This window comes from Nuphar pumila, chromosome 6, assembly GCF_984573655.1.
Source record: "Nuphar pumila chromosome 6, dmNupPumi1.hap1.1, whole genome shotgun sequence".
In the NCBI taxonomy this organism is placed as follows: domain Eukaryota; kingdom Viridiplantae; phylum Streptophyta; class Magnoliopsida; order Nymphaeales; family Nymphaeaceae; genus Nuphar; species Nuphar pumila.
The window spans coordinates 120,872,402-120,944,490 of record NC_143254.1 but is presented as its reverse complement, the minus strand read 5'-3'; the positions used below and the strand labels follow the sequence as shown (position 1 = coordinate 120,944,490).

The 72,089-nt window shown below is 39.4% G+C and overlaps 1 protein-coding gene and 1 long non-coding RNA gene across 2 annotated transcripts; one reads left to right on the top strand and one right to left on the bottom strand.

Moving 5' to 3' along the window:
- The first annotated feature begins 16,003 nt into the window (after nt 1-16,003).
- On the top strand, nt 16,004-56,561 carry LOC149835964 (uncharacterized). Its single transcript, XR_016432670.1, has 4 exons — nt 16,004-16,131; nt 23,556-23,684; nt 30,083-30,405; nt 56,446-56,561. It is a non-coding gene; the product is annotated as an uncharacterized LOC149835964 (long non-coding RNA).
- Nucleotides 56,562-64,059: 7,498 nt separating this feature from the next.
- On the bottom strand, nt 64,060-64,990 carry LOC149835963 (uncharacterized). The gene has a single exon (XM_090009682.1). The coding sequence runs from the start codon at nt 64,988-64,990 to the stop codon at nt 64,106-64,108; it is 885 nt and encodes a 294-aa protein (XP_089865808.1). The 3' UTR covers nt 64,060-64,105.
- Nucleotides 64,991-72,089: the final 7,099 nt, after the last annotated feature.

Here is a 72,089-nt window from a genome sequence, read left to right as displayed (position 1 = left end):
CACTTTGCTTCATGAGTAAAGAACAAATGAACTGACATTTTCTTTATAAATGACGTGTTGAGGGGGCGAACATATAACCTATTTCATCGCAAAGGGGGTATCGATGGCGAGGAAGGAGACGATGACAACTACAAGGTCAATGACAGTGAATTAGTGGTATATTTTATAAACCTCATGATGAGTATCTTTAAAATTTGTCTCTTTTATGTTGTATATTCGATTTGTTTTGTGTACTATAGAAAGAAATTGTAATATAATGCGACAAATCATTTATTGAATATTCTGCTAATGTCTGTGGAATATCTACAAAAAAAGTTGCATGAAAACTCAGCAAAGAGCTCCAAGAAAACATCAACCAGCTACGAGAAGAATTTGCAGAAGGAAACACTATCAGTATTTTTGTACGTATGAAACCACTATCACTTATATATTTATGTATGTCGTGAGTATGTATATTAATGCATGATATTTGTTGCAAAGAGACTATGTATGATTTCAACAATTTCATTTAAAGCAACTCAACAACCAATACTGGACACGTCATCAACCCTTATTTCATGGCATATTTGTTCTCGTATATGTTTATTTTCTTTTTTGATTTACTCTTGATGCTTCTTGTTTTAACCTTACTATTATTACTATTTCGTTCAACATAGTTTCGTCTGCCGACTGCCATACGCTACTAGATTTCAAGATGAACTACAATGTTGGGGTAACGATGCTCCTTGGAAAGACTTTTGGTCAAGTGAAAAGGTAAGTGAAAAAACCTGGTGTCCAAGGTTTGTGAGGCATAACCGTTCTAGTGTGATTTCTACAATAGATTTGTAAGTTAATATATCGATTTAAAATATTGTTTTGATTCTTAATATTGATTTGTATGGTGATTCTTAATATCGATTCTTAAGCTATCAATAGGAATTTTCATATCAATTTTTAGAAGATATTTTATCATCGATTTGCATATATTGATTCCTACATTGTAGCAATTGTGTAAGCATTGGGTCTTATACGAGATAGATTTACGAAAGCAACAACTATGGTGCTACAATTCATTGGACTTTCACATTGGTATAGAACGTGACATTATGCATTTGGTAAGTTTCTATCTATAAATATACTACATCTTGTATGATGACCCAAATTTTACTTGCTTCTACATTAACCATAGGTTTCCTCAAAGATGTCTTGGGTGTCAACATTAGCGAGTGACGGTTTCATTGCTCACTTGATGCTCCTTTGTAAAATAATGACATCGATTGTGATGTATTTTTAATAAAGTATATTGAAGCAATATACAATGGACAAGAACCTGATTTTGACGTTGTATGCTCTACACTTAAACATGTTTTATTATCCTATATTATTGGGGACTCAATTTCTATATTGGTGTCACATTATCTTTTTGTTGCAGTATGATATACCTGGATTCCAGACAGAACTATGAGTAATATGATGTACAGAGATTTGTAACAGATTTTGTAGACAGTGTATATAAATTTTATAAGACTGTAAACAAATTTTGTAAGACTAAGTATACAAATTATGTAAATCTCGCTGGGTTGAAATAAAAAATCAACATTTAGCCCGATTTCAAGAGGTATGTTGATAGATACTGATAAATGTTGATATCATTGTGAAAATTGCTATCGAACACTATATGGTATAACAATTTATATAACATGTTGGAAGGGAAAAAATTATTCTTTATTTACAACGTTTTGTACATGTGAAGGCTAGATAAGACAATGATTTTTACTTTTAATACAGTTTATTTACAAAACTTTTTTTGCAACGATTCAAATACAGTATATGTACAATGATTTGTATATGTGAAGGCTAGATAAGACAATGATTTTTACTTATAATACAGTTTATTTACAAAACAACGAACGATACGAGCCCGCCAGGCATAATATGATGTACAGAGATTTGAATTAAAATTTGTATTGTATACAAATTTTGTAATAGACTGTGTATACATATTGTTGAGTACATTCTTGTTTAATCAAATACAAAATATGTACATCTCTCTCGATTCAAATACAAATTCTATACGATGTACTTTTAATTGTACTTATGTAAGTTGTATTTAAAAGGCTAACTTTTACCATAATTTATACTCATGTACAATGCGATTTTCATCGAGTTGTGGCCAACATAGACGTCATTGTGTAAATCACATTAGGACACTACATGGTATAACGATTTATATAACAAATAAATTGCCATAGGGCACCACATATTAGAATGATTTATATAGCATAGACGTCATTCTTATACCATTAGTAAATCGCTATAGAAAACTATAAAGGCGGTTTACTAATGGTATAAAAATTAAATTAGAGTGATTTAATAACGATCTTGCACATGTAGTAAATGTAACTCATGGGCGTGGTTTACAACCACAAACGTGTCAGCGATAGCGATTTAATACTAGTGATTTACCAAATAAGAAAAGCCGGTAAATGCTATATTAGTTAGCATCCCTTGTTCAAATCATCATCACACGTTTAGCATTCTTAAATAAAAATTGCACTGAAAGGGAAAAAGTTTTCTGTATCTACAACGATTTGTACATGTGAAGGCTACATGAGACAACGATTTTCACTAATGGTATAAGCACTGAACAACGACAATTTACCAATGGTGTCAAAATTGTAGCTATGTACGCTAGATGAGACAACGATTTATACTTGTGAAGGATACATAATACAATGATCGATCTTGAAATGATCACTATTTACAATGATTTTTATTGTGCAATTTTTACAGTGTGATTTTAATTACATAAGTCAATCATCACGAAGATTTATTAAGTTACATCAAATTACATAATTCACAAATCACGCAGGTTTATTGTGTTGCATCATGTTAATACAATGTTATGTTCCATCATGTTAATACAATCAAATACAATTATGTAGCTGAAGAATTCACATGTGATTCTAGTGTTTCATTCCTCACTTTTGAATTGAACTGAGCGTGTCAAGAAACATAACAATATAAGACACTATTCTAAGTTTAACAAGAAATGCAAACATCCTCCCAACATTGATTACATACCAAAAGACTTACAAAACGGATGTCATCGTTCAACTCAAACTGGTCGGGAGGATTGAAGGTTCCAACGTTGTAGTATACATTTATAGGATATTGCTGCATGTTGGAAATTACACAAGTTAGATATTGATAAGCTGCATATAATGCAATTTACATGAAAAGCAATATAATGTATTACATGTCTGTTCATGCGAAGGGATCAGTTATTTTTGCTTAGGGGTTGGTTGTTTCTTAGACCTTTTCTTGCCAACCAATTCTAGTGCACCCTTTGTCCTCCGACGACTGCGATCAGAGGCGTGTTTCCTTTTAATACCCTTCGCTAGGTGAATTTTTATATCATAATCTACAACGTTGATTCCTAACTTGTTGAAGATGATGTTTACGCTTCAACACAACATCTCATGCGGGTCAGAAGAAGCATGATTTTCACCTTCGTTGTTCGCTCACATTTTCTTAGACTGGTCTTCATGAACTTCAATGGATTGATGGTGAATTAACTGCACGTTTTCAAGTAAGTCTCTTGACACTTTTTGAGTGCATACATAAGCTTCTTCACTTTTTGATGTCAAATCTACAATATACATAAGTGACCTACATAGTTGTTGGTAGCGGGAGGCTATGTGGTACTTCTCATCAACACCAGATGGACTGACATTATTTGTATCCAGCAATTCAATCTTTGCTTGTCTCATTCATCTTCACATTAAATATGACTCAGGTATTTCTTGTATCTTCGATTGATTAAGTGCTTTTAATGCATGACGACATAAAATACCTTTGAATTCAAACATTTTACACATATATTCAACTGTTCTATTGTCAATATTGTACATAACATGTGCTTGTTGCCTTTTTAGATGCTCTTTGCCCTCCCATACAATATGGTATTTATGCATATTTTTTGTTTGCATACGTTCTTCTATGTTGCAATTCAAGACCTATATAACCTCCTTCTTAATTCATTCAAATATAGTTAGTGTATACAGATCTGCGGGTCGCATCGATATTTTCATGCCCAAAATTATCGCGCGTGTGTTGAAGCATTTCATATCTTGTTCAAGCTCATTTTGTCTAAGATCGTCTATAAATAATTCATATTGTTCAATGAAGTGAAACATTTTTAAACATGAATACAAGACTTTCTTCAGTGTGGCATGCAAGAATTCAACTCTTTGTGTGCTTATAATACCTACACAAAAGTATTGTCTTTCATATGTCAATGCTCACTTCTCTTTGTCTACATATAAATTTTGTAACCACACACAGTCTTCAAGGTTGTACATCTAAATCATTTTCTCTAAATCAGACATAAAGGTGACATCGTCTATGCTCTCAATTACACACCTTGCAAACTTTTTATCAAACCCTAACTTCTGATTAAATATGTGTTATATTGTTTTTTGTTGCATTTTTTAAAGATATGCCACAAACATAGACGATTATGTGCATCTGGACATACATGTGACACTGCAACCGCAATTGCATGATCACCATCTGTAAGTACAACTTAAGTGTGCTTCTCATTCATTGCCTGTGTAAATACTCTGAAAAATCACTCAAAGGTTTTCTTGGTTTGGTCATACAAAAAAGTGCCGCCTAATATGCAACTCTGTAAGTGATGGTTCACTTTGACAAACTGCGCAAATGGCCATTGTTCAGTATTAATCTTCATTGTCATATAAAAAACAAGCACATCATTGAAGCATTTAGAATCTACTCTTGACTTTGAATCTGCCCAAAACATATTCACAATATATCTAGTTTCATCCAGTTGCATTGCATTAAAGAAACCATGATATTTGTTTGATTTCTTTTGTAAGTATTCAACCAAAGAACATATTTCTCCATTCTTCATGTTATGTGTCATCTTTGTTCTCGAGTGATTTCCTAGATCTATAGGTGTGAATGGTAGATTCTCACGACTACCATCTATGTGCGTGCATAAATTGTATGTCTTTCTTGGTGCAATGTCGGTGCTATAAGCTATTTCAGTAATTGCAGCATGCACTTTAGTTACTTTACGATGTGACCTTAACATAGAAGTCATAAATGAAGCTGCTAATTTATGGTTATGATCACTGATTAAAGTACGAACTATATATTTTTCATTCGGAAGTCTTTTTAACACCATTCTTGTTGGACAACCACATCTCGAATCTGGCTTGCTCCTTGTTGGATTTTCACTTGACTTCTTCCAACCTTCCTTAGAACAAACATGTCTTTCTCACCACGACACCCTCTGCATTTTTTGACCAAGAATACCTTCTAACGCTGAAATGAAGCTTTAAGGCATAATCATTGTAAAATTTGTATACAACTTCATTATTATTAAATTGTGTTCCTTCTGCAGGAACATAGTCAAGTGTACTATCATGTATATTCCCAGTGTCTACACCTTTATCAGGTGTACTATCATGATCATCTACCTCTTTATCGAATTGCATTTCTTCTGCTGGAACATTCAAGTCAAGAGTGAATCTAATGCATGCACCCTTCTTATCATGTGCATCATTAGTACACATGTTCACTTATTCTGGTACGTCATTAGTACAAATGTTCACTTCTCCATAACTTTTCAATGATTGAGATACATCATTTTCACTGCAACCTGATGATAAGCCCACCACTGTCATAAGCAAGATATCAAATTGTGTTAGCCAGCGCATACATTTACTACAATTTATTCAAGATGCATATAACAACGGATACTGATTAGTTAAGCAAGTCAAAGAAACAATGGAATGAATCACAGTATAAAAGCAACAATGATTTGTTATTTGCTTATACTATGCATCGAGTTGTTATTTACTATGCCACTAAAAGAAACGATTTATCATATATGCGTTTCGATGATAGCGATTCACATGAATGAATCAATATAAAGTGCTAAATGAGGAGTAATTTGAATACGCAAATCTCCACCACAAGCGAGCAACAATGTAAAATTTGCACACAATTGTTTTAAAATAATACTGCAAATATCTTACAAATTGACATTAGAAAATACATAATATCTTATTAATCGATATACATATCGCATAATATATTACAAATCGATACAAAAAGCACGCAACAATGTAAATTCCGCACACACATGTTTTACACTCATACTGCAAATATCTTACAAATCGACACTAGAAAACACAGTCTTACAAATCGATATACATATCACATAATATATTACAAATCGATATGACAATTCAACTTAATAGCTTACAAATCGATGTTAACAAACAAAACAATATCTCACAAATCAGTAGAATGTTACTACAACCGCGATTTGCATTAGATTGCATATATTGAGTGAATGGACGATACAAGATGGGGTAGAGGCCCTTCCTCGCAACTGTAACCAAGCATTCTTGTCAAGAGGTCCCAGTGTCTTACAAATATCTTTAATTTTCTAATCGTCAAAAAGCCAACATCCACCTATAATAACAAAATAATGCCTTAATGACACTCACAACGACATATGTTCTCCAACAATAGCATGATGACATGGAAAGGTACTCACGATGCCTTAATGACACTTGTTGAAATGTTTGTGCATCATTACTTTTTTTCATATTGCTTAACGAAAACTAAGAAGAAGTGAATACTGTAAAAAGAGATGGCCGACAAATCCTCCTATGACACTCACCAATGATCGAACCAGTCGATCGATTTATAGTTATCTCCACGAAGTAGGAATGGACCCAAAGATGTTTTGTAACACAAGGCAAGAATGAGAAGGCGACAATGTGTTTTAACATAAGCTAAAACCAAGGCGGGAGCCTGGACTTGCGATAATGTGTAAAGCTATTTACGGGAGGACATTTTCATCAAACGCATATCTATCTTACGGGAGGACATTTCCATGAAACACATATCTATCTTTTTTTATATGTTATTTATCTTTTTTATATGTCATTTTATTATAAAATCTTCATGGGTAACATTGGCATATTAATTATTGTGGGTCCCAAGATATTCCTCCATACACACCTGATCACACAAATTTGTCTCCACGGAAGAACACACAACCCTCACTCTATTTTTTATTACAAACTAGTTATCATGTCTATCATCACCAACCCTCTTAATAGTGTGATATTTAGACTGATTCTTGGGACGCCGTTTAGTCCCATACATACATGATTGGCATATACCATAGACCTTGGTAGAAGTTTCGATCTCAAAGCAGAGTTTCACATAATAAGAGTTTCCCAGCATAACGGGTGAAGAATCCACAGGAAATTCAAGAAGTATACAAACAAAATGGCACCTAACCTTCGAAGAAGTATGTGCGCCAACTGCAACCAGCTTCCCTTCAATCGTCTCCGCAACATGAATATAGGTGTCATTGGGCCACGTTGTAGGAGGGAGACCAAAAACACTAACGCACACCCGATAGTCCTAGTTTGGGGTTTAGTCCGATCAAGGTCCAAAAAACAAAAAATAACTAATCTAATTCAGATCCGACCCAACTTAACTCGAACTACTAACGTAAACCTTGTAAAATGAAGCCTAAAATGGGGCATGTATTCTCTCTCTCTCTCTCTCTATATATATATATATATATATATAGGAAACAACATATCGTCAGATGCCAAGGGTGTCAGACGAGCTCGAACATGGCTACCGCACATCAAATTATTTTCAAAAAATACTTTTTAATAGTGGTTCCTGATCGCTACTAAAAAGTGAAAATTGTTCGCCGATGCAAAAAGTGTCTGATTTGAATCAGACACTTATAGCTATTTGTCGGTAAGCCTGTCTCTTTAGAGAGAGAGAGAAGAAAGAGCATCGCTAATCGTGCACATGATCGGGAACTCTTTTCTTTTTTATGCAAAACAGTGATTTAGCTCGATCCTGATTGTTGCGAAAGACCTGCTCTGAAAACCTTCTTTGCGGTGAAAAGCCCAACAACAGAGGGACATTAAACCAACCTAGACCAAGCCCACCGAGCCACCATCACTTCTCAGTCCACATTGGACCACCATCGCTTTCACGTCGGTGTGTTTACTGCCCCCTATTGCACCACATTGCAGGTAGATCATCCCAAAATGATGGAGGAGGGTGCAGTCTTGGACGTCGACTGCACCTTACCAAAACCAATCAAACATTCCAAAACCTGCGGGTCTTGAGAAGAGATCGTGCCAGGCTCAAAAGATACGTTGCAACCATGCTTGACATGTTACAACGTCAATGACAAATCCATATTCCCCGTAGAGGGAAGGGGAGAGGCGGGTCGCTCGACCGCTGGCCCTATTCCTCAATTGTTCCTATGAAGTACACACATGAAAAATGATGAACCAACAAAGGTCTGCACCACAAGTTTGGGCGCACCAGCAATCGGGTGGGAGGGAGAACACCCTAACAGCATGGGGCAAACGATGCCGACGATGACCTGCCGGCTAAAGGCTGACTATCAGTAAGAAGCACGACAACAACTCTAGGAGAAGGAAACCCTAGGAGAGCTTTGGAACAACATGAGCCAACAAATAATGCCATGTAACACTTAAATCAAAATACACAAATGACCAAACAATTTCAAAATGATACTCCTAAAACATGTAATAGATGGGAAGGCATAAGACGAGATTTATGTGGTTCAACTTTACAATCTTACGTCCACGGGAGGAAGGAGGTTACTCTTTCTTTTTCAATAGTGTTAGGGTACAAGGCAATATTAATAGTCTTTGGTTTCACTTTTAAATTAGGATAAACCGAAAGGCTAGCTAGACTGGTATCAACATTATCAAAGTCAACATAACAACCAGATAAAGATAAATACTAATAACTACCTCTGTATGATCCTCCATATGATAATAGCGAATCAACATTCCCCCTCAAGTTTGGATCTGATTTTAGTTAATCCCAACTTTGAACTTATGTCGATGAACCAGTCCTTGCTTAGAGCCTTGGTGAACATGTCAATTGGTTGTTGATTATTTCTCACATGGTTGGTTCTAATTATCTTTGATTGATTTTTCTCTCTGATGAAGTGACAATCCATTTCTATGTGTTTGGTGTGCTCATGGAAGATCAAATTGACACCGATATAAAGAGCAACTTGATTATCATACTTAAGATCCATAGGTTTGCTTGTTGTGAAGCTCATGTCTTCTAAGATTGACTTTATCCAAATTAATTCACATGTTGCAACTGCCATGAATTTTTATTCAGCCTCAACGCTTGATGTAGCAACTACCCCTTGTTTTTTGCTCTTCCATGTGACCAGGTTATCTCCAATGAAGCAGCAATATCCGAAGGTTGATTTCCTATTATTTGGGTCGTCTACCCAATTTGCATCAGCAAATCCGGTGATGGAGAGATTTTTGCCTTTTTTTAATGGAATGCCTTTTCCTGGAGTTCCCTTAAGATACCTTAATATTCTATATGTTGCCTCTAGGTGTTGCTTCCTTGGTGTGTGCATGAACTGGCTTAATAAATTGACTTTATAAGCAATATAAGGTCATGTGACAGTCAGGTAGATTAAGCGGCCTATCAGCCTTTGAAAGTTGCTTGTGTCCTTGATTATTTCTCCTTCATCTTTCATCAGTTTTAGATTAACTTTCATGGAAGTGTCTACTGGTTTAGCTCCAAGGGTACCTGTTTCCTTCAACAAATCCAAAGTGTATTTTCTTTAACAAATAAAAATTCCTTTCTTCGAGTGTGCCACCTCTATGCCAAGAAAATATTTGAGTTGCCCTAGGTGTTTGATTTCAAACTTTTTTGTTAAAGGCGGCATTAGTTTTGTTAATCAATCCTTGGTCAATAACGGTCACTATTATATCATCTACATAGACCAACACTATGGTAGTTCCAGTGTCCTTGGACAATATGAACAAAGAGTTATCCGCAATACTTCTTTTAAAGCCAATACTGGTAAGGTCCTCGTTGAGTTTGGCATACGAGGGCCTTGGGGATTGTTTAAGGCCATAGAAAGCCTTATTGAGTTTGCACACTTGATTTTTTTGAAGTTTGTCTTCTAAGCCTGGGGGAATGTCCATAAATATTTTCTCTTTGAAATTTTCATGAAGAAAAGTGTTTTTTACATCCAACTGGCATGGTGGCCACTTTTTGATGGCGACGACGGATAGAAGAATATGAATGGTGTTCATTTTTGCCACTAGGGCAAAAGTTTCGTTATAGTCGACCCCCTCTACTTGTGTGTATCCTTTGGCCACCAGTCTGGCCTTGTATTGTTCAATGATGTCACACTTATGTACTTGATACGATAGGTCCATTGACATCCTACTGGCTTATTTTCGGTTGGGAGAGAAACAATATCCCAAGTCTTGTTTTTTCTCAGAGCCTCCAAGTTTTCTTGCATGACTATTGTCCATTCTGGTTTGGAGATTGCTTCATCGAAGGAGTTTGGTTCAAAAGTTTCATAGATTTTTGCGAGATAGGCTTAGTAACTCTCGGATAACCCTTTAACTTTTAAGTATTGATATATTGAATGCGACACTTAAGATGACACATACATGGTGTAAAAATCTTTGAACTTTGAAGGGGAGGTTAACAACCCTAGTAGATCTCCTAAGCACAAGAGTGTTGGGGACTTGATCTCTTTCACTATCGATTTGTTGCATGAGACTTTGATTTTCAACTTCAGCCCTTATGTTGTCGACCTCATCATTCACTTCTAAGTCCGACAATGGGGTGTCTTTTGGCTCCCCCTTACTAGTGGAATTGGAATTTTCCATCATGGGCTTTGAAAAGTATGGTTCTTCCTCAAAAAAATTTACGTCCCTTAATGTATAGAATTTGTGATTTGTTGAGTCGTAACACTTATACCCCTTTTTTACTATAGAATATCCCCCAAAAATGCAGTTTGTGGCTTGTGTGCTCTTGTAGGTGTACAAAGCATGTGCAACCAAAAACTCTAAAATGATTTAAAGATATTTTTTTTGTTTAGCACTATTTCAAGAGGACTTTTGAAGTTCAACTTCATACTTAGAACTCTATTTATCAAATAGCAAGCACATAATATAGCATAAGCCCAAAATTCATTTAGAATGTTTGTCTCAAACACGATGGCTCTTGTGATATTCAGAATATGATGATTCTTTCTTTCACATACTGCATTTTGTTGTGGAGTACTAGCACACGTGTTCTGGGGTAAGATCCCTTTTTCACTTAAGTATTCTTCAAAGATCGAGTTCGTGAAATCCCTCCCAATGTCAGATCTGAATTTTTTAATCTTATAATTGTATTGAGTTAAAACCATCTGATCAAAGATTTTAAAAACATGTAACACTTCATTTTTTCTTTTAAGAAAATAGATCCAACTAACTCTTGACTTATCATCGATAAACAACATGAAATATTTGAAGCCCGTTGGTGATTTGACAAAGGTTGGTCCCCACACGTCAACATGAATGAGTTCAAAAGATGACTCACTTCTAATTTCAGAGGAATTAAAAGATAGTCTAGTCATTTTGGCAAACCCGCATGGTTCGTAGGAATCAGAACACGCTTGCAAAGAAGGGAATAAAGAACCTATGACTTTGTTTGAAGGGTGGTCGAGTCTTTTGTGCCATAGTCTATGGTTTTTTGAATTACCAGCTATAGTACACGCCATTGCGGGGTTCTCTATTATGTATAAGCCATCGACCAAGGAGCCTTTACCAATCATCTTCTTGGTTTTGTTGTCCTGAGTAAGTTATATCACAATCATGATTCTCAGTTAATTTGCTGACCGATAGTAGATTAGCAGAGAATTTAGGCACGTATAAGACATCTACCTGTTTTTCATGACCCAACATAGCCATCTTGCCGATACCTTCAATTGGCACATGGGTGTCGTTGATGATACATATTGGTGGTCTCTCACACTTCCGGATATCTATTGTTTACTAGAATCACTGGTCATGTGATCAGTGGCACCTCTATTCACAATCCACTTAGAGTTTTGACTGCTGGAAATAAGAGCATGAGCTTTACCTGAATCATTTGAATCATGAGAGATAGCAAGGTGTGCTTTGGAGAACTATTGGAAAAGTTAAGCGAACTCTTCCATGGTGGTGTTGTTCCGAGCATTAGGTTGACCTTCGTCTTTCCTTGGCTTGTCGTTAAGATCCCAACATCTTTCACGGGTGTGATTGGCCTTTTTGCAATATGTGCTTCATAGTTTGGGTTTTCCCTTCTATCATTCGAGGTTAGCTTGTTCGGCTACCATTGAGGTTGCCTTCTGCTCCTTTGCAACTTCAGCCTTGAAGGCGAGTTTCTCATGCTACTGTCCTATTTGGGAAGTTTTGGAAGACATGACCTCAAGTTGTGTCTCTTCTTGTTGAATCATGGCACACACACTGTTGAAGGATGGAAGAGGAGAGGACATGATCATTTGTCCTTTTAGGGTGTCAAATTCAGGATCGAGTCTGGCTAGGAGTTTAAGAATTTTGTCTTCTTCAAGGCATTTTTTGATGATATCCGTGTCTCGAGTTATTGAACGATATTGTGACAGCTCCTCCCACATGCCCTTTAAATTGCTCATGTAGACATTGAATGACTTGTCTCCCTTGGTGAGATAGCAATGTCCTTTTTAAGCTGATAAATGCAGGCAAGGTTAATTCTCTTGTCGTAGACTTTGCTTAAAGAATCCCATAGTTCTTTTGTTGTTGTAAGGAATAAGAAGCCTTCTGCTATACTTGGCTCCATTGAATTGAGAAGCCAATACACAAATAGCTGGTTATTTGATTCCCAATCATTGTAGCGAGGATCGGTGTTGGTGGGAGCCTTTATCTTTCCATTAACATAACCGAGACGGGATCTACCACATAAAAAATAGGTTGGCGGCTTTAGACCAGTTCTGGTAGTGCAATCCATTTAGAGGTGTGGTAGTAATCTTCAGCGTTGGATTTTGTTCGACCGATGCAGTCGCGACGTTGAAGTTGTTTATGCTGGAGTTCCCTCCATTAGTGTTCCCTTACTGTTCAGACATGAGGATTGAGAAGATAACACAACTAGGATAATCCTCTATGCTATGATACCATGTCATGATTCAAGAATTGTGCAAGGATGGGAAGGCATAAGATGAGATTTACGTGGTTGGGCTTTACAAGCCTACGTCCACGGGTGGGAGGAGGTTACTCTTTCTTTTTCAATAATGCTAGGGTACAAGGCAATATTAATAGTTTTCGGTTTCACTTTTAGATTAGGATAAACCGAGAGATTAGCTGGACTGTTATCAGAGTCAACATAACAACCCGATAAAGATGAATACTACTAACTACCACTGTATGATCCTCCATATGATAATAGCGAATCAACAATAACAATATCAATTAAGAAAAAGTTACAATGCATCCAATTTTTGCCATAGTTTTTTTTTTTTTTGAGAGAATAAAGATTTATTGATGTATCAATTTAGTAGATGTGATGAGATATCACACCCACCATACGAGAATGGCGTAGAGTCCTATAACAGAACGGACAGTCCATCCACCCATAAATCGCAATATAAAATATATTAATAAAACAAAAACAGAAATTGCACTACTTTCCAACAGCACCCGCTAAGATACTACTCTTCTTCCCGCCAGTCCGTGGTGTGTAATTGATTCCAAAAAATATATTGATCGTATGTAATTGATTATATGTAAATTTTTTTTTTATATTTTATTGATTATATGTAGAATGCAATTTTTTAGCGATTACCTTTCATAAATAAATAAAATTATATGTAATCAATTTTGAAAATTATATGGAGAACCAAACGATCGTTTAACTATATACAGAATAAAATGAAAATTGAACATCATCAAAAGAAAGCTAGCAACCTGAAGATATAGTCATCGTGAAGGAAATCCCTATTAAAAAATAAAAAAATAAACAAAATGAAGTTCTAGATTCATCCACGGGACAAACATCGTCAAAATCTCAAGAGAACAAATAAAACAAGCAAATATCTATTAAAAATCCAAACTGATGGAAAAGAAAAAAATATGTTTCGCTACACCTTCAATCCAGAACTCCAATTCTCCAAATTTCGCCCCACAAAAGGTCAAATTCTTCACGAAAAAATCTAACACAAAAACTTTTGGAAAATCACGTCGGTGTCAACCGGACCGATCGTGTACAACCGGAGTGACTCATGGTTGGAAGGTTTTAGAAGGACGTCCCTCCATTCCCTTACTACTTCCATGTCACCGTAGCACGCCCCACCGCCCTTCCTCATGGAAGCCCGAACCTTGAGTGTCGATCCCTCCACCGCAAAGCCCAACATGTTGGTGTCAACCGTGAGGCAGCTGCTGGCCTTCCCCTGCCACTCAATCCGGCTGCTAGCCGAGAGCATGAACGTGGATGGCCGGACATCCACCGTAGCATCCTCATCGATCAACAGAGCACCGTTTGCCGTTGCTCGGAGGCCGCTTCGGTTTTCTTCCGTAGCACGCTAGGTCCCGTCCAACGAGTCACATGTAGGGGTGGCAATCGGGTTGGGTTGGCGGGTTGGCGTGTCAGCATACCTCAACCCGAACCCGACCCGTTTATTAAACGGGTCGGCTGTGGCAAACACGAACCCGATCCGTTTAATAAACGGGTAACCCGACACGACCCGCCAACCCATTTACTAAATGGGTTGGGTCGGGTTTTGAGGTTGGCGGGTCGGGTTAGCAGGTTGACGGATCGGGTTGGCAGGTAGGCAGGTGGGGTTGACGGGTTGGCAGACGAGTTGGTGGGTCGGCGAGTCGACCCACCCGCCTAACCTGTTTATTAAACGGGTCAGGCGGGTTGGCATACCCCTAACACGAACCCGACCCGTTTAATAAACGGGTTAGGCGGGTCAACCCGTTTATTAAACGGGTTCATTTTTTCCAAACCCGAACCCGCCTAAGAGGCGGGTTGGCGGGTCGTGTCAGGTTTTGCCACCCCTCACATGGAGAGAGCATTGGGCAAGAAAGGTGCGCCCATAGAAAAACTTTCATTCTCCTTGTCCTTGCTACTTTTGTAACAGGAGAGATTGTCCTTGTTACTTTTGTAACAGGAGAGAGGGTGGAACAAAAAGATCACATGTATAAGGATGCATCGGACGCGTGAAACGCCGTCGGTCGCATCCAACGTTTATTAGAAATTGCCGTTTTTAACGAGTTTTCCGTCCGAATGATGCTGGAGGGTCAACCATTATTGAAAAACCAAATCCTAGGAGTGTGTTTTCAACACAACATCCCAAGCACGCCCCTCGTAAAGGCTGAGAAATGCTTCTCTAAGACTTGCATGACTTCAACCATCCGGTGCCATTCCCAACGATAGCCTGAACTCCATGACAAAAATAAGCTAAAACCGTAATCCACCCTTTTCAGTTTCTCGAGCCCTTTTTATCTATTTATGGTTTTTCAACCAATTTGAAAGTCATTCATTGATATCATATTTTTGAATAATGATATCAGCAATTCTAACATTCTTTCTTCACTTCATCCACAATTGTTTTGCAAGAAGCACCTTGTTAAATTTGTTGAGATTGTAAATTCCCAAACCCCCTAAGGAGTTCATATTTTACGTGTATGATATAAATTTGATACGTTTGATCTTTTGTCCTGCAAAGCCATTGTTTCCAACAAAATGAAGCACTACCACATAAAGTAGATCTGGACCAACACCATTAAATTGAATCTGCTTCGGATCTGATTCCATCTCGAACATAGGTTTAAACTTCGGATTTGGATAAATCTATCATATTCTAACTCGTAAACAGACCCGTTTGGACCCCTTCAGAGTACTAATGAGAAACACCAGTCAACAAATCTATCCGGATCCAAATCCCGATAAGGCACCGATCCAATCCGTACCAGAAGAAGCGAAGGCGGCAATGGAGTCTCCACCATGTTGTTCGAATGGCAGTACGTATAAATGAAATAAATGAATAGACAATGTTTCTAGAAGGCTTCTTTTTGTTTACTGCCTTATAAAAATTCGCATGTCACCATACAGCGCACTTGTCCATCAATCAGAGAGAGAAACAAAACCTTTCACCTCGTCGTCTGTCGCCCGCCTCTCGCTTAGCTGCCAAGTAAAGGAGGTACGTCCTCCTCCTGCTGCAATTTCCGGCGTCTATGTGTCAGATTCCGGCGATCGGCGACTAAGGTATGCTCCGTTTGCTTCTTCCCCTCCATCTCTCTCTCTCTTGTTTTTCCGTTGGTTTCGATTATCTTGCTCTAAACGTGTGCTTTGGGATTGGTGCTTTCTGGCGATGTTTTGTTCATCGTTGTACGAATCGTCTTAGAATTCTTCGTGGTTCCCCTTTTCATCTAACTCTTTCTTATATTCTGTTGTTCTGGAAACGATCTTTTTTGCTTTTTTTTTTGGGGTGCCCTGGTTTTCTTGATGCGTTATGGCTTATGATTCATCGGGCATGAATCTGAGTCGTCGTTTTGCTGTTCGTAGCGTTCTCTTTGAAAATGATTAGCTTCTGAGGAAAGGCTCGCTTTCCTTTCCATCTATTTTTAGCTTTGTTAACGTCTCTGTGTTTGTTTGGGACGGGGGCGGCATGTTTTCCTGTTAAAGTGAAGGACATGGGCTGCTTTATGTGAAAAATGGGCTTCTGTGGGTTAAAAATTTGGTATGCAGGATCAAAAGGTTGGTACAGATCCAGTAGGAGTTGAATGAGCGGGTGTCTGTTGTTTGGTCTCAATTGGATGTAGTTGGTTATGTTTGTAGTCTTTGTGGGAACTCCATGTGGGTTGAGAAGAATGGTTTTGAATGGTCCATTGCTTCTCTAATTTTTGGCTTGAGGATTGTTGGTTTTGATTGCTGTCTTTTGATTGTAGTGAAATTTCAAATCGAGATTTCATGTGTATAATTTGATCAAGAAAGTGGGTTATGGGCTTCTAAACAGCATGGCGGATGCATCAGACAGACTGCTGTATTTGGTGTGTCTTTGAAAAAAAACATGTTATTGGCATTGTTACTGTTGCATGAAAAAGGGAAAATGATAAGCTCATCTATGTTATGATATCTGTATGAAAAGAACGCTTCCCAAGTCCTACATTTGTTGATATAGATGCTGCTAATGTTATTTCAACTCCAGAGAAACTGCTGCAGCAATAGTTTCCAGTAGGGTTTCTTTGTTTCATCTAAACTCACCTTGAAAGGAAATTCTTTGCACTTCCTTTAACAATCTTCGTGTGTATCTTCTAGGGCTGGTAAACGAACAGAGCAGCTCGTGACTCGGCTCGGTTTGGCTCGTCACAAACTTGTTTGTGATCGGTTTGTATAGTTGGCAACCCGAGCCACGATCTGCTCGTTTAGCTTAAAAGAGTCGAGCCCGAACACAAGGTGTTCAGCTCAGCTCGGCTTGATAGTGCTCATATAGATAATATATATATATATATATATAAAATTTATGAATAATATATACTTTGTATTATATATAAAAGGAAGAATGCATAAAATATATATAAAAAAAGAAGGATGAATAAAAAATATATACATAAAATATGGACTATTAAGTGTAATTTATAAAAAGTTTATATTTTTTCAAGTATAATAATAAAAAATATATCTACCATGTATAAATAACATGGAATGTTTTTACATGAGCCAGCTCGTGTTCAGATCGTCTCATTCAGGGATGAGCTGAGCTTGATCTCGGCTCGGCTAAACATGAACAGGAGCCGAGCCACAAGCTCAATCCACTGGTAAATGAACCGAGCCTGAACATGCCCTGTTCGGTTCATACGGCTCTTTTACCAGCCCTAGTCTCTTCCGCTCTTCATGATTGGCCTATCTTCTGTTCATCCACTTCTCCCAAGAGCCTGGTTAGTGAAAGAAAGAAGTCCTTGTTCTTCAGCACAGGCCTGTCATAGAGAGAGAGAGAGAGAGAGAGAGAGAGAGAGAGAGAGAGAGAGAGAGAGAGAGAGAGAGAGAGAGAGAGAGAGAGGAAAGGGTTCAGTCAATCGTGACTGCCCTCTCATTCTATTAATATAATAAGTGTGTAAAACTAGGGTACGAAAATACTTTTTAATAGAGTGTTAATTTACATTATACACGAATTGGGTCTGGACCCGATCCATTATATAAATGGATCGGGTCAGACATATACATAATGACGATAATGACGTCTTCTTTTTAACCTCCTTCAAGTTGTGCATGGTGTTGGACCATGAACAACTTGTTCTTCAGAAACCAAAATCTATCCTTTGTCAACCCTTTAATGAGGATGTCAACAACTTGTTCTTCAGTTGGCACATACATAGGCTCAATCTCTTTGTCTTCAACCTTTTTTCTAATAAAATGTCGGTCTATTTCAATGTGCTTTGCTCGACTATGGTGGATGGGATTGAACGACATGTTGATGGCACTTTGATTGTCACACAACAACAGTGACCGAGCAATCGGTTCTCCCATTTCTGTCAGGAGATGTCTTATCCATGTACCCTCGGCCGTAGCAGTGGCCATCGATCTGTATTCAGCCTCAGTGCTTGATCTAGCAACCGCCTTTTGTTTTCTACTGCTCCAGGATACCAAGTTTGGCCCAATGAAGCTGCAATAACCGGATACTGATCGTCGTTCGTCTGGATCACCCGCTCAATCAGCATCAGCATAAGTGACGATCTCATGGCCCCCGCCTGGATCTAATTCCTTTTTCTTGTATACCAGCCCATCACCAACTGTACCATTCAGGTAGCGAAGTATACGTTTGACTGCCTCCATATGTGACATACGAGGTTCATGCATAAACTGGGATACCTGATTAAACGAATATACTATGTCGGGTCTAGTAAAAGTCAGGTATTGCAACATGCCAACTAAACTGCGATACTTAGTGGGATCTTCATATATATCCCCTTCCTGGGAACTCAATTTCTGATGAATGACACTTGGAGTTGTTAACGACTTACAATCTGTCATGCCTGCTCTGCCGAGAATGTCCAACGTATATTTGTGTTGAGTAAGGGTAAGTGTATCATTTCTGTTATCAACTTCTACTCCAAGAAAATATCGCAGCTCTCCCAAATCTTTCATCTTAAATATCTGATTTAATAACTTCTTCACCTGCTCAATGTGACTTTTACAGTTCCATGTGATGATGATGTCATCTATGTATATCAACAGAAGAGTAGTGACTCCTTGTTCATTGTGAATAAATAATGAGTGATTCAGAAGAGATCGAGAGAAGCCATGCCGTTGTATTTCTAGAGAAAAGCTGTCGAACCAGGAACGAGAAGCTTGTTTCAAACCATAGAGTGCTCTCTTTAATTTGCATACATATTTTTTGGCGTCTCGTTCTGCATATCCAGTGGGTTGTTCCATGTAGACCTCTTCTTTTAAATCCCCGTGCAGAAAAGCATTTTTTACATCCAACTGGCTCAATGTCCATCCATGTTTAATGGCTAGACTCAACACAATGCGAATGGTCCCCATTTTAATTACAAGACTAAAGGTTTCATCAAAGTCTTGGACTTCCTCTTGTGTGAATCCCTTGGCTACAAGTTGAGCCTTGTACCTTTCGATGCTCCCATCTGGTTTATACTTTATCTTGTACACCCATTTTGACCCAACAATATTTCTGTTCAGTGGTCTAGGTACAATCTACCATGTCCCACATTCATGTAAGGCCTCCATTTCTTCATTCATTGCTTCTACCCATCTTCTAGAGCTCGCAGCTTGATAGAACATGAGAGGCTCATCCTCTTTACTTATGGATGTCAAGAATAACTGAAAATCCAATGATTTTTTTTTTATAACTTACCCACCTGTCAAGCGGATGTCGAATTCGTAAGGATCTTCTGATATCCATTTGCTGCGAAGCGGATGATCCAGATGGATCTGTATTCGTACAAGGAATGAATGAGGGCTCTTTCTCTCGCCGAGTGTACACAATACCCTTATACCTTGTTGGCTCCAAGTCATATGTAACAGTTTCCTCCGTTTGAGTTTCATTGGTTGAATCCTTATGCGGCTCTTTCTGACTGCAATTTTCTGGACAGTCTACTTTACCATTGGAGAAGAGTTCTGAATTTAACCATGGGTAGTATACCTCAATGCTGGAGCTTGAGTTATCAGTATCCACCATAGTTGAATTAGTATTCTGATCAACAAAGTTCATTTCATCGAAAATTATATTCCTTGATATTTTGACACGCTTGCTCAGGGGATCATAACACCTGTACCCTTTGTAATCTTCTGCATATCCTATAAATCTGCATTTTAAAGCCTTATCTTGGAACTTATGCCTGAGTGAGCTATCAATGTGAACATAGCAAACAGACCCAAACACACGTAATTCATGATAATCAGGTTGTATGCCAAAAAGAGAGAAGTATGGTGACTTATTTTCTAAGATACTCATGGGCAATCGATTTATCACATGAACTGTGGAGTGGAAGGCCTCAGTCCATAATGATACAGGGAGATTGCTCCCGTGTATCATGCTCATTGCAGTCTCAACAATATGTCGATGCTTCCTCTCAACAATCCCATTTTGTTGAGGTGTATGAGGGCAAGACACTCTTCTCTTTATCCCATTATGTTGAAGGAAATTAACAAAGTCACTCGAGGAGAATTCACCTCCTCCGTCACACTGGAAATTAAGAATGTTGGTAGAGAAATGATTTTGAACAAAAGAGTGAAATTTCTGGAACAATCCAAAGACTTCTGATTTGTGCTTCATAAAAAATATCCAAGTATAACGTGAGTAACTATCAATGAAAATAAGATAGTATTTACTGCCAGAAAAAGAAGTAATTGGGGCATGACCCTAGACATCTGAACAAATGACCTCAAATGGCCTTGAAGCTCTTTTATTAATGGAAGCAAAAAGTAAAGCATGACTCTTACATAAATGACAACTAGAACATATTGTATCAATGACTTCTGAACTCAGTCTGGACTTAGGAATAAGATTATTCAAGACAAGTTTTTCAATGAAATGACGACCACAATGGCCAAGACGACTATGCCAAAGTCTTGGCTTATTACTTTCAGAAACAGTAAATATAAAATCAGAATAAAAAACTTGACGTTGGTGAGGCTTCAAGGATGAATGGTTGGAATGAATGGAGGAAGGATCTTCTTGAAAGATGTACATGTTGCCCCATCGTCTTCCTTCAGCGAATGTCTTCCTTGTGCGAAGATCCTTGACATAAACAGAAGAGGGAGTAAATTCAACTGAAGCATTAGCATCATCAACAAGTTTTAAGACATAAACAATGTTTTTTTGAATATTAGGCGCATGGATGACACTTGGAAGTTTAAGAGAGGACTTTGACATGTGTATAATGGCATTTCCAGTATGTGAGATTGCATGATGGGATCCATCTCCTGTGACTATGCTATTCTTTCCAACATAAGGAGTAAGAGTCAAGAGTTTACCTACATCACCCGTAACATGAGTAGCTGCTCCGGAGTCGACATACCAAATTCCTTTGTCATTTTGTTTCATACTCAATCCTGCCAAGGCTGCCAACAGCAACTCTTTTACTTCTCCATCCTTCCTAGCTTCTGCTTGTGGAGCTTTCCCTTTGTTTTGAGGATTGAACCAACAATTTGCTTTAATGTGCCATTTCTTGTTGCATAGGAAGCAGGTGGGATTGGGTCTTTGTCCCTGGATATTGGGTGTTGGAAGTATGCCACGACCTCCATAGTTATTTCTCCCTTGGCCTCCTTTTCCTCAAAAAGAACTTCCTCGTCCTCGACCATAACTCATTCCCATAGCCAACACATCTTGTGTTCCTGAATTCCCATGAGAGTCTTCAGAAGATCGTTTCAGAGTCATCTCATATTGCAATAATTTCGCACGAAGATCTTCAAACTTTGGAAGTTCTGGTAAACATAGTAAGGTTGTCGTCATAACATGATAGTCTGGCCCCAATCCACTCAAGGTTTGTTGTACTTTATCTTTTTCACTGACAAGACACCCAACAACGGTCAGCTGATCTGTGATGCCTTTCATTTTATTCAGGTATTCCATAATAGACATGAAATCTTTCTTCAGCATTTGAAACTCTCGCTTAAGAAACATAATTTTTGCCTCAAAAATTTGTGAATATGTTTGAACTAACGTATCCCACAGTTCCTTTGCCGAACAATCATCAGGAAGAGCAATAAGGACCTCCTGTGAAAGAGTTGAAGTGATGTATGCCACTAGCGATTGATCCCTCTTCATCCAAGCAACATATTTTGGATTCTTGTGAAGAACAACAGATTGTTCTCCTTTATCGTCCGCCTTTTCTTGCGAAAGGAATTCTGGAGGCGGTGAGACCGATCCATTCAGATGACCAGAGAGGTCCTAACTCTTTATAACGGGATGATCTGTCTTTTCCATGTTAAGAAGTTGCAGTTATTCAGTTTTTCAGAGACTAGTTGACCGAGAAAACTTGAGGATATACATGATTGCCCGTGAGTAAAATCCATTTGATGAATATGTTTGAACTGACACTTAGGTATGAAACACAGAAAAAGAGGGCTCGGCTAACAGAACACTGCTCGGCTAATATATGTGGATGATGACAGAGCACTCGACCACTCAGAATACTCGGCTGACAGAACCAACGAAACGAGAACCAAGAGAGCAACAGTGATTAACAGAAAAAGAATCACAGATTAATAAGAAAAAGAATCACAGTGATCTGAAATGAAAAGCAGATTCACGTTTCTAACCAAGTCGAGTTTCTCACAGAATCATAGATCAAGAAAGAAAGGATCAAGTTGTTCACAGAATCACAGAAAGAAAGAGAATCAAGTTTTTCACAAAAGGAAAAGGGGAACCTGTATTTTACGTTTCCAGATTCACGCTGGTGGAGGGAACCTGTATTTTACCTTTCTAGGTTCACGCTGATAGATTCACGCAGATTCACGCTGGGTCCAGATTCACGCTGGTAGACTCACGCTAATAGATCCACGCTGGCAGCCTTTCACTCCCAGATGTCACGTTGCTCTGATACCATGAAAGAAAGAAGTCCTTGTTCTTCAGCACAAGCTTGTCATCGAGAGAGAGAGAGAGAGAGAGAGAGAGAGAGAGAGAGAGAGAGAGAGATTCCAAAGGAAAGGGGTTCAGTCAATCGTGACTGCCCTCTCATTCTATTAATATAATAAGTGTGTAAAACTAGGGTACGAAAATACCCCTTAATAGAGTGTTAATTTACATTATACACGAACTGGGTCTGGACCCGATCCATTATATAAATGGATCGGGTCAGACATATACATAATGACGTCTTCTTTTCAGTTAGTTCTCTCTCTCTCTCTCTCTCTCTCTCTGTGTGTGTGTGTGCCTCCTTGTGCTTGTGTTTAGGAAACTACATCCTGGTTGGTTGCCTTGCATTTACTTGGAGGATAAATGCTGCAGATCATACTTGTTTAGTTCTTTTGCTTTCTAGGCATAGATCCAATGGATTAACCCTTGTAAACCTTCTTTCTTAAAATATGCATTGTTTTTGACTTGTAAAATTTCTGCAAATTCTGGATGATAACTATTTTGCTATAAATATGAGTTTGCCAGCGTCAACCTGTTTTGCCATTGCATGATTGATTTTACTCTTATGAAGGTTGATTGTTCTTGTTGGCAGTATGGCAAACACCAATTCTAATGAAGCAACTAGTTCCAGCCAACCTGCAGCTGAAACTTCTGATTCGTGCATTCAGCTTAATATCAAGACTCTGGATTCCCAAGTCCACACCTTTCGGTTAAACAGAATGTAAATGCATTGTTTAACCTTTTCCATGGAAAATGAAATGTTGGTTTTGGAGTATGAATATGTTTTTATGCATGCAATTCTTGTTGATGGTAGTTGGTGTGTCTTTTTTACCCCTTTGCTTCTGTATGAGCCTTTTTTCTCTGAAGTTGCTTCATGAATTTGTTGTGCAGACAAGTAAGCTAACAGTTTAAATGGAGTAGTAATCATTTGAATGAAATTTGTAAAACTATCAATGTTAAACATGCTTTCGTCTTTGGATGTGGCATCATTGTTAGCCATTTCTAGTAGGTGCTGCCTGCTTGGGTACTCTGTTGTTGGTTTATTATTTTGTTAGCTAAATCCCAATCCACATGTGCTAGGTAGTTAGACCTTGTGCTATATGTACTATCCTCTCAGATTTGGGCTTCATGGTTGGGCCTGGGCTATTAATCAAACACTGGTAACCCCAAGACAATATTTTGAATCAGGTTGATGTCATAGTCAGTCATATCAATAAGGAATTGAATTTCTCATGATTTTATTCTAATAAATTTTAAAGAGATGGAAATTTTGATAGAATCATGATAAAGTTAATTTATCATCTAATTTTAATATATCATTACTTGTAATGAAACAAGCGGAAAATACCAAGGGGATCCTAATAAGGATCAACACAAATACAAATGAAGTGCACACAGACTAATTCATCTAAAGGTGATACAAAGTGAGAACAGTCTCAAGAACATAACACACAAACACAACTAACCACTAAGGGCATAAATAGTAGCCACTAAAGGCATACACAACACAATGTAAATGTAACGCCCTGAAATCTTAACCCAAAATTTTGAGTTTTTTTTTTAAAACAACGGAAATAAGTCATACTATAAGGTTAAGCATTCCGGAACATTACAGGGGGAGCAAGTCAAAACGTGAATTGCATTTCATTATCAATGAATAATAACATCAAAGTTTCTCAAACTATCCTTGAAAGAGTAAATCCAAAATTTCGATTCAATGCTTCATCTCGAAGCCGTTCATAAACTCTACTCTTTACCTGAAAAATGATAAATTTATAGAAATTAGACTATAACTGCCTAAGTAGGAATTACTGTAATTCTTCTTGCATGTATATCATGTGTCAAATATGTGATGCTGGCGTCATGTGTGATTTTCAGTATATATAAGAATAAGTAAAGATTTACACTACGACAGTCAACAATTTATCAGAAGCTAACTGACAAGTATCATCAATAGCAACATTTAAATATCTCATAACCACAGATACAAATTCATGCAATAATTCAGCAGAATGCAATTATGATAATTACATAATTCAGGTAAGCATTCATGCAACATGAAACAATTATTAAGCATGCAGAACATACATCAATAACAAGAATCATAATGTAAGTAAGCAGTATATTTAGCATGCATTAGAACTTAAACAACACACATTCACCAACATGTAACAATTAAAGGAATAGATAAAAGATACATGTCCTAATGCATGACAGGAATATGCATGATTTATGTGCAATGCATGAACACTTTATTATCTTTTCTTAAGGTTTTCTTTTTCCATATGCATGCTTTATTAAATGCATACAATTTAAGTTCCTCTTTTTAATTACCGTTGTCCGCGGATACACCAAACGGGTAAAATCCCTGAGGTCAAGTTAGGTTCTCAGGGTAGCTTAGCACACAATTTGTAATTTATTACTGGGTTCCGAACTTAGCCCTCGATCGAATTACCTTCGGAACATTAGACCTCCACATCTAATGTCGGGGACACAAGGGACCGACCCCACACGCCCACATGTGCCACTTTCTTGGTACAAAAAACAATAGCTGTGTTAAACACACAACTCCCAGGTAAAATGACAAGCTCTCCCTAAAATCGTGGTCAGGAGAAGGAACTTCAATATTGGGTTCAGGGGACAAAATAAAGCACACGGAGTTTTTGTATCCTCACAGTCTCCCCAAGATCAGATCTCTAAGATTCTCATACTCTAGATGAGATATCCCAGAACGTATATTACTATGTTCTTATTCATTATCTTTTTATTAAAAGTCAATTATTGAGTTTTGCAATTCAACAATGCAAAAACAAGGCAAAAGCTCGCATCTACCCCTGCGAGAACCATCACGGGACTCCTGCCCGTGGAACCACATAAAATAGTGCAATATAAAGCAATAAAATTACATTTGCAAATCAACATGCAAAATTAATAACATAGGCTTGCAAATCAACATGCAACCATAAGCTTGCAAATCAGCATGCGCAGCTCTTTATGGTCTACCACCCGTGGCAACAATAGAACAACTCAATTAAAACCATGGTATAAATGTGATTTTTGCGATGCATTTAAATAATTAAAGAAAGAGCAACCAAAGCTCAAGGCTCTCCAGGCCTGTGATGATTCATTTAGACCCTCGATGCTAACAATATGCAATTTATGCAATGATATCAACATGATTCCAAATGCACATTCATTCATACCAATTTAACAATGTGCATGAACTACCACGGTCATATACATGTATTCACCATTCATGTGAATTTGCTTTCGTGAAATCACTTAACACACATCATTCATTCATGATTCATAAGTACACGAGAACATTTATGCAAGATTGTACATGCCAATACACATCAATTCCATATGCACATACACACATGCAATGCCTTATCATTATGCAAATAGACTATTCATAAGCATGTGCTTTCTAAAGGTATATGCATTTTTGTCATTGACCTTATTGCAAAGTTGGTTTTTTTCCTCAAGGGACTCCCTACAGAAGTTAAAGTTTTCTGGGATTAAAATTAAAACAGAAATTTATTTCGGGTATATTCTTAACAGGAAATTCACAGTATCTCTGATTATATGTACCAGAAATTGATTCTCATCCAATAAATTCAGAACATAAAATTGCCATTTAAATAATGAATTTACACCATATGAAATTCTGTATAAACTAACACTGCAGAACAATAATATATAGTCTCAGTCAAGTTCGCAGATTTGCAACACTTTACATGTTTTAATCACATCTTGTACAAACAATTCCTCAGGGAAACACTCAGAACAAGCATATTAGATTGTGATCAGTTTACTTGATGCATCTCAATCTTTGTATTTACCCCAAATTATCGATTAGTAGTTCATCAAGTTTCATCCAATAATCATCTTATCGATACACTTTCACAACAGAATTTAAGCTGCTATGTTAGGCAATTCAATAAATTTCAGAATATATACAGCTTAACAAGCATGTGACATCGGAGATATGCAACTTAACAAGAACATCACAGGTATGGTCAATATTTCTGAACCACTTTCAGATCGAGTTTAAGTAAATAGGAAGATGCAGAGAATACAAGCATGCTGGCATGTACAACCACATATTCAGAACACAACTATATAGATAATAACCAATAGAGTTATCAACATATACCTATTAACATTGCATTAACCTATGTATTGTAGTTATTATTCACGAGCAGGGAACATAGCAACTTTCATGCCATATAACTTATCAACTCGCCTTGGTGAAGAAGCTGGTTATACTCTTGGGTGGGCAGGAGGGAACCTCAAGGGTTTGACCAACGGGAGGCCAGTTAGTGTGCAGTAGGTGATGGAGGGGGTTTTCTCATGAAGTATCCAAGAAAATAAAATAAAAAACTCACCTTGGTGAAGCTTGAGATTTCAACATGTTCTGCCTGTGGTAGACGTTTCTGCTGTCAAAGGCATAGGTTTGGTACTTCGGGTTGGCGTGGAGATGGTCCAGGATATTGGACAAAAAAAGAGAGGGGGCAATTAGGACCCACCAATGTCAGTTCAATCCAGGCCTTGATTGCCTTAGCTAATGGATAGGGATGGCTTAACTTATCATCCTCCCATCCACATCAACTAAAGGATTGATGATTACTTCAGTAGATGGACTTGACCTCGGTTCTTACCTCAGTGTGACTGAATCTAGATCTGATCTAAATGTCATTGAATCTGACTCAATTGCCATTTGGATCAGACTAGCTCCGATCCCAGAAGCTAAAATAGACTTGCGATGTTAAGAGTTCAGATTCAAATCGGATGTGGCCAATACCATATTCGTCTAATCAGGCTAATTAAACAGATTCAAATTCGGACTCATAATTGGATGGTGAATCTCATGCCACATCCTCTTTTTTACATGTAAGCTGATTCCGATATTCGTCGAATTAAAAAAAAAACTCTCGAATACTTTGGTTTACGGGATAAAATCTGATTCATTGACATCCATAAATGGACCCTACTAACTGTATTATTATTGTCCATGGTTAGGGGGAGCTTCTTGCTATATAGGGCTTGTTTCGAAAGTAGAAAATTCCTCGCCTTCTTGAAAGAAGAGAAAACTTTTGGAAACCCGCTTTCAAATTATGGAAAACTCAATTTCCTTAAGTGAAAAGTCTGTTTGTTTTTTGAAATTGATTTTCTTTAGCTTCCTTGACGTTTCACTCTTCCTTCTTGTCACTTTCCACTTGCTTTCCTCTAACTTTCTATGTTTGTCATATTAAAAAGCAATATAGTTTTATAACAAATTTACAAGTTGGTTTTGCATGTTTTTTATATTTCTATTCATGTCATTTTTATTTGCTTTTGCTTGCTTTCTATGTGTTTCCCTTCTATTTTTCATGCACTTGAATAATCGCTTCACAACTGTAACCTGTTTCCCGTTTCATACAAATTTTTTGGCATATCACTTCTTGTATCCATTGCGTTTCCTGGTAACTATGGCATTGTCAGCACAAGATTGGAAAGGGCTACAAACGATAAGGAATTTACTCGATGGGCCCTTGTTCATCTTGGCCTAATTTTGTCCGAATCCGTTGAGGACTCATGGGCTTCCATCAACCAAGAAAATGACATGCTCATGAAAGTCAAAACCCAAACAGTGTAAAGATAAAATGTTGGTCAAAATAAGAAGCTTTCCCATAATTCTTTGAGCCAAAAAATAAAATAGAAAAATAGAGGGGAGGGTTTGGCAATTTGGGGTATCGGGTCTTAATCTCATTCCAGCCAAGCAATTGCAACCACTCTGGAGGGGCCATTTAGATGACAGGGACCAAAACCTGGGTTTTAACCAACTCAGGTTTTGCCTTAATCCAGGTTTTTGGTAAAGCTAGTTTGTCAAAAACCAATTCTGTTGGACTGTTTGAGTGGCCAAAAACCTGGTTTTTAAGCTTTTGGTCACAGAAAACCCAAAAAAACAAAGAAAAAATAGCTTGCCATTTCCTGGCCAACCACCGGTCGGAAAATGGCTGGCTGGTGTCTCCCTTGCTGGGCAAGACTGGCCAGACCATTTTCCTGCAGGTGGCTGGCCGAAAAATGGTCGGCCATCAATTAACTATATGGAAAAACCCCAAAAAAGAGGGAATGGATGGCCAGCCATTTTCTGGCCAATGGCTGGTTGGAAAAATGGTTCGCCATGTCAAAAACATTTAAAAAAGAAAAAAATATGGTTGGCCAAAAATTGGTGACTACCAATTTAGAGAAAATACATGAAAGTGAGTGAGAAGAGTGAGAGAAAACACATAAAAAAACATGAAAAGTTGAGTAGGAGAACATATAAGAAGAATAGATGAAGCATGTGGAAAGCATAGGAGAAGCGTGGGGAATCGAGGTTCTCATCAAGTTTCGGAAGAGTGGAGTATCGTGCTTCCGAAGTGAGTGTCCGGGAAGCGAGCTTCCCACCTATCTAAGAAGCTTCCGGTAACTCTGCACGACACAAGATGTATGCAACAATACTTTTATGTGAAAGACATTCAATTAAGACTTGCTTGGCTAGGTGGCAGTCCGTGAATTTAACTTAGCTGGCAGCTGGCAAGGGACTGAAAAATGCGAGTCACTGTACAAGATCTGCAACAATACTTTTGAGAGTTCAGACCTACTGTTTAAATGATCTTTTGTTTTTGGTTCTCCTGTTGTTGGTGAGAAGGATCTGTTTAAATTATCATTTTTTTGGTTCTCCTGTTCTAGTTTGTTGTATGTCTGATATTGTGTTAGTTAACTTCTATTTGGAAGATTATTTTTTCATGTATTTTTTCAAATGCTTGAAAGTAGTAAATACAGTTAGATGCTACTGGAATGTGGTGGATCAATCTTCTTAAATCCTATTGGCTACCTATAGGTATGCTATTAGTTGTGTTAATTAATTTTATTACTTTTTTTGTTGATTTTTTCTTGTCATAGCTAGTTTGGTTCTTTCCAGTAGAACTTGGTGAATATTTTGTTAACTCAATTTGATGTAGGGGATATATTTTATGACATTATTTAGTTTGTTAATGGCTCTCATTTTGTTAAAAGAATGAAAAATCTTATACTATTCTGAATGTGATTTCTACCTTTTGATACATAAGATACTGCTGATTTCTTCAGATGCCCATACCGTTGTTCAAGGAACAAATTGCAAGTGCAGTTGGTGTCCCTGCAGTGCAGCAACGACTAATTTTTAGGGGGAAAGTATTGAAGGATGATCACCTTCTTTCTGATTATAGTATCCTCTTCCATTGTTTTTTCAGTTGGTGTTCTTTTGTGTTTTACTTTGTTTTTCCCAATGATCTAATTATATGGATCCTGCTCTTTCTTGATTACTTATCTAAGTATTGATTAAAGATTTTTTCACAAGACAGCCATACACATGGTGGGCCACGTAAGGCAGGGTGGTTGTGGGGCTCCACCTTGGGTTTTCTCTAGCTTTGGTGAGGGTTCCTTGTCATAAAAAAAGACCAACATACACATGGAGCGATTGATGCTATATATTTGCTTGTTCACATGTTTTTGTCACAACTCACAATAATTTTTAATGTTTGTTTTATTAGTCTATATTACTCTAATATAGCTTTTGGGAGGTAACTTGATGTTGAAGGAGGATATCAATTATGATAAATTGATTTCTGCTTGCTTGTGCATCTGCTGTCATGATCAATTGTATCTGTTGTCTTTAGTCTTTGGGTTGTAGAGTGACTATTTAAATACTTGAGAATCTGATAGGAACATGGGGGTCTATTAAGTAGGCCATATGGCTTGCTTTAGGGCATTTGGTTTGATAAGATTGCTTATGGGGAAAACATCAGATGTTTGGATTACATTGGCATAGACCTCACTGATTGTAGATGTGGGATGTGAAATTTATGGTGTGAATTTTATGAAATAGATAATATTTTTAATAAAAACAGTGTGAAAGCCGGACACCAAATACTAAAAACTGGCTCGCACGAGTAATGGTGTTTGGGTCGATCTCAGGGTACTGGAGGAAGTACTTTGTATTCCACAAAAGTTAAACTACTCTTTATTGCCTTGAAAAAAAAATAATTAATTGAATAAATGAGAGTGCGACCCTCTGCGGAGGGCTTAAACAAATAAATAAATAATTTTATTATAGACCCAATGAATTAAATAAATCCTAAACTAAAAGAAAAGAAAAAGTATTCAGTATTTTGAGCTTCTTGTCCTTTGATTGTCTTTTTCGGTTTTCTTATTTCTTTACTTGTTTATTGGAGGGCTCTCTGAGGGGCCTGAAACGCCTTTTGAAGGGATTTTTTTGAGACCTCAGGGGTTCTTCGGGAGCTCGTTTTGGGGCTCACCGCACGTCTGCACACTCTCTTGTAAAAATAAAAACACAGAACACAAAAACACGACAAAAAACTACGAGAAAATAAAAGGTTAGTTTGAAAAAAAATCACAAAACACTAAACAAACTATGAAATAACACTGCACTACAGGACAAAATAGCATAACTAATTCTATAACTAACATGAACTAAGTTATTAAACAAATTAACTAAAGGACAAATTAGCATAAACTAACTAATTAACAAGAAACAACTAAACTAATTGGCTAACAAGAGAACATGAACTATAATTAACATGAAATAAACTAATCCAATCGTGAAAGCTATACTAACCGAATGTAAAAAGAATTTGAATTGGCTAATTAATAAAGCAAACAATCAATTAACTATCTAAAAAAATCGATAATTTAAATGTAAGAAAATAAAAATCGGCTAATGTAATTAAATCAACTAATTGAATTCTAATTATTCTACAGACATAAAACTAAACCTAAACTAATTTAATTGCTGAGAAAAACAAATTTAATATTGAATTAAAATCAACTAATGAAAAGAAATTTAGCACCACCTAAATCGGCTTAAATAATTCTATATAAAAAAATGATAATAAACAATTAATTCTAATCTAAATACTACAATTAAACTTTCTAAACTAAGCTTCACTAAAAAACGAATTAAGTAAAATAAAGTGCAGGCTAATACAATTATTCTACAGAATAAAAATGCAGTTACTTATCGAATGCACGAAAATCAACAAGAACATAAATCGACTAATATTACTTACTCTAAACTAAATTCAATTAAACTAATTTATGAACTTAAACTAACTAAATCTAAAAAAAATAGCAGTAACTAACATGAAACAAGATTAAGAACTAAATAAAAAAACGGTTATCTATTGGCACACAAATAGAGAAAAACAACTATTTTATGATTTTCTATTTTTTTTTCTTTTCAAATAATAAACAATAATTATCTAATGTATGATATCTGAAAATGAAATCAAATCATGTAAGATGCCAAGAAGATGATAAAAATCTAACTACAATGCATGCATTGATCCTACGTACTACAAAGAAGGGAGAGAAGAAGTATACTTTATGGCTTACCTCCGACGAAAGGGTTGAGAAGACGAAGGTGGATTTTTCATTGCAATCATCTGAACTTCGCTCTCTTTCCGACGATGGGGGCAAAAAAACCCGGCGACGATGAGGTTTAGAAGTAAGAACGAGAAAGAAGAATAAAAAAGAAAGAAAGAAGAGAACCGGCTTGAGAAGAGAAAAGGAAAAAAGAAGAGGAAGAAGAAGTAGAGAGGAGAGAGAAGGGGGGATGCAGGATCCAAAGGAGGAAAAACATTTTCTCCTACCCTCAAAAAATCTATTTATATTAGTTAATTAGGTTTTGATTGATTATTTCAAAAGGAGTCTAATGAATTTTCAATATTTCCAAAAGACATATCTTTCAAAAAGTAATTTCTAAAAACTTAATTATTCTCTCCAAATTCGCAAACAAGCATTTTTAATCAATTATCGCACATCATCATGCATGAAAATGTATGAAATTATGCATGATCAATTTACATGAAGAATTTGTCAAAAAGAAAAAAAAAGCAGATAGTTCTGCTATTGGAGCATAAACCACCCTTCAATATGGGTGAGGAATTGAGGATTAATTCTTGAATGCTAATACTTATGTCAAATTATATTAGAAATCAGGGTAAGAAAAGGAGATATGTAAACAAAGTATCCACTTTGTTCCACATATGTGGAGTGTGTTTCTAGGATGTCCTCTAGAAGATCTTTAATGGATTCGTTCAACAAGTGGACGTTTGCGACTAAGCTTGTGCTTGTGTGTGTTTATGTTTAAAGTGATCATATATATTAAACAGTTCTATCAATGCTTTCTACTTTCCGTGTCTTTTTAAGTTTATCAGCATTAGTGGAAGCACTTATAGAGAGTGCAAGGCATGCTTTCCAGTGTGAATTAGAAAGTAGAAGTGGGAATTGTATTGCTTCCTAAATGTGTAGGAGTTGCTGGGTTACTAGGACGAAAACATGTCCAGTATGGGTCTGGTCAAGCTTGGTGGACATTGCATCCAGATGTTGAATAGCGGATCTGATTTTAGATTCATGTCTGACTAAGATCTTGGGTGCCCAGGTCTGCTTATATTTTAGTTCCTGAGGTACCAAACTCGATGGGAATTGGCAAAACCTTAACAGTTAAAAAATGGGTTTGCAACTTTGCATAGTCCTTTTCAAACCCAGATCTAGTGACATCTTTTTATTTGATTCTGAACAGAACCCAATCACCCCTGGAAGTATTTTCACCCCTGGCCGTATTTTTTTTGCACCTGGTATAGAATTGGATATATTACTTGGATTCATTAAAGATACCCAATGCATTTGCATCCATAGGGGTCACTATTTTCATTGTCAGGAATTAGTATTACACTCTCCTTGGAAAAAAGGAACCTATAATTCTCATTTCCAGGGGAATCATTGTTTCTCCCTTGTGGAGATTTTAAAACAAGATATTGATAATTGTAATAAATAAATAAATACACAGGCAAAAAGAAAGTTGATCTCAAATCCATATATGCCTTGTCTTCAATGTCACATACATAATTACCATTTTTGAATATTGTGTTCCATTAAAGAGCATTTCCATGGGCTAGGACCTCCTTAGGGAATATAAGTTTTTCATGAGCTGCCATCCAACTATGAATATCTTCATTTAAAAGAATGTTTTTGGTGTAGAAAGTCTCAAATTCAGGATCTTCTGCAGCATAGGCACGTAGGTTCAAAGCCAGACCAACTACTCACATAATTCTCTAAGAAAAGCTATTTTAGGAATTAGTTAATATAACTCAACCTTACGTAGGGGGTGGGTGGGCTTGGCCACTTTCTTTAATAAGGCAGCCTTCTTGGGGTTTATTTCAGGTGTGCCCTATGTCACATGGGTGCGGGTGCGGGTGCGACACGGGTGCGGCGCAATTCCAAAAAATTTGGACACGGGGACTCGGCTATATATATATATTAAAAAATATATATTATAAATATATATATTTTAAATATTATAATTATATATATATAACAATAAATTAACACATAAAGATTGTAAATTTTAAAGAAAAAAAAAGCAATTCTTAACAACACAAACTTACCAAAATATAACACATAAAGAAGCTTGTGAGTGTGATAAACAACAAAACTTATCATAAATCTGCCTCATCGTCTGAATTAGAAGGAAGAACATGATCGATGTAGTCCATGTTGAGAGTATGTAAATTATGTTCTCCCTCCAAGTCAAAATCTTCTGGATTTACATCCCAATTCTTGGATGGTCCACAACTGCATCAAAAAATCACTATATTAGTATCTAACTTAAAACTTTGAATACAAATATGAAATATTTAAATACAAACTTTGAATACAAAGAAAAAAAAGTACCTATACTCTTCTTTGGTGCGGCGAGAAATTAATCGTAGATTTGAGTGAACATATACCAAATCCTCTGCTCTTTTACTAGTGAGTTTGTTTCTTTTAATGTTGTGAATTTGAGCATATGTACTCCAATTTCTTTCACAACAAGATGATGTAGCAGGTTGGGATAACAACTTCATTGCAAGACGTTGCAGATTTGGTGTCTCTGATCCATATGTTGCCCACCAATTAAGGGGATCTTCCTCGTCCCTTGCCATAAGTGCTGCTAAAGAATCAAATCTTCCAGTAGAAAACTTGCCAAACTCACTATTTACAACCTTAAACATGTGAGGATCATTAAAAACTCTTCCCAAATATATCATTCTATTTCTTGATATCTCAGGATCTTCATTTGGAGAAACACGACCAACACCTGCTGTCAACCATTTTTTTGCATAGTATTTTGGATTGAGAGAGTGTGCCATGCAATGCAAAGGTGTATTGCTTTTATCCCATCTTCTCACTAAAACTGAATGTACATGATTGTAAAATTCTGAATCATCAAGTGCAATATCTTTCTTCTCATGTTTAAAAATGATACTTTGAACTTTTTCAATCATATTTTCCCACATTTCATAAATTCTATGAAGCATGGGTACATCTCTGTCAACTTCTCTCAGCATTTCCCAAATAGGCTCTGTAAATTCAACAAAATATGTAATTTTATCCCACCAAAAATCATCACAGATGCATTTTTTGATAGCTTGAGCCTTGACATCATCTTCAGTACGATAAAAATCTCAATCTTGATCAGCCACCATCATCATCAATGCATTCTTGAGTTGCTTAATTCTTTTTATTATAACAATTAGAGAAGCAAAACGAGTTTCAACAACTTTCAGTAACTTGAGATCAGAATGCCTATTAAATATAGAAAGGGCATGATGATGGTTTACAACAAAATTTCTAATATTTCGAACATCATGCTCTATTTCCTCAATACATAAGCACATTTCATGTGCATGTGCATCATCTTTTGATGGATTGCATATACTCTTAAGTGCCAAATTTAAACTGTGTGCTGCACAAGGAGTCCAAAAAATATGTGAATATGTATCTTCACTTGCCAAATTCATTCCTGCACGACTGCAAACTGGAGCATTGTCAGTAATGATTTGCACCACACTTTCTTCACCCACTTCTTTTATCACTTCAACAAATAATCTCTTTAAATATTCATCTTTATACTCTCCAGATGCATCAACAGTCTTCAAAAAGATTGGCCCATTTAGTGAGTAAGCAATGAAGTTTATCAGTGGTCGCCTTTGTATATCAGTCCACCCATCAGAAACAATTGACACTCCATGTCGTTTCCATGCAAATTTTTGGGTCTCTAGCAAGTCTTCAATTCTATTTTTTTTCTCTGCAAGAATGACTGTTCTTAGTTTTTCTGAACTAGGAGGCACATAACCACTCAAATTGCAATTAGCCAAAGATGTAATCATATCTTTCCAGTATGGACTTCTAGCTACATTAAAAGGAATTGAGCTTGAGTAAAAGAATCGACCAATCTTTTTATCAATTTCTGCTCTTGCCATGTTTTTGAATGACGCTTGTATTGTTTTATTGCTTTCCATCTTTCTTTTCTTTAAAAGCTCTTCTTGTGTATCACTAGCAGTAGGAAAAGACAAATTAATCGAATCGCTTTTCATCTCTGCAATTTTCTTCTTTTCAGCTTCCTCTTGTTCTTTTTTTAATTGCTTTAACATGTCTTTGTCAACCCCAGAACATGCCCTAATTCCTTGACCACGAATATGCAAAAGATGTGCTTTCACACGCGTATAAGAACCTGTGAAAACAGTCTTACATAGATTACAATGAAACTGCACATTCCCACCACCACCACTACTAGTTTTTATCCCTTTTGTCACAAGCCTCCAAAGTGGTTGAGAAACATCTAATTCAGGGTTAGAACTTGAACCAAATGTATTGACACTACCGCTAGAACTCGCCATTATATCTGAAAAGTGAAAACTGAAAAGAAAATAATTAAATAAGTAAATAAAATAAAGTTAATAAAACAGGGAATATTGGAGGGGCCGAGCCCCTCTTCTGCGAGCAGAGGGTGCAGGGAGGGGGGCCAAGCCCCTCCTCTGTGAGCAGAGGGTGCAGGGAGGGGCCGAGCCCCTCCCCTGCGAGCAGAGGGTGCAGGGAGGGGGGCCGAGCCCCTCTTCTGCGTGCAAAGGGTGCAGGGAGGGGGGCCGAGCCCCTCCTCTGCGAGCAGAGGGTGCAGGGAGGGGGGCCGAGCCCCTCCCCTGCGAGCAGAGGGTGCAGGGAGGGGGGCCAAGCCCCTCTGCGAGCAGAGGGTGCAGGGAGGGGGGCCGAGCCCCTCCCCTGCGAACCGAGGGTGCAGGGAGGGGGGCCGAGCCCCTCCTCTGCGAGCAGAGGGTGCAGGGAGGGGCCGAGCCTCTCCCCTGCGAGCAGAGGGTGCAGGGAGGGGGGCCGAGCCCCTCTTCTGCGTGCAAAGGGTGCAGGGAGGGGGGCCGAGCCCCTCCTCTGCGAGCAGAGGGTGCAGGGAGGGGGGCCGAGCCCCTCCCCTGCGAGCAGAGGGTGCAGGGAGGGGCCGAGCCCCTACCCTGCGAGCAGAGGGTGCAGGGAGGGAGGCTACGAGCAGGGTCGACATACCTGACGGAGGGGGAGACGGTGGCTGCCTGTCGTCGGAGTTCGGATCGCCGGCGTGGTTGCAGGAGAAAGCTGCAGGGGCTGAGGGGGAGAGGCAAAATCGAGAGGGTAAGCCCCTCTCCCTGTCGATAAACCCCTTTTAGGGTTCGGCTGCCAAAAAAAATTTGGATCTGGGTCGGGTTTGGACCCGACACGACCCGGATCCAAAACAAAATTTAAAACTCGAACTGGACAATTTTGGACTCGGTCAAAGTTGACCGAGTCCAAAATGTGGTCGGACTCGGCCCGGACTCGTTGACCGAGTCCGACTCGGAGTTGACCGAGTCCGGGCCGAGTCCAAAGCCGCACCCGAGTCCGCACCCGAGTCCGTGCGTGTCGACGCGGGTGCGGCAACCCTTTAGCCGAGTCCGTGTGACATAGGGTGTGCCTTTATCTAGTATACCCCTATTACTATTCTTCGATTTGCATATGATATTCTCATATTTTCCGAAGCTTTAATTGCCCAAATGTACCACACCTGGTTAATTCTGAATTCTTTGACACTGATCTTTGGACTTGCTGTTATTGAAGGGATATGTGGTCTTGCAGTATTTAATGCTGATTTGGGACTGATCAGAGCTGCCGAATGCATTTGCGCCTTTAAGGTGATGCATTCATAATTATTTGGGGTCATCCTTACGAGGGGTTGCTCCTGAACCGACCCCAACTCATCCTTGTGAAAAGTGATTTTTTTATTTATTATTTTATTATTTATTATTTTTTTAAACAATTGCGAAAACCAAAACCCAAGGATCCAGGGCCTCACAGACTAAATAACTTCCAAAGCACATGTGATCTTTACATTGAACTAACTAATCAAATAGCTAACTTTATTAATCAATAAATCAATGTCTGAGAATATAATTAAATTAAAGTGTGAAATCACAGAGCCACCCTGTCTAGAAATACCATAAGTCACGCCATCTCGTAGGTTCCCTATAACAGTCATCCCCATCACCGAGCTCGGGGTCCTGAGAAAAATATTGGAAATACTGAGTAATAATCAAAGATTCTTTGTACGAAATCCTCTAAAAATTCAAACAGATAAGAAACGAGCATAAATAAAATTAATGCAAAATATTAAGAGGAATATAAGAATAACAATCTCATAACTTCTTTACCATTCAAGCATCTAAAAGCAATTATCATGCAATTTCTCAAATGAAACATATTAAGAATGGATGAACTTATTAAGAATGAATGAACTAATACAGAACAGTAAAGATGCATGATTTAATGCACACGCATGAACAAATTATTAAGTTATTATCATAGTTCTCTTTTGCACGCATGTTCCTATTAAACACACACAAGTTTTAGTTTCACTTTTTCATTAAACTCACATATGCTCAAAACGGGCACAACAATTCTTGAAGTGCAAGATAGTTCTCAGTTGTAGCTTAACACACAATTTGTATTTTATTACTGGATTTCACACTTGACCCTCGATTGATATCAGGAATCAACACCATCCATCAGAACATTAGAAATCAACATCTAATGTCGGGACACAAGGAAAATCAACATCCACGGCTGTCACTTTCTTGGTATACCAATAACAAGAGCTATCTCACAATATCATCCCCAGACAAAGGGGCTGAAATCTGCCTAAAACCGTGGTAGGGAGGCAAACCACTATATTGGGTTTAGGGGCACAAACACACATGGAGTTTTAGTATCCTCACGGGTTTTTTAAAACTGCCATCCAGGATTCCTATACTGTGGAAGGGACGTCAAGGAAGAAAATTAATTATATTGTTTATCCTTTTTATGTAATTAACAAAATCAAGTTCTTTACATAAGAACTGTTTTGCAAATCAACATGTAAAACCCAACTTGGGACCTGACATATCAATGTTTTCAGAATTTTGAGATGCATCTAATGATATATTACCTGATTTTCGTCTCTAAATTTCTCTTAAATTTAACCCAAATTTCATTCGAATTTTGCTCAATTTGCATGTCCCGTGCTGAGTTTTTCTTGTTGATTTGCAAAACAGTTATTGTGTAAAAAATTTGATTTTGTTAATTAGATAAAAGAGATAAACAATGTAACTAATTTTCTTCCTTGATGTCCCTTTTTCAGTGTTGGAATCTTGGATGACAATTTTGGAGAAATTGTGTGGATACTAAAATTTTGTGTGCGTTTGTGCATCTGAATCCAATATGGTGGTTTTGTAAAACCCACGTTTTTCAAAAAAAAAAAAAAAAAAATTATCGGACCCGGGCCGGGTCGGGTCCGGACCCGACCCGGGCCCGCCTGCGATAGGGTTTTAAGATAACCCGACGTAGGAAGAGGATTTTAAATCCTCTTCCCGAGCGCCGCCCCCCCCCATCGCGCCTTCTGCCCGATAGGGAAACCCATCGGGGTTTCCCCTTTTGTCGCCCTCCCCGAGCTCTTTAAGAGCATTGCGGGAGGGGAGGAACGATGCCCCGCCCCCCTTCTCGTTCCCTGCAGGCGGCAACCACGACCGACGCCTCCTCCTTCCCTGCGCACGCCGGCGATCGCCAGCCACCTCGCCTCCCAGGTACGCCACTTCTCCTCCCTCTTCTCTTCCTCACCCCCCCTCTCTCCGTCACCTCGTCGGGAGGCCGACAGGCGGCTCACAGCCCCTGCCGCGGCCTCCCACCTTCCCTGTGCCCATCGGGGGCCCGATAGGTGGCCTATGGGCCCCTGTCGTCCCCTCTTCCCTCTGGGGGTGCGCCGGAGTGCCGGCAGGGGACCAATGGCCCCTGCGACACCCCCTCACCCCTATGGGTGATAGGGAAACCGACGGAAGGTCGGTTGCCTTCCCTGTCACCCCCGCCCCGGTCCCTCTTCTTCTGGCAGGGGTCAGTTCCTCTGCCACCCCTAGATCACCTGTAGGCAGGGGCAATGCCCCTGCCGCTTCATGTTTCTCGGCAGGCAGGGGCTCGCCCTGCAGCCTCTGGGGTTTTGGCGCACAGGGGTAGTGCCCCTGTCGCCTTCCTATCTTGGCTGGCAGGGGCAATGCCCCTGTCGCCCTTTGTTTTGTGGGGCTGGCAGGGACTCACCCCCCTGCCGCCTCTTGGGAGGGCAGGGGATAACCCCCCCTGCTGCCCCTTGATTCTCTGCACGCAGGGGGCTTGTCCCCCTGTCCCCCCCCGTCCCGAGCTCTCTCCCTCTCTCTGTCGGCAGGGGCTGGGCCCTGCCTCCTTGTTGCTGTCGGCAGGGGCTAGCCCTGCCGTCTCGTGGCTGTCGACAGGGGCTGCCTCCCCTGCCGCATCGATGCTGTCGGCAGGGGCTGGTCCCCTGTCGTCTCGTGTTGTCGGCAGGGGCTGGCCCCCCTGCCGTTTCATGGCTGTCGGTAGGGGCTCAGCCCCTGTTGTTTTGTTGCGGTCGGCAGGGGCTCAGCCCCTGCCGCTTCGCTGCTGTCGGCAGGGGTAGGCCCCTGCCGCCTCGTTGCTGTCGGCAGGGGCTGACCCCCTGCCGCCTTGCTGTTTTTGACAGTGGCTCATTCCCTGTCGCCCCGTTGTCGTCGGTGCCGCCATCGCCTAATTCTACCAATGCCTCAGTCGCGCCATTAATTATATTAGCAAAATGGAATATTTAACACTCTTGCATATTTACGCAATAGGTCCCGATCGTGCTCCGCGGCCCGACTCTCGTATTATCCTCACGCGTAGGCGTACGCAGCTGCACGACATTCTAAGGTAGGGTAAAGTCGCACAAAGGGCAATAAATGAACCTATTTAAGTTGAAATAATTAAGATGCCCATGCTAGATATGCTTAGATTTATATTCCTTCTGCATTGCATATTTTCTTGTCTGCATATTTATGAGTCGATGTATGATTTTACTCTTTGAGTATTAATTTGCGTATTTGCTTATGTGGTTGAAGGTGGGTTCGTACTTTTTGCATACTTATGCCCTTAATTGCTTGCATATATACTTGCCTGTACGTTCCTATGGGTCGATGTACAATTTCATTCTTCGATCATTATTTTGCCTAGTTGCTTATGAGTTGAGGTGTGGTTTCGTATTTTTTTTGAAATACATATGCCCTTGTTTGCTTGCATCCATTTTTGCCTGCACATTTCCTTTGAGTGAGGTACGACTTCGTATCTCGTGTATTACTTATGACCTTATATGCTTTGCCTGTCTAAGTGGTCAATGTATGGTTTTGGTACCTCGTGTAATCACTTATGTGCTTTTCCCTCGATGTGCGGCATCGTAAGTCGAGAGTTCTTTGTTGACATGTTATAACCTGCATATGCCCACACTCATGGTAAATATGTACTTACATAAATGTAGTCTTGTGCCTATCCTGTTATCACTTGTTTCCAAAACACTAGAAGTTGCACTTGTGCGCTATAGTTCTTTTAAAGAGGATTTTCTTCTGCAAACTCAGGGCTCTTCAAAGTGCACAACTTTTGTAAAGTTATATTTTAAGTCCTGTCGGATTTCGAAGTCACATATAGGCTCTCCCAGGTCCACACACTTGGGAGAAATATTTTATAACCCCGATTCGAGTTGCGACCCAATTCGAATAACCCCGATCAAGGGCATGAGCATATGAATGAGTGGGGTTCTGTTGAAGGACCCATTCTTTATTTATCAATCTAGTGTCACATGTCGATACTAAGATAAATTTTTTATGTAAGATTGATAGTGTTGTGCCTTGCGTGAATGACTTAATGTGGCATTATGGCTTTTAAGGATGAATCGTGCCAAATGAGCACTCCTATATTCTTTGAATTATTATGAAGTTGTGTGTTGGGTATTCCTTTTGAGAAGCCCACAGACCTCCCCGGTTCAGTATAGCGTACTTTTAGACATGCACAACATGTTAAGTACTTTGTTGATCAGACGAGAGATCCGAGATGACCTTGCATCATATGATAAATGTCATTGAAGTGAATTCAAGACTTATCTTGCCAGTCTGTGTTGTATTCATTCTTTTGCAGATAATATCTGTTGGGGCTTCTTTTGTGGAACCATATCCCTTTCATCGTAGTCGTACTTATGACATGTACGACCGTACTTTTTGACAAGTACGTCTTCTTACGTTGCGATGATTGGATGAGTAGGTTGTGGCAACCTCGATGAGCGCAAATAACAAAATGTTGTGATCACCTAAATAAGTGATGTTTTCGCCTTCACCGGCAAGATACTCGAGTGGGTCGAAAGACCAGAGTATGTAGAATGAGTCTTCAGTTAACTACCCCTGATGTACTCATTCGAATCGCTGACTCCTGTCAGGAGAGAGGACAGGAAGGTACAAAACTTCGATGGACAGGCCATTAATGGCAGTTACGAGCAAAAGACTCGGCTTCCCCAGTCATCGGAGTTAGGGGAATGAGACTACCATAATTATCCTAGGTGGTAGCTCTCCATGTTTGGGATGCATCCATTGTTTATGCTGCTTTGGGGATTTCTCTCTTGGTCACCGACCGTCCCCTTAGGCGCGGACTCAGTCAGCTATCCGGGTTATCATAAAATACATAGCATAATAAACCCCCGGATCAGTCTAGGCTGTTTCTAGAGTCGTGCCTTGTGCGTACCCGCTTGGCCAGTTAATATCGAAACATAATTTAAATCCGATCACACAATGTGTTCAGTTATGCACGTATGAAAGTTATAGGGTACAACATGTTCAATACTTATGGAATTGGGTGTGTGGTTGATGAAGCATTGTGTTTTGCTAGTTAACTTTCTTGTGCAGTGCTTTGCTTGTAATAGTTAGCCTACTTGTGCTAGTAAAATGCTTGTAATAATTTTAGCATTGTGCTCATGATAGTTGCTCTGTGAATCTGTTGAAATTAAATTGCTATATAATTGCCTGTCTATTTGACATATTAAATTATTCTGCTTAATTATGTTCAATATTGTCCTGTCTGTGCACCTACCAGTTTTTAGTGAAACTGACCCATTTTATGGGCAGGTAATGGATTTGTAATACAGTCTGCGATGGCACGATGGCGTGATGAGGTCAAGATAGAGCTCTTTCCCTGACGTTTCGCTCCTGAGGACATGTTGGTAAATTTGGTATAAAGTGTGTTTCAAAATTTTTTCTTTTATTAAACCGTGAGTTAATAAAACTGTTTTAGTAAGTTTCTTCTTGGTTTCAACAAATGAATTCTCAATTATTGAAACTCTGTTTCTAAACCATTTGATTTCAATGGTTGTGCGGGAGTTGACAAAAGGAAAGTTTACGCTGTAACGCGCTCAAGGTCCATTGACTTGTGGTTTTAAAAATATCATTTTCCGCTGAAGTATTATTTAAACTCTGATAATTGTATGATTTCAAAGCTTTCTAAACTATTTTAAAAAGTTACAAGTCCTTGATTTTTGGGGCGTTACAACTTGGTATCAGAGCGACAGGGAAAATAGTGATTCTTGACCATCCGACATCTGCATCGCACAGTAAGTACTATTGATTTTGTTGTTTTGTACTTAATTTGATTAAAATTTTTGCTGCAATTTAGATGTCGTATAATGAGATGAGCGAGGCAATAAATGTTTTGACTGGAGCCGTTATGCATCTCCAATCTATGGTTCAGAACCTGAGTCATAGTGTGGCTTGCGAGAACACCTTCAAGGGTCAGTGCGATAAACAGATGGATAACCATCAAGTTACCCCTAATCTATTGTACTCCCGAAATTCTATTGTTTGCTCTTTCTATGGTAAGGTGGACCATTCAGGGAAAGAATGCTGCCATAAGCGAAAGTACGACGGGTGGCAGCTGGCCACACAAGGCTTGGAGCAACGAAAGCAAGTTAAAGATATTCAGAACAATAAGTCAGTTGGTGGTAAGGAAGTTAGCAAATGCCGACTTGCCGAGGATAGAATGCAAGGATCCCCATCTAAGAAACAAAAGCAAAGCAAAGGAATCAAGCTACATCGATCGTCTAGTCGTAAATGCTCGAAGTGTAATTATGGTCATCCGGGACAACAATGCCCTCGAGACACGGGAGGTTGTTTCTATTGCGGAAAGATGGGACATTTCGCCAGAGTTTGTCGCAAGAAGGAAGCAGATCTGAAGAAGCGAACCGCGAAGGAAAGTCAGCAACAACAACCCAAGCTGCCTCACTAGTAGCAATTAGAGTAGTGAACCATGTTTATTTTCATCATGACAGGTTAGGTAGAGAATTGACGAATAGACACTTTAATAAGTTCGAGTAAGACTTTTTATTTTCCAGTACGGATCTTGTCAAGTAAAAGTTTATTAATGAAATTACGTATGAATTTTGTCCAACCCAGACCCTTATGATTATGATGCTTATGCAGGTAAATGACATGTTACACCTACCACTGATTAGTTTTTGAGTAGTTGACTTGTTACGCCTACAAATGATTAACTTTTAGGTGGTTGACTTATACGCCTACAAATCATTAGTTTAGATTATTTAGAGGAATGACACCTCACGACTACAAACACTTAGTTTTTATGATACATCACGCCTACGTAGCGGTGTTGCAGGGAGTTGCATTATGATTGTTTGTGAGAATATATCATACCTGTATAGCATGATTGATGGATATCATATTGGACTAAAATGTCTTGTAGATCTGTGCGTGTGCTTCACACTGATATAGTCGAATGTGATTTGATGTAAAAATTGTGAATGCTTATGAAGATGATGCAATGATCTGAATGTCTTAGATGCATATATGATTTGAATCCGGTGTGCATAACTCGAACTGCGTAGAAATTACGTATCTTGAGGTTTAGTTGATTCTTGTTATATACATGATCACATTGTATAGAACTCATGCTTTGAGGTTAGATTTGGATAATGAAATGCTCCTGGTGGCAATGATATAATGCATAGGATAATATGCTTTTGTATGATATGATTGAAATGCATGTGATCTGAAATTTTGAAAGTATGCGATATATGCTTAAGTTCAATAGTGAACTATGATTCTTGGAACCATATTGGTGAAATGGGTGATTTTATGAATTGAATACCATATGAGATGAAGTGATGATGCATATTGATGATATATATATATACATTTGCCCATTATTGGTGGCTATCGACTCTGAGAGTCGTCGTTTGTTTTAATGCATGTATCATTGATTTCGGTACCTGTTGAGGACCTTGTTCGCAAAGGATTATCTGTGAGGGTATGTATGATCAAGATCAGGTAATCCGACTAGTGGTGAATCTCTGTGAGGAAGTACACTGTCCAAGATCGGGTAGCCGCAAAGACGGCGAATTCCTGTGAGGAAGTATATTTGTCCAAGACCAGGTAAACCATCTAGGGCGGTAATTCCTTGTGAGGTCGTACATTTCCTAAACCAGGTGATCCAGCGTGGAACTTGTAGATTTTGATTTCGTACAGAATTATGGTGTGTTAGGATGCTCTTCTGAGAGCATTTAATATAGCCAATTATGAATCTTTAAATTTGACTTTATGTTGTAGCATGATTATATATTGGTTTTAGATTAGAAAGTTGGATCCTTGTTGATTCAAGATCTTGATGCGAGGTTATGTTTTTTGTCTTCTATGAAAGTTAGGGCCATTCTACGAATGATAACTTAAGCGAAGATAGGACAACTGGCCATGTAAGGCCTTGAGTTATGGGGATAAGTTGAGGCTATTCCGGACATAGAGTCTGTTAGAATTAGTAAGGGTAACGAACGACAACTTGATTATGATAAAGTACGAAAACCTCCGTTTAAGGAACGTAAACAACTAGAACAATGTCTCGTGGCGTCTCTTCATTTGTATCGAATCTAGTAGAAGGTGACGAATAAACATTCTTACAGTCTTCTGCCAAACCCTTTTTGGGACTTCGTATAAACTCTTGCGAAGACATAATGTTATGGAGATGGTTTTTGTTAAGGTATCTCCGACGAAAAGCGTATTTCGGTTCGGGAAAAAGGGAAAGCTAAGTCCTAGATACGTCAGACCGTTCGAAATCCTGGAGCGGATTGGAGAAGCAGCTTATCGCGTGGCGTTACCTCCGCAGTATGCTCAGATCCATAATGTTTTTCACGTATCCATGTTGAGGAAGTATGTTCACGATCCATCGCATATCATTCATTATGATGATGTGGACATTAGAAGGGACTTGACATTCGAAGAAAGACCAGTGGAGATCGTCGACCGTCGTGACCAAGTGCTTAGATCAAAGACCATTTCCTTTGTAAAGGTTCGGTGACAACATCATGGAATTGACGAATGTACTTGGGAACCTGAGAACGATATTAGGGAAAAATATCCTGACCTGTATTTTGATTCTTCAAGGTAATAGATATTTCGCGGACGAAATTCTTTTAAGAGGGGTAGGATGTAAAACCCCATTTAAAAAAAAAAAATAATATCGGTTTGGACCCGGGTCGGGTCCGGACCCGACCCGGGCCCCTTTTTATTTTAGGGTTTTAAGTAACCCGACGCAGGGTCCCGAGCGCCGCACCCCCCCCTCTTCTTCCCCTTCGTTTTCGGGTTGATTGGGGAAACCCACCGAGGTTTCCCCTTTCATCTTCCCCCCCGAGCTCTTTATGAGGAGTGCTGGAGGGCGAGGGGAGGCACGCCTCCCCTCTCGAGCTTCCTCCCCCGCGCCGGTCTCCTTCCCTGCTGCGCCCGCCGCCGACGCCGGGAACCCCCCCCCCCCCCCCCCCAGGTACGCCGTTCTTCTCTTCTCCTCCCTCTTCTCCTCCTCACCCCCTCCCTGTCACCTCGCCGGGAGGCCGGCAGGTGGCTCACAGCCACTGCCGCGGCCTCCCACCGCCTCTCTGTGTCGCCAGGGCCCTGACAGGTGGCCTACGCGGCCCCTGTCGTCCCCGTCTCCCTCTGCGATTCGCCGGAGTGCCGGCAGGGGACCGGTGGCCCCTGCGGCACCCCCTTTTTGCTGCCACCTCGTGGCTTTCGGCAGGGACTGGCCCCCTGCCGTCTGGTGCTGTCGGCAAGGGTGGCCCCTTGCCGACCTGCGTTGTCGGCAGGGGCTCAGCCCCAGCCACATCGTGTTGTCAGCAGGGGTTGGCCTCTGCCGACCTGTGTTGTCGGCAGGGGCTCAGCCCCTGCCACATCGTGCTGTCGGCAGGGGTTGACCCCTGCCGACCTGTGCTTTTGGCAGGGGCTGGGCTCCCTGCCGTCTGGTGCTGTCGGCAGGGGTGGCCCTTGCCGACCTGTGTTGTCGGCAGGGGCTCAGCCCCTGCCACTTCGTGCTGGCGGCAGGGGTTGGCCCCTGCCATCCATGTGCTTCTGGCAGGGGTTGGCCCCCTGCCATCCATTGCTTCCGGCAGGGGCTGGCCCCCTGCCATCCATTGCTTCCGGCAGGGGCAGGCCCCCTGCCATCCATTGCTGTCGGCAGGGGTTGGCCCCCTGCCGCTACGCTATGTTTAGGCAGGGGCTTGTTCCCCCGCCGCTTGTCTGTTTTCGGCCAGCAGGGGGACACCTCTGCTGCCTCTCTTTTCCTATAGGCAGGTTTGTCTTTCTTTCTGCTGGCGGCTTGGCTCTGGGACTTTTTTTTTTTGAGTTGTTTCTTAGATTTATTGAACTTTGGAATAAAAGGCTCATTTTGTAATAAACTGCAGATTTTAATCGATTGCCTTATTTCTTAAATTCCTTTAAGATGTTGTACGTGTGAATGATGGTTTTTCAGCTAACGTACCCAGGATTGTTGACTTGTGTTCCTTTCTAAATGTCTTCCGCTGTTGTTTTTTAAAAAATTAAACTTTAAATCTTTGAAAAGTTTTTCGATAAGGTTTTCGAAATCACAAGTCGAAATTTTGGGGCGTTACACAGGGTGTCCCACCACTTCTTGGCATTGCCCTTCAGACGTTACGTGCCAAAAGATGTATTTCTGTCCTCAGGAACAAACAAGACGTCGAACACCCGTTCCAACTCCTCAACCCAGTGCTCCGCTGCCTCTGGGTTTGCCTCTCCTGAAAAGGAAGGTGGGTCTAACTTCAGAAACTTTTCGAAAGAAACTCCACCCGCGTTTGGAACGATATTGACAGGAGGGTCACGAGTCGCTGCCTGGGCAACTGCCTGGGCAGCTGCCTGTGCAGCCTGTGCCGCTTGCGCCGTCTGCATAGTCTGTGCCGCCTGAAGGTTCTGAGTCGCTTGCAGCGCCTGCGCTGTCTGCGTCGCTTGAGCCGTCATAGTCTCTGTCAAGGTATGGATGGCCTCCATCATGAAATCTCTTTCCTCCTGCCAGTTCGTGGGAGCAACAGTAGAGGACGAAGCACCTCTGCGGGTATAATGCGGCATCTACAACGTACATCCCGTCTACAAATTAGACTCCTATTGATCCTACCCCCTTAGGGTTGATCACGAAAAATATGCGTTCACGTAATCATACCAAGACTTATTAAATTCATACCAATAGAATATTAAACTATAATTTCAATCAATCACACAAAATTCACATACTTAAAGTAAAAGTATTAAATAACCATACCAGTGAAGAAGACTGCTCTGGAGGACGAGTCACACTTGTCGATGCTTCAGGACAGGACTCATATACCAAAAATAAAAATTTAATACTCCAAAGATGATAAAATTGCAAGTCTTTGTGGTGGGCTCTGATACCAAACCTGTAACGACCCCAACTCCCACCTTTGAAAAATGCGGAATATTTTTTTTTTCTAAGAGTTGCGGAAACCTTCTCAGAGATATGGGGTCCTCACAGTTCCACTTTCCATTGGATAGCCCATCCATCACAAACGAAGTTGCAATTATCATCAATATCAACCAACTAAAACTCTTTTATTAATGAGTAAGAAAATTTCAAAGACAAGGTTTTCTTCAACTGAAAGTAAAGTAACAATTGCAGAATTTAAAAGAACTGAATGACAAAAGAAAGAGCCATTATGTCCTCTACTGAAGCTGACAAGCCCAAGTATAACTCATTCATCCCCAGACGCATATCCAACTTCACTGTTCACCATTTCCTGTGAAAAACCAACAAAGTAGGGTGTCAGAACCGAAATTCTGAGCACAACTACTTCTAAAAAAACCAGGTGAGAGAAAAAACATGGATGAGATTTCATGTAGTGATTTGAGTGAGTGCAGATATAAAATTTGCAACATTTAAATATCCATGACTACCAATAATTGCATTTACTCACCAGTCAAGAACAATAAACAGTATTATATATCAATAACTAAATGATTAAACCTTTCAGCATGATTTCACAAAGTAAGTCATATGCTACCAACAAATGATGTCATGATATCAAGAATGAGTCAAACATACATGATCTAATGCATAACAGAACAATGCATGATTATGTGCAATGCATGATTTCTCCTGTTATCTTTCATTTAAGTTCCATCTTTTCATATGCATGCCCTATTAAATGCACACAACTTTAAGTTCCTCTTTTTAATTACCGTGGCCCGCGGATACACCAAACGGGTACAAACCCCGAGGTCAAGTAGGTTCCCAGGGTAGCTTAACACACAATTTGTATTTTATTACTGGGTTCCAACTTAGCCCTCGACCGATATCAGGAAACAACACCATCCATCGGAACATTAGACCTCCACATCTAATGTCGGGGACACAAGGGACACCCCACGCCCACAAGTGTCACTTCCTTGGTACCATAAACTCACAGCTGTGACTAACACACCACTCCCGGGTAAAGCGGCGGATTCTCCCTAAAACCGTGGCCAGGAGAAGAACCTCAATATCGGGTTCAGGGGCAACAACGCACACGGAGTTTTTGTATCCTCACAGTCTCTCCAAGACCGAATATCCAAGATTCTCATACTCCAGATGAGATATCCCAGAATGTATATTACACTGTTCTTATTCTTTATTTTTATTTAAAGTTCATTCTTTAAGTTTGCAACACTATATGCAAAAGTAAAGTGAAAACCCTGCATCCTCTCTTGCAGGGACCCATTCGGGACTCCAGCCCGTGTAAACACATAGAACAATGTAGTAAAGTGTCAAACCATCTTATGTGGTTTAAGTGATGCTGTTAAAAACATAAATAAAAGAAAACCAACCCACGACACTCCAGGCCGATGATGGTCCAATTTGGCCATCGGTGCATCACATAATAAAACCATAACAGTGTTTCGTTTATAACACTAAGCCAAAATGCCAAACAACATACATATTCATGCAAATATAAACCCAAACATATGCATGTCATAATTCATTCATATGCATTTTCAATATGTGTGTGTTACCTACGTCACATATTTAACCAAATTCATGGTTTCTTTTAAGTGTGTGAGTGTACATGTACCAATTCATACAATAATCAAGCGTACAGGTTCAAGAAGAATTAATAATAACTGAATCATGCTCACACCCATGAGTACCATAATCATAACGGTCAAATGAAAGCATAAACCTCCATGGCAAGTGTTTCTATACCATCCAATACACAAGCTTTTAAATAACACATGGATTCTAGCAAAAAATATAATGTTCAGCTAGGGACAACAAGGCAAGATACATTACATATAACATTTCAGTTTTATGTGTCCTTCCTCCCTAAACAGTGTAACATGAGCAATATTATACACAAGTTATGTTGCAATGATCCTACGCTGCATCTTACAAGCTTTGAGCTTAACCACACTCAAGAACCAGCTTGAGCTACCTTAGAATAGTTCAATTTACTTCAATTCAGCAAATTACACATCCTCAGACCAATATTCAATTCAACATGAACTTTCAGATCACAGACTGATGAAACTCACTTATGTCTATAGAGCACAACATGCCTAAACCAAAAATTTAACATAAACCAACCCCTATTAATACAAGTATCATATAACTTAAGAATTTGTTCTAGCCAATTTATTTTCCAACCAAATGTCTTTTCAAAAATAGCAATTAAACTATCCTGAAATTGTGGTAAACTAACTTTCTTTGCTGACAACTGTCCAATATAGAATGGAGCTAAACATAGAATCCATTCTAAAACACACTTCGGTGGAATTTTAAGAGTAATATGATATTTCCTACACAAGATTTCAGTATAAAGAAAACAGATAGTATGTTGGCAATAGTTACTTCTTCAGCCAGATTCAATTATCAGTCACCACCAAAATAAGATGAGATCTGATAACAACTCTAAATGTGACATTATTCAGGTCAACCATGAACTGAAATAATCTCTTACCTACAGCTAATGGCCACTATTAAAATTAACTGCTAATAAAGTATGTAAGAGGAATAACACGGCTCTTCAGGATACATTTTTGTATCAACATGAAGTCGCCATCTCTAGCTAATGTGCAATTTAATCCAGCATTTGAACATTCCATCAGGTACGCACTTTGAATATAAGAAACAGTGCATTTTAATATGCACTTGAACCCAAACAATTATGAAAATATGCAGTTTAAGAAAGGTGCAGACCCTTCACCTGGAAATAAACCCATTTTCTTTATGAGCAAATCAACTAACTTAAGGTTCAAGCATAAGGTTGAAGATCAGTAAAGGTTACCACAATTTAGACAGAGCCCTATTTCCACCACCGTATTGATATATGTAGAAAAAAAAACAACAGGAGAGTAATATGTATGAACACGAGTTTGCAATTAGAACTCCAAGACCTCCTGCACAGATTAGATATAAATAAACAACTAATCAAATTATGGCTGTGATTTCTTTCCCCTTTTTCTTTTTCTTTTTTTTTTCATACGAGTCACAGGCCAGCACCCAGCCGACTGGGTCGGCTGGGCTTGCTATGGCCCGGCCCACAAAATGTAGAGCTCCCAGCCGACTGGGTCGGCTGGGGCCCTACTAACACAGCACCCAGCCGACTGGGTCGGCTGGGCCTGTCGCCTCCTACCAATGCACTAGTGTCCTGCAACATGAAACAACACATTTTTTTTCATAGCATATACTATTACTGTTATCATAAGCATATGCGATCACTGTTTTCCGATTTCAAGATTTAGGGCATATTTAGAAAACCCCAAATCAATTTGATTTGGGTATTTAGGGTTTATCAAGAAAACACCCAAATCAACGTATGGAATCGAACCCCTGTTCGATTCCTCACCCAGGTTCGAAGAAGAACCGTACCTTTTCGCTGGTTTTCCGGCGATCTTTCCGGTGATCGGAGGCTGGAATCGTGGCTGGCGCACCTCACTGCTGTTGTGGCCTTCGGTGGTGGCTGGTGGCCAAAGCTCCACTCACGGCTGCTATCGTGAAGAGGAGTGCTTGCTGGAGGTTGGCGTTGGAGGATGTGGGCTGCCACAGCTCGCCGGAGACCTCCCCTCCCCAACTCGACAGAGAGAGATACAGAGATCGAGGGAGAGAGAGTGAAAAAGAGACGGGGGAAGAGAGAAACGAGGGAGACGAGGGAAGAGGGTGAGACCCCCTCTTCCGCCTCCCTTTTATCGCCGACCCCCCCCCCCTTCTTGCCGAGATGGGTGGGGTTTCGGTTACGCCTGCGTAACCCCCCCTTCTTGCCCCTTTCTGTTTCTATTTAAAATATATCAGGCAACCCTTATCGGGTTGCCCTTTTTGTTTTAAAGGGCTGTTATATGGGGTGGGGCTTGGGTCCGAACCTGGGACCCGTAACCCGGCCCCAAAACAATATGGATCCACAAGTGGATCCAAATGGATCCACTGTGGATCCTCGGATAAATATAAAAAACAAAAACTTAAAATTTAATTTATTTGTTTATTAAATCGAGGTTTAATTCGATTAATCCTAATTACCCCCTTTATGGGTCCTAAATCCGAAATATGGATCTAGGCCCAACTTGAAAATTTTGAAATATTTTCTAATAAAAATCTCGGGTTTTACAGCCTTGTCATGCAAAGGTCCTTGACATGAACAGAAGAGGGAGTAAATTCAATTGAAACATTGATATCACCAACAAACTTAAAAACAAAAACAATGTTTTTCTTAATGTTAGGAGCATAAATAACTTTTGAGAGAATGAGATAGGACTTTGACATAGGAATAACAAAGTTTCCAATATGAGAAATAGAATGATGAGATCCATCTCCCGTGACTATGCTATTTCTACCAACGTAAGAAACAAGATTTAAGAGCTTATCAGCATCACCAGTGACATGAGTTGCTGCCTTAGAGTCAACATACCAAGTACCTTGATCATTCTGTTTGAGATTTAATACTGCCAAAGTTGACAACAACTCCTTTACTTCTCCACTAGCTTTTGAACTATCTATTCCTCTCTTCACTTTTGTCTGTTTTGATTTTATTTTATTTTGAGGATTAAACCAACAGTTAGCCTTGATGTGCCCCTTTTTATTACATAGAAAACAAGTAGGAATTGACCTTTGTCACTATGAGCTGAGTGGTGTGTTGGGCGTAGGTTATTGTCCACGACCTCCTTGCCCATTTCTTCCTTGTCCTACCCTTCCCCGAACATCATAACTTTCTCGTCCTCGTCTATAGGCTACCCATGTAGCAAGAACATCTTGTGTGCCTGCATGCACATGTGATTATTTAGAGAACCCTTTCAAGGTCATCTCATATTGTAATAGTTTTGCACACAGATCTTCAAATCTGGGTAGATCAGGTAAACATAATAAGGAAGTAACATTCGTGTGGTAGTCAGGCCCCAACCCACTCAAAGTTTGTTGTACCCTATCTTTATCATTCACTGCACAACTCACAAATGCTAGTTGATCTGTAACGATCTTCATTTTGTTCAAGTACTCCATGATAGTCATGGAGTCCTTTCTCAACATCTGAAATTCTCTTTTAAGAAACACCCTGAACTAATCTATCACACATGTGCATAGCTGAACAGTCATCTGGAATTGCCACTAGCACCTCTTGTGACAATGTAGAAGTGTTATAAGCAACTAACGCCTGGTCTCTTTTTATCTAAGTTACATACTCTGGGTTTCTGACATACACGGTGGTACATGCTCCTTTACTGATCTTTTCTTCTCGTGATATAAGCTCTAGAGAGACTGAAATAGATCCATCTAGATGTTTAGAAAGATTCTGATTCCTTATGAAAGGAATGATCTACCACTTGCAAGTCAAAAAATTAGAATTGTTCAACTTTTCAGACATGAGTTGATTGAGAAAGCTTGAAGAAAGACCAGACTGGTACGAGAATGAGTCCATGTTTCAAAAGAAGAATATGTCCAGCACACAACTCGGCGATAACTTAAGAAATCAATATATTAAAAGGAAACCTTTAGTCTCAAAGAAAATTTTGCAACCTCTCCACTTTTTTTTTTGCAGGGGCAAACTTTAATATTTTCCTTTTTACATAGTGCAAGTAGTCATGCAGGCGGCTGAATGTAGACAGAAATTCAGTTTCCTTTGTAAAAGAAACTATATTGGGCTATGTGAAGGGCAGTGGACGATAGAGAAGGAAGCACAGATCTGAGACAGGAAAAGAAGCACAGATCTGGTATTGGTTCAGATCAGATCTGATTATTGTCCAGATCTGATTAGACTAACCGGTCCTTCTATTTTTTTTTGTTGTTTAAAGATTGAAAAGGAAGGAAGATGAGACCTGGAATGAAATCAGATATAATTAACTCTTTTGATCAGATCTGGTTTGATTCAGATCAGATCACGGTGAGTAATATGAAAATAGAGAAAATGGAAAACGTAATCAGATTTGCCTCTGATCAGCTTGTTTGATTTCTATATGATCACAGTGGGTAATATGAAGATAGAGAAATATAAAATACAATCAGACCTCTTATCAGATCTGATCAAGAAAGAAACGATGAGATTGAGGAGAAATAGAAGACGCGATCAGATCTGCCTCTGATCAGATCTGATCAAGAAAGAAATGATGAGCTTGAGGATCGATTGGAAGTATTAAAGAAATGAACAGAAGAGAAAAATCAATTCTTGACTTGGGAGACTAGAACTCTCTGGTCATTTAGAATTTATGACATCCAGAGTTGTATCATATGAGAAGAATGGAGGACACAGCCAGAGAGAGGAGCTGCTGTAGAAACCCACGATTCTCAATTCTCAATGCAGGAATCTGCATACACTATTCTCATTATATGTTCTGTCTAACACAATGTTTAGGGTACTAAAATACCCTTTTACAACATAAAGAAATTACAAACGTTCCATTAACGAATTGCGTCAGCCCTGTATAAATTAAAACATAATAAGACACGGACACGGGTCTGGATCCAGACCTGATTTGGACCCAAATACATATACGACGTCTTTTCACATACATGTAAATTAAACATTCTGGGGCGAGTTAAGCTTTGGTTGTAATTATTGCTTTTGTATTATTTTCTATCAATCACAAATTTACAATTGTATGCTTTTCTTTTAAAGGATGTTTAGTCTTTTATGACTTGCCAAGATCCGTTAGTAGCGTCCTGGAAATGTTGAAATGTGCTGTGGTGGATTTATGCGTTCTGGTAGAACATTTGTGAAGGAATGAAGTTAATCTTAACTTCTTATGCAAAATCTTTTAATTATTTCCTTTCTGGTATATGGTGAATGCACGCATGTGCTTTTGTTTTACCCCATGATGCAAAAGATTTATGCATTGTAACATTTTCCTTGTTGCTTGCAAGTTCTTCTCTTGTGCTTAAAATATTGTTCTTTTGTATGTGTGGGTGGGCAATTTTTTCTTTTTGGTTCATTTCTTGTTCACTTACGGATCAAAATATTAGCGTGTATCCATCATTCTTTCTCTGGGAAAAGATTGTAGTTCTGTCCTCTTTAATGTACTCATTTTATTTCGAAAAACCTGTCCTTGTACAGTAAGGATTGGAACTAAAGTTTTGATAATTATTCCAATCATGTTTGGTTGTCCATGGACTTGCCAGTTTAGCTAGTTTGTCCCTTCATAGAGATGGCTTTGTACTTTAGTCCATTGGTGAAACAAGTTATCTCTTTGTCTGATTATTCTATTGGTTATCTTGAACTCTATGGACTCGGTCTATACTCTATTGACTGAGACATGTAATAAAACCAAGTTTTATTCCTAGCATTTTTTCATTTGGCATCGATTAGTGTAGGTGCTATATATTGATAATCTTGACAAGTTGATCATACCGTGTAGATGAGCTTGTTATGCTTAATTTACTGCAGGACCTTTTTTCCTGATTGGAAATTTTAATCTCATTGGTTATACCTCTTTTTTCAGATTGACATGGAGGATATCGTCCGGCAGATGGAGTCACTTAGTGCACCTGATGATGTTTTCCGATCTATGGTTAGCAATGCTGGTCACTTATCTGGTCTAGAAACCGATAATTCAGGTCTTATTGATGAGCTGTGTAGTGACGAGGGACTTGCCAACGTGGGTTTGCCTCAACATACATATGTTTTTTAGGTCTACTTGAAATGCATTGTTTTGATGCCCATTTTATTTACTATGGCAGGAATTTATTCAGATGCTTTATCGTGACCTTCACCATCGACTTGAGTCAGAACAGAGATCGGACATGTCATGACACCTGTGATATGTGCCTGCTCCTTTTTCCCCCTTCCGGGCTGATACATTGTGTAACAAATGCATTTATATCAAATCATTGCTGTGTTAGTGTTAGCTACAGAATCTGAGTCCCTTTCTTGCTTCTTGCAATTAAGTTAATCATCCCAATTTTCTGGTCATGTATAATTTATTACTGGGCCTTGGTTGATTTCGCCAATATGTGATATAGTTTTATTGATTTAATTTTTCCTCGGAGTATAGTTTCACATCTTACCGGTTTCTTCTACAATTTCTCATTATGAGGCTTTGTGATTGCTGATGGAAAAAGAAAAATCCCTGGGGTCCCTGTCGCTGATGTTCACAATGATTTTGGTAGACTTGGATGGGTCAGATGGACGTGGTCGAGAGGGGACAAAATTTTTCATGTCCCTTCAGAATGATTCTTAAGGGGGGATGAGAGGGGGAGTAAATTAATAGTATCTCTGTGAGTTTTACCCTCCTGGAGGTGCTTTGAGTTACTGCTGGGTGGTGCTGACAAGTCACCGATGGCTTAGGAGAAATCAGTGGCGATGGCCGTGATGACCTGTGTATTTCTGCTTTAGCCAGTCATGAGAGAGAGAGAGAGAGAGAGAGAGAGAGAGAGAGAGCCTAGGAGGTGTGTGTTTTGTCTGATATGATCCATCAGTCTGGAACAGTGTAGGTGCACTATGAAACGCCTTTTTTTTGTCTTCTGGACAATAAGAAAAAACCACCACTCTAGTTCAGACGTCTTGATACGAGTTTGAGAGGTGCAATGTTAACTGTATTTTTGTTCGGTTTGCACGGTGTAGGGTACTCGTAAAACCCAAGTTCTTGGGTTCGGGTCCGGTTCGGACCCGAATCCAAACTGGGTACCCCCCCCCCCCCTCCCCCCCCAATTTTTTTTTTTAAAAGGAGGGCATGGGTTAGGGTTCTCAGACAGAGGGGGTCTACGCCCCTTGCTCCTTTTTTTCAGTCTTCGGGCAGGCCCCCTGCTCTTTTTTTTTCCAATCATCGAACAGGGGGCTGCCACCCCTTGTTTTCTTGCCCAACCTTCGGACAGGGGGTCGACGCCCCTGCCCTTTTTCCTATCATCGGACAGTGCGGTTGACACCCCCTGCTTTCTTTTTCGATCAACGGACAAGGGGTAGACACCCCCTGTTTTTGCTTGTCTGATCGGTGGGCAGGGGCGATGCCCTTGCCGCCCCTCTCACATGACTGCCAGGAATGCGGGCCCATGCCGCCTTTTCTCCCTTGTTCTGGCCAATAGGCAGGGGCGATGCCCTTGCCTGATCCCCCTGTTTAGGGAACACCTGCTGGGCTCCGCAAGCCTGGCAGGGGCAGTAGGTGCTCGACACCTTGTATTGGGACATTGTTGTTTCAAATCCCAATGGTATTGTTGTATATCTGGCGGGGATCTGCCTGATCCCCCTTTTTGGAGAAACAAAGGGGGCTCTGCGTGTCTTGCACAAGCAGCTAGTGTGTGACACCTTGTCTTGTGCACAAACTGGCAAGTTTAGGGTTATCTAAAGGAAAAAGTTGAGTTGATTGAGAACAACGAAGTAGTCTTCAATTAGATGAGTTTAAAGGCATGTTAGAGATACTTCAGAAAATGGCTTCTGAGTTGTATCGTGTGCACTAATTGTGTCACTTGAATAGTCTTCATCATAAGTATTATATTAATTCTCTGAATAATCTTCATTGTTATTTTGATTTCAGACACTTCGACAACGCTTGATTGAGGCGTCCCTTGCCATCAGCATCCCTGTGTTTTTTCCTTAGTGTTTTTCATCAAAGGTACGGGTTCTTCTATGTGAAACGGTTGAGGGATCAGGTAGAGATGGATTTCCATGCATGCGCTTGATGGAAATCCATGGCGGAACAGTGGATTTTCGAATCCACTGTGTTATATAGATATTTTTTAGTGTTTTTCACCTATTAAAAAAAAAGGTTTTATTAGTATACATATGTATACATGTAAATCCAAATCTTATTTTTGTTGTAATTGCAAATTGTGTATGCTCATGTGAGTTGGATTGGTTTGGTTAGCCGACCAATACACCTGACCAATAGCTCAATCTTATGATGAATTGCTTAGTTAGGCAGGTGGAATGTGTGAACACCCCAATTTTTTTTAAAAAAATTCAAAAATTTCCTTTTTGCCCTTGGCCCCCAACTTCTGAATAATTGGGTCAATTTCTGAACAAAATTTCATTCATTTCTCAGATTCACTGTAATCCAAATTCAATTTCTCTATCTAACCCAATCTCGAACCCATATCTGATATCCGAATCAAATTATGAGTCTGAATCTCTTATTCTTCTAAAAATAAAAAAATCAATTATTTGTATTTTATCAGAGGTTTTATCTGGATCCAATCTCAATTCGAGATCCAAACTCAATATTTTCTCAAAATATCGGATCAAGACCCATTTTGAAACCCAATTTTTTGAAATTTCACCATATATTTGTACAACAACAGACATTAAGTTAAAGTTGCAAATCGTTATCACTGTTTTATAGAAAAAGTGTTCTATCAAGATCTTTACAGCAATGAACCTAAATCGTTAACGATTTGTCCTATAGCGATTTTTGTTTACTAGCTTTGTCTATGTGAACGATATCCTATCGCGATTTGCTTTTTACTGGCGTTTTCTACGTGAACGATATGTCGTATCATGATTTACCTAATGACTGATTCATAAAAGGCGGAAAGAAAATAACTTTAAATAAATCGACACAATGTTTAGACTTACTAAAGAACAAATCGACACGATGTTTAGGGTTTAGGATTTAGGGTTTTAGGTTTAGGGTTTTGGGGTTCGGAGTTATGGTCTAGGTTTTAGGGTTTAGGGTTTAAGGTTAAGGGTTTAGTAATTTATTAAGGGTTTAGGGTTTAAGGTTAAGGGTTTAGTAATTTATTAAGGGTTTAGGGTTTAGCATTAGGGTTTAGTAAGATATTAAGGGTTTAGGGTTCAGGGTTTCAGGTTTAGGGGTTATGGTTTAGGGTTAGTGTTTAGTGTTTAGTGTTTAGGGTTTTGGGTTTAAGGTTTAGGGTTTATGATTTATGATTTAGGGTTTAGGGTTTAGGGTAAAGGGTTTAGGGTTTCGGAAAAAGGGTTTAGGGTTTAGTGTTTTGGGTTTAGGGTTTAGGGTTTAGGGTTTATGGTTTCAGGTTCAGGGTTTCTGGTTTAGGGGTTATGGTTTAGGGTTAGTGTTTAGGGTTTAGGGTTAGGGTTAGGGTTTAGGGTTTAGGGAAAAGGGTTTATAAGGGATTAGGGTTCAGGGTTTCAGGTTTAGGGTTTAGGGTTTGTGATTAGATACTTGTAGTATGTAATTATACCTGTGCGTAAGGAATAACAATTGTAGGGACATAAGGTGACCATTTGCGTGTTCAAATCATTGCTCCTTTAGCGATTTCTATGGAAATCATTTTAAAGCGTCGTACCTATAATTAAATAGCGGTCACGTGAATCACTATCATCAATAATTATAAATCGCTATTGCATCAAACATATAAATCGTTTCTAATTTAAACGTATAAATCGCTGCTTCAAACTTACAAATCGATGTATAAATCACCCCCTTCATAAGTACATATTGTTGTAACGTTTGAGCTTCAACAGTAATCCTCGTTATACGATTTAACAAACTTGAGTACAAATCTTGGTAACTTTATATATCATAAATCACTATTGCGTTAAATGTATAAATCGTTGTTGCTTTAAACGTATAAATCATAACTCATAAATTGTGTCGATTTGACTTTGTTTCCAAAATATGTGTCATTCAATATCTGATGGATCAGGCTTCGCGATTTGTATTTATGATTTATGAAGTTACCACGATTGCTGTTGTCTAGGGTTTGTGAGGCATAACAGTACTTACGTTTATCGTATCAATTTGTAATATGAATAAGTGATTATGCTTAATTGTCGTATTGATTTGTAGTATATTATGCGATATGTACATCAATGTGTGTGTTCAAATCATTGCTCAGTTGGCGTTTTCTATTAAATTCGCTGCACATTATTTGAAGTATGAATCATTGTAAATAGATATTATGTGTTTGTTAGTGTTAATTATTACGATATTTGTCGTATGAATCGTGTCAAAACATGCTAATACTATAAATCGTTATTTTTATTGGCATGGTAAATAATAACTCGAAGATCATTATAAATAACTGAATCACCTTTCCTTTGGCACGGTCAACCCATTCTTTGTAAAGATCTTCAATTATTTCTCTTCAATAAGTATGTACAACCACCAATTGAAATAATATTGAACATAACAAACATCTGAGAAACTGTATCGATTTGAATAGTGCAGTGGACTGCCATTACGAATGAGCTCGTTTGTTTGCAAAGGATATATGGGATCTAACCCCTGATACAGAGTTATTGTCAGAACTTCTGCAGAAGAACATGGAGCTACCAGCTGCAGAGTATACTTTTGAATCTGCTCTTATTGATTTAATATCTGATAGATCCTCAGCTGCACGACAAAGGGTGGTTCGACAACAGACGACGGTAAAAGGTGATCCGGCAGCAGACGACGGTAAAAGGTGCTTAAGCAACATACGACGGCAAAGGGTGCTCCCACAGAAGCAGACGATGCAAAGGGTGCTCCTCCGGAGGTGTAAGGGTGATCCAGAATGAAGAGGGCAACATATTTTGAGGTTGAGACTTTTCAAGAAGAGGTGTTGCTTAGGGAGAAAACAAAAGGTTATCCTCCATTTTCTGGTTGGAGGAGATTTTGGTACATTACTTGAAACGTTGTTTCATGGCGCTAATGACGGGAAATGATACTTTAGTCTTTGCAAACACACCAGACTTCGATGCTAAGTGATGCAGACACACTGAGAAATGAGCCCCACAGAAGCAGATGATGCAAAGGGTGCTCCTCTGGAGGTGTAAGGGTGATCGAGAATGAAGAGGGCGACATATTTCGAGGTTGAAACTCTTCAAGCAGAGGTGTTGCTTAGGGCGAAAAGAAAAGGTTATCCTCCATTTTCTGGCTGGAGGAGATTTTGGTACATTACTTGAAACATCGTTTCATGGCGCTAATGATGGGAAATGATACTTTAGTCTTTGCAAACACACCAGACTTCGATGCTAAGTGATGCAGACACACACGGGGAAATGAGCCCCACGTGCTTACATACATGGCGCTCATTCAGACCCGAGAACACACACCTGCCTGTTCCAGGAGGGGGGGGGGGGGGGCATATAACCTGCTTCGCCTGGGAGCGGGTGCATTAAGTGACTAGGTTCCCAATGAGGGTTCTTCATCATCAAAAGAAAAAAAGGGCCTGCTACTCGTTTAACAATATGATCCAAATCATTGAACTTGACTGGGTCCTTGGTTGATCCCTATCTACCGGAACCAGAATTATTAGAAAAATGATTGAAATATTGGAAAGTTGTTGCCAAAATATTGCCTTCAAAGTAGGGGTAAGGCATCGAGCCGAACTGGCCCCGACCCATTTAGAGCTCGGCTTGTTGGGTTTTAAGTGTGGCCTAGCCCGGTGATTGCTCAATTCTTATTAGGCTTGGGTTTGAAGAGCAGTGCATGACCCGACCCATTGGCCCAATGGTAAGCAGGCCAGGCTCAGCTTGACCCGACCCAAACCCAATTAATTAATGCAACTAATTAGGTAAATAATAAATAATTAACAAGTTTTCATGTACCCAACTAATTATCTTTCTAGTTTTCATAAAAGTAATGCAACTAATTAGGTAAATAATAATAGTTACCGAGTTACTATGTAATTAATTAAACATTTTTTGTATTATTAATAATTAATAAATAGCTCAGGCCCAACGGGCTGGCCCGCTTGCTTGAGGGCTGACCCGGACCTGACCCATGTATATAATAGCCTGGGTTTCGGCTTGGTAGCTAACAGAGCCAAGCCTAAAACCTTGACCCAAACTTAGCCCATGATGGGCCAGGTCAGCTTGGCCCATCGAAATGCCCGACCCGTTGCCCGCCCCTACTTCAGAGTGACAAGCATCACCAGGGAGAGCATCCACACAATAAATCCAATTCATGGCAATGTATTTATTATTATTATTATTATTATTATTTTTGAAAAGCAAGCTGGGGTTAGGCAGACCCCCACCAGATGTCATAGAGGGATTCAAACCTGGGCCTTCAGCTTGGCACAGGACCCCGCTTACCACATGGGATACCACGAGAGGCGGAGCTGGGGGGAGGGGGGCAGGACTGGGCTGTAGCCCAGCCTCCCGAAACAGTTAATTTTTTTTTTAAAAGCCCAGTCCTAGCCCAGCCCTGATTCCATATGAAATAAATTTTTATCCATTTTTTTAGCCCAGTCCTAGCCCAGCCCAGCCCTGACTGCAGCAAATAGTTTGATTTGTCCATATGAAATAGATTTTTATTAATAATTGTAGCCATTTTTTATTTTATCTCAAAAAAAAATTTGGGGGGAGGGGGGGGGGGTGGCGCTGCCCCCCAACCCCCCACTATCACACCAAATCTTTTTTTTTTGCTACACCCCTGTTTGCCCCCCCCCCCCCCCCCCTCACATGAATCCTAGCTACGCCACTGGATACCACCTGGGTGGTAATGGCAATGTATTTGATGATGCCTACCAATTATACATGGAAAACCGGGCCACTAAAATATGAGAACTTGAAATATGAGAACTATCATGTGAACCAAAAATTTTATGTGTTTTTAGTAAACCTCTTGAATCTAACTGTACATATGTGACCTAGGGTTTATAGGGAATCATCTGATTACGACGATGCATATGCAGGATATTTTAATGTTTGAAAATCAACAGCTCAGAACTTTTATAAAATATTCAATCATCCAGAAATTGTAATTTTTCTTCAACAATACAGGAGTCTAACAGTTGATTCCTTGTAAATTCACCATGTACAACACATATCTATGGTTGGATTTGCCAAAAAAAAATTGTTGAAAGTGCCCAGTTCACGGTAGTTCTCATATTCTAGCAGCCCTAACACAACTAATAATCTTGCACTTGCTGATTCCCAACAAAATACTATCAATATCAACAATTTCCATATTAGTTAAATGTCATTCACCTCTAAACCAAAAACCAGTCTGACTAAAATCCGTTTAACCAAACAACTCAAGCTCTCCATGCTACCTATGAAATTCATATCTTCCAAATAAAAGAAAATACAGAAGTAATGAAAATGGAACATTATAGATGTAAAACCAATGTCGTCTTGAAATTAAAATGTTCTCTTATATATAGCATTTTTACAAAATCAACTGTACACAGAAAAAAAAAACGATATCAACGAAGAAACAAAAACTGAATTAAAAACAGGAAATTAATCAGAATCTCTCATTATTGTGTTAGAATGTTGAGAATGGACACCCTTGTGTTGATCAAACTCCTAAAGACGGACTCATTCCCACTCTCTAGGCCATTTAGGCAACCCTCTAAGACAACCATACTCTCAAGAGCCATCCTTGGCACCTCATCAGCATCGTCACGCCTCCTAGATCTCAAAACACAGTCCATGGCACAATCTGCATCGTTCATTTCTTTTATAACCTGCAATTTTCTTCTAGGCAATCCTACCAATTTCTCAATGACCCTCCTTGGTGTCCAACAGAGCCCTGATACCATAGAAAAGGCCACGGCGATTGTCAAGGCCCTGACATTATTAAAAACGGTCAGTATCTCCAACTCGTCGCTGGAGAACACGAGCGTCGATGGTTTGATCATGGTTTTCAAAACATTCGTGAGCTTGGCCATCTCTTTGTTTGCTTTCTTTCTGTGGTTGGTGAAGGATTTTACACTAGCTTCCACATTGTTGGGAATCCTTCTTCTTAGTGAGACTAGAGCGCTTAGATGGTGCTCCCTAAGGCTTGACAAGACTGTTCCCAAGACCCCAAAAGCATCAAGAAACTTGAGCAGATCATCTAGGAGGAGGTTGGCCCACTTGTCATTGTGGTGCACCACCTCCTGTGTTTGTGGCAGCTGAAGAAAGTTGTCCATTGTGTCATACAAGGACACGAGCATCCTAAGACCCGCCAAGAGATTCTGAGTAGTAGGATCCGTGCTAGCAATGATCCATGCATTGATCTTCTGCATTTGGTCCCTGAGCTGGGTCAGGGCAGGGTGAGACCTGCATGGTAGGCTTGAAGACCGAACATGGCATGATTTGGCATGGTTTTGGGCTGGGGGAAGAGAGAGTGAACGCCTGAAAGCTGAAGAGACCACCATAGTTTTTCTCTTCGTCCCTTCTCTGTTAGCTGCCGTGGGCCTAAGGCTTAATGCCAATGCCTCTTGCCTTCATAGGTTTTATAGGAGCAACTTGCATTAGATCTATACATATTTTTAATTTAGTTTAATTGCACACGAGTGGCGTGGTGGCGTGTTCATGGGAATAAAGATTAGTTGGCACTGTTGCTGCCTGGTCACCAGCATGTGGCCACACTGACTGGTTGAGGAATTTCGAGGCAGGAAAACGTGTGCCCATTAATTTAGTCATGCATATAACCATACTGTCATGAAGATAATCAGGATTCAGGAGAAAGGAAGGCCGTTCTTAAGGTTAATAAAGGCTGTATTACTGCTCATATAGGCGCCATTTGTGTTACTGAACTAGATAACAGCTTTCGGAAGATCAATGCATGGATCATTGCGCCATTTGTGTTACTGAACTAGATTCAGTTAAATTTCATCAACACTCGAGACCCTTCTTGGTTCAAATAATTAAGAAAAAAATCAATATGCAAGAATTCTTATTTGTCACTCTTTGGAGAGAGAGAGAGAGAGAGAGAGAGAGAGAGAGAGAGAGAGTTTACTTTCCATTTCCATAGAAACCAACGTCCAATAAGCACGCTGCTGCAAGGGTGGCGTCTCTTGGTTATGGTGCCCACCATCCAATTGATCCAAAGGTTGTTGCTTAGCTCTGCCATATTCGAATCTATCCTGTCATACCAACATATTCGAATACATCAATAACAACTAAAATTATGCACCGTGAAATGATAATGTCTTAACTTGGACCATTATTTATTCGTCACAACTCGTGTGCTCTTATTAAAATAGGAAGGGAAACCCTTGTTGATTATCAATGGCAAGAGAAGCCAACCACTCTCGATCACTTATGACGCCTTAGTGTTTGGTCTAATAAGTGGGATATTGTAATTGAAGATTTGAAGTTGCCAGATAATTGGATTCCCTAAGGGATTATAATTTCCCATTTTCCCATTGATCACGGCTTAAGTCAGTCATTAACATAAGTTCGTACAGGTGTCCCAGAAGATGCTAACATGGCGCCATGATTCCATGGAGATGTAATTTGAGAAATTACTACCGTACTTCTCTCTCTCTCTCTCTCTCTCTCTCTCTCTCTTCTCTCACCAATGAGGTACGTGTACCGCTATGGTTCCTAGACATGACAGATTGGATTGCCGGGGTCTTCTCAGCATACCTAAACTGTGTGCTCCTCTGTTTTAGCTAAAGACTCTCTCAAGTTGAATCATGAGTGCAGCTTCATGGTCAAGGTCATTCAGAGTCAAAATCAATTTCGTAGTTGATGTCCCTCCCTTGTTAGATGGTAGGGAACAACTATAGCAGTATGTTACCAACGGGGGCTCTGCTTGTGTGGTAGGAGCAGCTAAAATTCAAGTTGGTAGTTGATGTCCCTCTCTTGTTAGATGGTAGGGAGCAACTATATCTGTATGTTACCAACGGGAGCTCTCCTTGTCTGGTAGGAGAAGCTAGTGAACGTCACCTTGTGTTGGGACGGTGCAGGTTTAAAACCAATGGTATAGTTGTATAACTGGTAGGGGTCTGCCTAACCCCAGCTTGCCTTTCATAAAAAACAAACTATAGCAGTATGTCTATCTGTTGTTGCTTGCTGGAAAGTAGGGAGAGAGAGGATGGAATTGTGATGCAATGTGCTATCATCATGTGGCTATGATGCTCCCAACATGTCCAGTCATGATACCATTGATAGTGCAAGTACGGCTGTCAATGGTTCATATTTATGTTGACCAATTCTGAGTCTCTAGAGATGGATCTGGTTCTGGATCTGACAAGCATTAGAATCCATGCCTAAATACACGTCTGGACCAGAATGAGCATACCAAACTAGACCAAAACAGCTAAGATCTGTTTGGATTTCTTTTTTTACCTATCTCTTTGAGTTAAAATCCCATGGGTGTCACCCCATGCGCAAGTCAAAGCGCCGTGACTCCCTGGGGTCAAGGGGTAAGCCCATGGAGTTTTATGCTGTCAGGACAACAACGACTATAATCTTGGGGGCGGTTTCTCTGTGTAAATAACAAAAAGAAAGATAAAGTTGGCTTCATTGAGTCAGGGAGGATATGGGCCCAGTCTGCTTGAACTATACTTAGATTCAGGTTTGTTTACTATCAAGGGTGAAAATGTAATTGCCTTCCTAAATTGGGCTCACATTTGTACACCATGCCTGAGGGTGCAAATCTTATATAATTGGAAACTTGAGCCTCTGATATCAATGTGCACGAACCATAGATTTTGCTGTGATGATCCAACCACTTTTCAGCATTTCATTCAAGTGCAGGATGTGGGCTAGTATAATCAGGGTTTTAAGAGGTGCCTTTTTTTTAGAAAGTATTTTAGGAGGTGCCTTTTATGCCTCGTCAAATATGCTATAAAGCATTTCGAGGACAAAATGGTTTGGTTTTAAAATTAAGCATTTTGATCTTTAGTGGTGGTACGCTAGTTTCTAGGAGCAGCTTTAACATTAAATATCCCAATTCCAGTTTCAGTTTTTATGAATAATTATATTATGCATTTGATTTTATTTTTGCTCAATATAAAACTTAAGCAACTTTTTTAGCACTTTCTTGTATTATTATTATTAGAAGTTTGCTCCTTAGTATATTTCAAAAATTAAGCCTCCTTGTTACTTCCCCTTTTGCCTTTTAAAATTTTGAGCATAAGCGTGAGTATCAGGTTCTAACACTATCCAAAAGGTTATGTTGTTATGTAAATACTACATTAATGAAATTTTAAATATGACAATTAAATGCTATAATCTTATTTTTGGGAGTAACCAATTCCAAGTAGCAAGACTATTTGCAGAAACTCCTTTTAAACATCAAATACTTACCCACAACTTGTCCTCGACAACTTAGAGATCATGTGTCACAACAACCTAAGTGCATAGCAGAATGTACAACAGAGCTAAACTCAAACAGCTGAATTTTATGTCCTAAAATCTGATGGCAAATTTAAGGGAAAAAATTATGCTAGAATTTTTTGAGAAAAAATATGTAATGCAATTTTCATGTTATGACTACAATTCTGGTGTTATGTTATTATTATTTTTTATTGAAAGGCAAGCTGGGGCAGGACCCCTATCAGTTTATTAACCAAAGTAGATCATTACAAATTAGGTTGAGAAGGATTCCAATCAGGTTGTTTATCCTTCCAATGAAATTCCTGAATAATAGGATACAAACGCACAACATGTCACCTGATTCGCAGATTTAGAAGCATAACTGATCCGCACTGCTCTAAATCTATACAACCTATCTAACAACATCGATGGAATTTGAAACCTACCACCACGACCCTCCAGAGCATTCTTAAGAATCGCTGTAATGTCCCTCCTGGAGTTTTCAACATATATCTTATGGTCTTCACTGATGGGATGAAGAACATCTAATCAACTGCCCCATTCACGGTCTGCCAAACAACCTTGATAGAAGTAGCAACCCACTCGAAGGAAGCTGCCCTGGTCATCACGCACCGAATAACCCATCTGCCACCCCTCCTTGAGGATACTGCAAAAGTTAATTTTTATCTATCCACGAGGGGGAGGCTGCCAGTTATTAAGCCATCGCCATTTCTGGTATCATGTTTAAATGGAAAATAACAACTTTAATGTGCTAATAATGTGGTGTGGGAGGGTGTTGTGTGTTCTCCCCCGAAGACAAATTCACGTGTTCCGGTGTGTACGGAGGAATATCTTGGGACCCGCGATAATTCATATGCCAATGTTACCCGATTTTATAATAAAATAACATATAAAAAAGGAAGATATGTGTTTGACAAAAATGTTCTCCCATAAAATAAATATTCTTTTGAGGGAAATGTCTTCCCGTAAATAGCTTTGCACATTTTCACGGCTCTTATCATTGCATGAGTCGGAGCCCATCGCCTTCTTCAAGGGGACAGTGCCTGAAGTGAAGTTTGTGAAGCATATTCTCAAGAGTGCACCATTGCTAGAGTCTCTAAGAATCAGTCTCAGGAGGAAAATGGTGCAGTGGGCTGCCATTACTAATGAATTTGTTTGCTTGGAGAGGATGTATCCTTAGCTGCACATAGAATCGCTTTGCAATAGGAAATGAACTTGATGATGAACATTCTGGATCACCCTTTGACAATGCATCATCTGCTGTAATAGGAGCTCCCTTTGACGACACACCCTTTGCCGTCGTCTGCTGCCGCTAGAGCACCCTTTGTCATCGTCTGCTGTCATCGAAGTACCCTTTGCCATCGTCTGATGCTGCCAGAGCACCTCTTGTCATCATCTATTGTCGTTGGAGCACCCTTTGTCATCGTTTGCTCGTGAGAAATAGTTAAACTACCAAAGGAATCAACATTCTTTCTATTATTCATTATGACACCAGGGTGCAAGCGTCAAACTGAGTAGATAGAGAATAATGATTTACAGAAGAGATAATGGTGGCAACATCGAACTGAGTAGACAAAGAGCAGTGATTTCCAACAAAGATCAGATCATAGAGTAGCAATTTACATTAGAAATCAGATCAGAGAGTAGCGATTTACAGTAAAAATCAAATCAGAAAATAACGATTTATAGTAGAAATCAGATCAAAGAGTAACGATTTACAGTAGAAATCAGGTCAGAGAGTAGCAATTTACAGTAGAAATCAGATTAGAGAGTACCGATTTACAAGAGAGATCAGATCAGAGAGTAGCGATTTACAGTAGAAATCAGATATGAGAGTAACGATTTATAGTAGAAATTAGATTAGAGAGTAGCGATTTACAATACAAATCATATCAGAGAGTAGTGATTTAGAAATCACTACTCTCTGATATGATTTCTACTGTAAATCACTACTCTCTAATCTAATTTCTACTATAAATCGCTACTCTCTGATCTGATTTCTACTGTAAATCGCTACTCTCTGATTTGATTTTTACTGTAAATCGCTACTCTCTGATCTAATTTCTATTGTAAATCGCTATTCTCTGATCTGATTTCTATTATAAATCGCTACTCTCTAATCTAATTTCTATTGTAAATCGCTACTCTCTGATTTGATTTCTATTGTAAATCGCTATTCTCTGATCTGATCTCTATTGTAAATCACTGCTCTCTGCCTACTCAGTTCGACGTTACCACTATTATCTCTTTTGTAAATCTCTATTCTTTATCTACTCAGTTTAACGTTTACACCCTGGTATCATGATGAACAATAGACAAAATGCCAATTCCTTTGATAGTTTAACTATTTCTCACAAGCAGACAACGACAAAGGGTGCTCCAACGGTAATAGACGACAGTAAAAGGTGCTCTAGCGGCAACAGACGACGACAAAGGATGCTCTGAAGACAACAAATGATGGCAAAGGGTGCTCCGGCGACAGCAACCGACGATAAATGGTGCATCGTCAAAGAAAGCTCCTCTTACAGTAGATGGTACATCGTCAAAGGGTAATCCGAAACATTTAGGGTAAAATATTGCGAAGAGCTCCTGTTGCAACAAAGGAGTTTACTGCTTAGGGAAAAAATAGAACGTTTGAACTTTAAAGAGTTAAGATCATCCTTCCTTTTCTGGATGAAGGACATTTTTGTTCTTTCCTAGAATTATTGTTTCATGGCAGGAATGGCGAGAAAGGATACTTAAGTCTTTACAACCGCACCGAACTCTGACTGATGCCGACACACACAGAAATACAAGCCCCATGTGCTTACATACGTGACACTCATTCAGACCCCCGAAGATGCACCTACATGTTCGTAGGGGGGGACATATAACCTGCTTCGCTCTTAATAGGCCAATGAAAACTTGTAAACAGTAGCGGTGTTAAATTTTTTTTTTTTGGGTGTGGCTGGGTAAGAGCTGGTCTAAAAATGGTTTGACATCCTAGACATCCATTTTGGTGATAAATAGATATCATTATGACTTTTAATTATGATATCATTATTAACTTTTTTGGTGAGACATGTAACTTGTACAAAGGACCATGGGATTGAAGCAATACACAGTGAGGATGTCATCGCTTTATTAGAGTGATTTGACTGATCAGACAGGTTTGGCCCATACATTTACATATTATATTATATATCCTATGACTACATACCGATAGGTCCAAGATCCAGACCTAGATCATCAACCAAATCTATGGTCAGTTGACGTATAAGGGTCTTTAATCATCGTAAACTTTTTACATCATGTTGAGACCCATTGGATCTTCAAGGTTGATGCCACACTCTTCCCTTCTTTCATTCAATTTCTTCTTAATTTTGGGTTCTTGAGTCTTAATTAGGTTCTTTGTCATATGATCTCTTCTTGGCCTTCATTGGGATGCCCATCTAGGACTCTTGCTCTATTAAAGACTCTTACGTGAATGTCAACCTGGGTTGGATCCTTATCTGGATCTGAGTTTGTATATTGGACATGAATCTGTATGTTGTCATGCCTCCTCAAACTAGATTTAAGAGGAACAAAGGGTCTCTGTTTGACTTTGAGAAAAGTGATCTGAGCTCCCAAAAGCGCCTTGGTGAGGATGTTGGCAAGCTGCTTAGAGGACGCCACATTTTCTATGACAAAATGGTAGTCAATTTCAACGTGTTTCATGCGAGAGTGAAAGACAAGTTTAATAGTGGTGTGCAACGCAGAGATGTTGTAACATAACATAACGAGCATATTAGCGAGGTACATTCCCAAGTCACGAAGATCAAACATGAGCCAGACTAATTCAACCATGGTAGAGGCCATAAAACATACTCAATTTTAGAACTGGACCTATCCATCGTGGGTTGCTTCTTGGCACTCTAGGTTATACAGTTTGCACCCAAAAAGATAGAATTGTCTAATCAAAGGACACCCAATCCAATCTGCATCAGAGAAGGCATACAAGTCAAAAGAAGACCTAGATAGAAGATGAATTCCATGATCAAGAGTTCCATGAATGTAGCGAAGGATCCACTTCACCATTTGGAAGTGAGAGTTGGTGGATTCTGCATAAATTGATTGACATAGTTAACATTGAAAGAGAAATCAAGATGTGTCATTATGAAATACTGTAAACCATACATAAGGCTTCGATAGAAGGTAGAGTCCTGA

Excerpts from the sequence above, each read along its gene's own strand:
- LOC149835963 (XM_090009682.1), bottom strand. The coding sequence starts at position 64,990 with ATGGTGGTCTCTTCAGCTTTCAGGCGTTCACTCTCTCTTCCCCCAGCC.